Here is a 60,948-nt window from a genome sequence, read left to right as displayed (position 1 = left end):
CCAAAGAAGGTTGAGGGTCCATGTTTATTTTTTTTTTAATCCGAATTCTTCTCCTGTTTAAATAAAAGGCTACTATTTTCATCACTACATGGATTCAACTCCACAATATATATCAAGCCTCAACAGTTACATTGTCCATCCATGAAGTTTTGTATCATTCAGCATTCTTCAATACTCGGACAAAAACGAATTGGTTTACCGACAGTTCTTAAAGCATATGGTTTTCAAATATAAGATAACTGTGATCTATCTGTATTGTGATGCCCTCACTCAAGGGTTTATGCAAATTTAGACGGTCGTACTTTGGTATAATGGACAAATCGAGAATTAAAGTTAAACCGTGGGTAAACAATGTAAAACATACAAATTAAAAAAGGCAAAACGCCTTTGTATTGCAATTTAACACATGATGACATTTGAATGTTATCATACAAGTTTAATCCTCAAGCATTTCAAAATGCCTCGCCCAAGTCAGAAACGTATATTCTTATTGTTGTTACTGTTTTTTCTGTCATTTGCATTTCATTGGATGATTTTTACATTGTTATAGATTACAGTTAATAATTAGAGGCGTAATACCAATTCACTAACTTCTAGCTACTAGTACCCATTAAGCTGTCTTTATGGTTGTAATTTGTTATCTGTATTGCTTGAATTATTATTCCCCGAGATTATCACCAGCCCAGTAGTCAGCGTTTTGTTGACATGATTAGTTATTGATTTGGTCATATTTTTATATTAACTGTTTACAAAACTTTTGATTTTTTGAAATACTAAGGCTTTTCTACCTCAGAAATAGATTACCTTAGCTGTATTTGGCATTTCAAGTTGATTGGACTTCAGCTTCATCAAAAACTACCTTGACCAAAAACTTTAACCTGAAGCGGGACAGACGGATGGATTGACAAACAGACGAACAAACAGACAGAGGCACACACTTTTAGGATTTTTTTTTACCTCAATGCTCTTCTTTGAACTTTTTTATTTGTTTAGATTCGAGCGTCACTGATTAGTCTTTTGTAGACGAAACACACGTCTGGCGTAAATACAAAATTTAATCATCTATGATGAGTTTAAAGTTTACAATAGCGGTCTTATTCTCACTTTATTATTTCTCCATATCATTGGTCTCATTGTTGGTATATTTTTTTTAGAAAAGGAAAACTGTGTATGTCTATGTCTACAATGTGTTCTAACTTCTGGTATTAGTGATGATTAATAGAACAAAATAAACTAGAGGCTCTAAAGAGCCTGTGTCGCTCATCTTGGACTATGTGAATATTAAACAAAGGAAGCAGATGGATTCATGACAAAATTGTGTGTTTGGTGATTGTGATATGTTTGTACATTTTACTTTACTAAACCTTCTTGCTGCTTACAATTATCACTATCTTTAATAAACTAAGCCCAGAAGTTTCTGTAGAAAATATTACAGTTGTAAAAATATACAAATTTTATGAAAATTGTTTTAAATTGACTATAAAGGACAATAACTCCTTAGGGGGTCAATTGACCATTTTTGTCATGTTGACTTATTTGTAAATCTTACTTTGCTGAACAGTATTGCTGCTTACAGTTTATCTCTATCTATAATAATATTCAAGATAATAACCACAAATAGCAAAATTTCTTTAAAATTACCAATTCAGGGACAGCAACCCAACAACAGGTTCTCTGATTCATCTAAAAAATTTAGAGCAGATAGATCTTGACCTGATAAACAATTTTACCCCATGTCAGATTTGCTCTAAATGCTTTGGATTTTGAGTTATAAGCCAAAAGCTACATTTTACCCCTATGTTCTATTTTTAGCCCTGGCGGCCATTTTGGTTGGTTTGGCGGGTCATGCCACACATTTTTAAAACTAGATACCCCAGAGATGATTTTGATTAAGTTTGATTAATTTGGCATAGCAGTTTCAGAGAAGACTTATGTAAAAGATATTCAAAATTTACGAAAAATGGTTAAACATTGACTTTAAAGGGCAATAACTCCTAAAGGGGTCAACTGACCATTTTGGTCATGTTGACTTATTTGTAAATCTTACTTTGCTGAACATTATTGCTGTGTACAGTTTATCTCTATCTATAATAATATTCAAGATAATAACCAAAAACAGCAAAATTTCCCTAAAATTACCAATTCAGGGGCAGCAACCCAACAACAGGTTGTCTGATTCATCTGAAAATTTCAGGGCAGATAGATCTTGACCTGATCAACAAATTTACCCCAATGTCAGATTTTCTCTAAATGCTTTGGTTTTTGAGTAATAAGCCAAAAACTGCATTTTACCCCTATGTTTTATTTTTAGCCATGACGGCCATCTTGGTTGGTTTGGCGGGTCGAGCCACACATTTTTTTTAACGAGATACCCCAATGATGATTGTGGCCAAGTTTGGTTTAATTTAGCCCAGTAGTTTCAGAGGAGAAGATTTTTGTAAAAGTTAATGATGACGGAAAAAGACGATGACGGACGACGGACGCCAAGTGATGAGTAAGGCTCACTCGGCCCTTCGGGTCAGGTGAGCTAAAAAGGGCAAATGACAAAACCCGCATAACTGGTTGATAACAAAATATTTTATTAGGAAAATCAACAAATGATATATAACAGTTGACCAACACTACATATAATACTGTATTGAAGTTTTAATTGCAACAAGTGCTTCTTCCTTCTTTCATTCATGTTTTGTATCAACTAATATTTGACTAAGGTTTAGTATAAACTAGTAATAAGCTCTGGTTTTGTATATTCTTAAACCATTAGTGCTTGAAAAATACAGATGGAAGTAATGGCTTCAGCATAAGACTCCTGTATTGGTTAAAGCAACTATTATTAGTTACACCTTAATTATAAAGCAAGCATTCTCTTCCTTGATAATAATAGGGATACTTTCAATCATTGGATCTCCTTGATCCAAGATTACTATGTAAGATGATTCTTACTTAAATATATTGAAATTTAACCAATATGTAACATAATAAAATACCGTTAATTAAACTGGCACTCACGGGTAAAATAAAACAGAAGGAATTGGTTAGATATATTATATAAAACATGAAACGAGTATCAAAATACTTATTAATTTTCTATGACCTGGTGGCCCATTTTCTTTATATATTTGTGATTTTTTTTTAGTAATTACCTCTTCGTCAAAGACATCTATGTCGCTGGATTCATTCATCAAACAAGAATTATACTTTATTCTTCCTAAATAGTACATGTGATTGTAATTGTGTACCAACAGTGTTTTTTTTTTACAAATATAGTTAGCAGCTTACACAATAGTTATATATTTCTTTTTAACAAATATATCAAAAATAAAAATGCAGACAAAGAATGTGAAAACAAATATTTTATTGTAATTGGCTATCCAAATAACAACTTTCATTCAATTTGATTATTTTAGAAATATTTTTTTTTGGTTTCGTCTTGAATGATTTCCAGACTACAAATAAAAAATAGCTACCATATATGTTTTAATCATCAATTAATAAAATAGTTATAGGATATGGTAATGCAGGACTGGGCAGTGAAGATCATTTAGGAATTATTCTAATCTGGCCATAGGGTTCTAAACATTTAGTAATACTTATAATTTAGCAAAACAAATTTATATGAAACAAACTTATCCTAGATACCAAGATCAAACTTGTATATGTCAGATGTTTGCCTAAAAAAGACTCATCAATAAAGCTCATATAAAGAGGTAAAAGGCCAAATTAAGTATACAGCAGAAGAGCACTAAGGATCCACAAATGTCTAAGGTTTCTTGGGAATTCAGAATAATCACAAACTTTTGTAGTTTCCATACCACAGGCATATCATATATATAACCTTTCTAATTTAAATGGACTATGTGAATCTTACATATCCGTTCAAAAATGCAGATTGTGTAAGTTTGAATCAGTGTTATAACATTTTTCTAAAAATAACATTCACTACTCAAACTTTTTATCACTCAAAAACCATTCCTTAAATGTCATCTTAAACTTTTGTATGATGATGCATGGAAAGCCTGCTTATTATCATTTTGTTTAGAATGAAAAGTTGTATTTAAAGCTAATTTATTTTGTTTCGTAATTGAATTCAAGTTAAATATAAATCATGAAATGTATGGGATGGAGATAACTACATAATCTGTAATACATTTTTTCAAGTCAATCTTCCCCAATTATCGTCATTTTTTCTAAGGTTTTTTTTTCCAACATAACTCTTCAAAATTCAAAGTATGTAAGCAAACAAAATCAAATATGTATAATGAATAGTAATGTATGATAGGCTGTATTTTGTAAACTGATGTTTGTGAAAAAGAACAAACATATCATACAGTGAAATCTAATGGCAGCATTTCTGGTAAATGTTATTAATTAACAAATTATATAAGCATACAATGATTGTCACAAAAAAAAAAAAAAATATTAACTTAATACAAATTATGTAAAAATAAAGTGAAGTAAAATTGTTGGACATGCTTCTGATAATATTCAGATCACTTACGCTAATAAGGAAATTGTATTTTGCCATATTTAGCCAATCTTATATTTTAGTCAATATGACTACTATTGTTTAAATAGAAACTCAATCGTCAAACAAACTGTTTAAATCAGTTAACTATGAATCTGCCTTATTATATCGTTAAAGTGGAAACACAGTAGAATTGAATAAAATTGAGGTCAGATACCACCCTTGGCATTCCTTTTCATATTATTTCATATTATTTCAAGGTCTTTATAAGGTAGCACATGTTTGAACAGAACTGATTGCTAGACGTCAATGATACTATATCTGTCCATTGACGAACACAGCTGCAAACTTATATAAACAAGTTAATTATAAATTATATCTGGCAAAGAAATATAACAAATCAGCTTATATTTCAAATCATAGTTTTTTTCAGTTATAATTGCTGTACTAATAACACTGCAAAGTTATATAGATGAAGCAATTGAAAACCTAGACAGTTCATAATTACAAGTACAAACATTCTAACTAGAAAGTAGAAAGAATTCCTCATTTCAAATTATCATTGATTAAGAACATTGATCTATAGTTAAAGGCTCTGATTCATCTGTCAATATAACTATTTGGATAATAATCTCATGTAATGACACAGAACGGGAGAAGATAAATAACTAAAAAATCAAGAAAACCAAGAAATCCTACCATTTTTGATGACATTTGTATCCTTCCTCACACAATCATCTGTTACTGTACATGTTAATTCTTTAATATAATTTGGATGCATATTTTTTTCATGGTTTTCGTGGGTACAGGAAAACCAGAAATTCAAATGTTAGCAAATTACAAATTTCCTGAATAATTTTAGACTTTTGTTATAAACTTCCTACTTTATTTGGCCTTTATAACATTTTTTTATTCAAGCGTCACTGATGAATCTTTTGTACACAAAACGCCTGTCTGGCGTAAATATAAAATATTAATCCTAGTATCTATGATGAGTTAAATTATGCACACTTTTGAAAAACCATGAATTCAAATATCAAGGAAAAAGCAAGTTTTCCTATATTTCCATAAAAATTGGTACTCATGAAGATGAATGAATCCACAGTAAATGTTAAATGGAATATAATTTTGTACTTGATTCTAAGTGTTTACTTTTTTTTTTTATTTGTATTTTTTTTCTCTGTTTTCTGATTTTTGTTTGTTAGGGAGGCTAAAAAGAGTGTTTATTAGTTGGTTGGTTTTTTTTGAGTAAATACATAAACTGCTAATAACTAAGTAAAAAATTATAAAATTATAAAATTTCTGCAATTGAAAAATTTCCTTTATTTTTGTGGTAGATCACATAGATTTTGAAACTTCAAATTCGTTAAATTTAAAATGGATTTCCTAGTGAAAAGAACATTTTTTTTCTTCTGGGACAATCATTTATACAATGCATCTTCGAGTATAAAAAGAGTGTCATTGCAATTGACTTTTTTTATATCTACTTATGCTATATTGGAACATTGTGTCTCCTTTCATGCTGACTGTTGTCATTGACAGACTCAGACATATAGGCTCTTCAAAATCCAACACGTAGAAGTGTTTGTTGAAACATTGACCTGTTTCCTATCTTAAAAACTTGTGCACTTTATAAGATATAAGAAGATGTGGTATGAGTGCCAATGAGACAACTCTCCATTTGTGTTAAGATTTGTAAATAACTTTAAAGTCTTGTTCAGGTAATTGATTTTGCTATGGTTCTGTTTTTCTAAATTTAATTTATAAAAAAAAACAAGTCTTAAATTTCATTACACAACTTACAGAGGGTTAAGATTATTGTAAGCATCTGAGAGTGTATCTATAAATAGCTACCATTGTTAAAGGTGACATTGAAAATTTTCTTGGAAATTGATAATAAAATGAAGGAATTTTATTTTTAGCAATGATAACATTGAAGAATAGTTCTCAATTAATTTCAAGGCTATAACTGGAGACACGTTAAGAAAGTTTAATTCCAAATAATTTGAATAAATCATAAATCTTCCTGTTAAAAATAATTAGAAGAAAGTCTGAAATGACTTTTAAATTGATTTAAGATTTAAAACCAGAAAATAAATGCTTTAAAAGCATAATGTTCTTCAGAGAATTCCAATTACAGCTTCTTCTGTGACAACCAATTACTTTTGGAGATAAAATTAAAACATAAGCTTTAGAGTGAAGGCTTACAACTGTTTATTCCATTGAACATTATGACTCATCATTTATAGGGAAACGAAAAAAATGAGAAATGTTTGCATGCATTATGAATTATATGATTTTAGAAACAATCAATGAAAATGAAAAAATAGTTTTCGCAACCTTAGGCAATGCTGCATTCAATTGTGATTTTTATAAGCAGTCATGTCGTTATATTCCAATAATAAAAATAAAGTTTCTTAATTTACAATTTACACCCAATATATTATTCCTGTTACTATTGTGGACAAGTATAGAAAAACAGAAAATGATTTTTCTAGCTTGAATCTTGGCTTCTAAATATGTAACTCTTTTTTTAACAATAAATTATAATTTACCAATGGAATGTTTTAATATTATATGAACATTGCGGTTTGTGACTTTGTGTGTATGTTCATATAAATCAGCATGAATTCACAGTAACACAGCAACCAAAACAGCACAAACAGAAGAACCACAATTCTCAGATGAAATATACTGTCACACAGACAGAGAAACTCCCATCATTTTCTAATGACTTGTCTCACTCTCATACAGCTACACTGTAGCAACCGTGTAACATATCAGATTAACATTTCAACAAATATATTTCAAGACATTAACAAAGTATCGATGTCATTAGTAGGTGTTGAACCCTGTGAAGATCCCTGAGTAAGGAAAAAATGGTTTTTAGTTTTCATGTAACCCTTTTTGGACTTTTTTTCTTCATCCCCACCAAATGCTTCATAAGGAATAGGAGTTCTAATAGAGGAATCGTTTTCTCTTCTAAGTCTCTGTGTAAATGATGTCTTTTTCTTTATTTTTGATGATTTGACCACTGTGGGCATATCATAATCTATTGATAAACTGTCTTCTTCAGACTCGTGAGTCTTACCACTACTTCTTGACGCTGCTCGTTTATGCTGTGTCTCTAATGGAGCACTTCTAATTTTATTTTGATCACGACTAGAGAGAGGTGTGTCAGATGCCCATGAATCATCTGAGTCATCTAGGGGAGATAACTGCTGTTTCTTTTTATTTGACTTTACTGGGGATCTTCCTCCCTTTCCTGCTGATCCTATCCCAGAATCTCGACTAGCACCAGAAACTCCACGATTGTCATCTCCAGAAAATATATTATTTTCTTCATCAGAAACATTGTCATTACCTGGAAACATGCTTTCAGATAATTTTCTCATCGCACCTTTCTCTTGCTTGACATGTTCATTTTCAGAAAATCTGCTCTTACTTTTTGAAATCTGTTCAGTTGATATTCCGTTTAATTTTAACAATTCTTCTCTGTCTAATAATTGTGATTCTAGTTCCTGAATTTTATTCTGCTGCTCTGAAATTTGATTGGATAATTCTAGCACAACTTTCATCTGACTACTATTACCATGGATGCTAGTACTAAGGTAGTCTGTCTCTATGAAAACTTGTCTTCTTCCCTCTTTGTTGTCAAGTTTCTCTATTAAAAAAAGTTAAGATAATCATGATAATATAGCAGAAATATATGAGCATATTTGATGACATCCAATGCAACAAGTTATCTCCCCTTATTTGGCAGTTACAAAGCATTGTAAACCATTGATATTAATTAATTTCCAGTATTTAACTAAAAATTAAGAAATAAAATCAATATTGGTCTGATCTTGTTAGAAATTAATAATCTGAGTTTCAAATAAAGCTTATACATGTATTTAGAGAGGAAATTTTAATGTGAGATGTGTATAGTTATTAAATTTTTAAATATTATTATTTGTTGTAGTAATGTCATTATTTTTTTAAATCCTTCATTCTTTTTTTTATAGGATCAGGCAACAGCTATTGGCCTCCCAGTTCTAAAGCAACAAAATTAAATGGTTGCTATTTTAACATATAGAATCTTCTCTAAAATTTCCCCCCAAAGCACATCAGCTTTTGTTTGTTCAATTATTTCTATGAGAATAATTTTAGATAACAATATGAAAATTTCATATTTCATATTTCTAACCTTGATGTTCAAAATCTATAATTATATTTGATGATTTTAAAAATCAGTATTGAAAATAAAGGAAAAACTCAACAAGCATCTCATTAACTAGAGGCTCTTATGAAAATTGTTAAAAATTGACTATAAAGGACAGTAACTCCTTAAGGGGTCAACTGACCGTTTTGGTCAGGTTGACTTATTTGTAGATCTTACAGATGTGAGAAAAGGTGATGAAAAAAGCTCACTTGGCCCTTTGGGCCAGGTGAGCTTAAAAAATAACCTATAGAATAGATATGTTTATATGAAACAATTCAATACATATCTTTCTCTAATTCTTAGCCTTTTTATCCTTTTCATGACCTCTTGATTTCTTTTATTTAATCAACATGTGGATCATTTGATCATAGCTATTCATTAGTCAAAATTCAATTATGACGTCAAATTGACTTGCATTCCTCTGAATCTCCTGTTGTGATGTTATGAAAAAGACGACCAGGTCTAATGACATATATTATAACATACATATCTTTTTGCAAATCATTGGAAAAGTATTATAAACTTTAACTGAATATTGTTTAAGAATCATTAGAGAAACATAATTCTACCACCAAATCTTGAGTAATAAGATATTTCTCCACTCTCAGCAGTTCAATTCAAAAATTTTGAAATTCACAGCAAGCCTCATATTCTAAATGAAAATAAATTGACTGTCTTAAGTGGAGAAATATTGTATAACCCACAATGCAGTGGTAGAATCTATTTTAAACAATTTTCATTGTCATTTTTTCCATAGATAACTGCTGGTTCATTCTTTTCTTATCTTATGAAGATTCGATATCTAACAAATGGTGCTTTAAAAAGTTCTCTGAAAAAATCCTATTCAACTAAACAGAGTTGCGTTCAGGTTAGCTTACAACTATATTAGTTTCTACTGACTCAAAATTTCAAACTTTACGTAAAAGTCATTCACTTTTATTCCTTGCACAATTTAATCACCAGGGTTTACACATCAATTACCTCTTGAAGAAATGATTTAATCCTATAATCAAGATGTATTTCATAAAATTTGAATACTCAATTCCTTAAAGTCTTTCTCGCTGCATTTTATCAATCAAATTAAGATTAAATCAATTTTAAGAAAAAACTATTTGTAGACAAAACATGTCATAAGAACAATAAAATAGACATTGTGTGGCCTCTAATTAAAATACATTCCACCTGATTTCTTCCTTCACATATATTTTAATTTACAATTGTAGTTAGAAATTTCAAATTACCATTTAAATTACGATTTTCCTCTGTCAGTCGATTTATTTCATCTCTTAATTCAAACAACTGTATAGAAGTCTCCTGTCTGGCCTCGTTAACTTGGGAGGTTAACACTTTTATTCTTTTCTTCAATCGCATTTTCTGTAATAAAAAATTGAAGAAACTTATTAGCCTATATTTCAAATGCTCAGTTAAAATTAATATGCAATACAGTAAAATTGTTTAGAAATAAAAATCCAGGGAGAATATTCAATATAAAAAAGAAGTGGTATGATTGCCAATGATGCAACTCTCCACAAGAGACCAAAAGACATAGAAATTTACAACTATTAGTCACTATATGGTCTTCAACAATGAGCAAAGCCCAAACCGCATAGTCAGCTATAAAAGGCCATGAAATGACAATGTAAAACAATTCAAACGAGAAAAATAACGGCCTAATTTAAGTACAATAATTAAACAAAAAACAAATATGTAACACATAATGGCCTAGGACAACACTTAAATACAGGCTCCTGTAACAGTTGTTTTAATATTTATTTTGATGAAAATACAAACAATTGTAGAAATACTCTTTTTCAATTTAATACAATGAATCAGATAGTCCTAGACAAACTATTTATTTTACTGACAGGAGTAAATCAAAATGCAGCAAAATAGTTTGACTTGCAATTAAAGGAACACGTTAAAACCTGTCCTACTTAACTGAGCTATAAACCAGGAAATATAACACTGACATTTACTCCTATACTTTATTTTATAAATGTTCCATTTTCTTGTTGAAATGAACACTTTATTTCAGTTTTATGTGCGTTAACAATACACTTTAATGAAAATGTGAAAGACAAAAGCAGCAATAAAAATTAAAGATATGCTTTTAAATTTCAACAGTTGTAATAATGTACTTTTATCTCATTCTCAATCTCAGAAAGACTGCATAACAGTCTGTTACATATCTACAAGAACCATTGACACAAAAGTATAGTACATTGCATGGAAATCAACCAGGATCATGATTGACACCTTGAAAAGTGCAGTTTAAATCAATATCCTTGCAACTTGCATGTACATAAGAGTTCTTCAAACATTTCTTAGTTAATCAAAATAACACTTTTAAAATTTTATGCAATTGAACTCGAGATTATGTGGCGCCTTTCAGGATTACAATTCATCAGGAACTCTCTAAACTTAATCATCTGAGAGCTAGGCATGTATAAATATGTGAAAATATCAAGTGCTTAACAAACAAAATTAAAGGAACTAAACAAGAGGCTCTCAAGAGCCTGAATCGCTCACCTTAATTTTTTTGGTTAAATCTCTCATCAATGATTATTTTGGCTTTTCAATTTATTTAAATGTTTTTTGAATCGTCCTATTTTCTTGAAAAGAAAAAAAAAATCATTTTGTCCTATGTTCTATTTTAGCCATAGGAGCTATGTTTCTTGACATACAAGGAAATAAAATATAAAATTTATACTAGTCTAGATACTCTGAAACTCATTTAGCCTAAGTTTGGCTGAAATTGATACAGCAGTTTCAAAGGAGAAGATTTTTTAAAGTAAGTCAACATGATGAACAAATTGTGAAAAAAGTTTTAAAGAGCAATAACTCCTTAAGGGGTCAATTGACAAATTTGGTCAAATTGACTTATTTTTGCTTAACATTTTTGCTATTAACAGTTTATCTATATCTATAATAATATTAAAGATAATAACCAAAAACTGCAAAATTTCTTTAAAATCATCAATTGAGGGGCATTATACCTGAAAAACCAGTTACCCAATTCGGCTAAAAATTTCAGGACAGGTAGACCTTGACCTAATAAATACTTTAACTTCTTGTCTTATTTGCTCTAAATGCTGGAGTTTTTGAGATATAAGCCAAAAACTGCATTTTACCCTGTGTTCTTTTTTAAGCCATGAAGGCCATGTTTTTTGACGAATTAGAAAATAAAACACAAACTTTATTTTATACACCCTACTGATCATTCAGTTGAAGTTTGGTTGAATTTGGTTGAGTAGTTTTAGGAGAAGATTTTTTAAAGTTAGCAAATATGATGAACAAATTGTGAAAAATTGTCATTAAAGGACAATAACCCCTTAAGGGATTAACTTATTTGTAGATCTTACTTTGCTGATCATTTTTGCTGTTTACAGTTTATCTTTATCTATAATAATATTCAAGATAATGACAAAAAACTGCAAAATTTCCTGAAAATTACCAATTAAGTGGCAGCAACCCAACAATGGGTTGTTTGATTCATCTGAAAATTTCAGGGCTGATAGATCTTGACCTAATGAACATTTTTACCCCATGTCAGATTTACTCTAAATGCTTTTGTTTTTGAGATATAAGCCAAAACTTGCATTTGACCCCTATGTTCTATTTTTAGCAATGGAGACCATGTTTGTTGATAGATCAAAGCTTCGGATATAATTTATAAACTAGATACCCTAAGGAACATTCAGTTAAAGTTAGGAAGTATTTGGCCTAGTAGTTTCAGAGGAGAAGATTCTTTAAATAGTTTACGACGACAGACGATGACGACGGAAGCCAAGTGATGGCATAAGCTCACTTGGCCCTTCAGGCCAGGTAAGCTAAAAAGAATATGCAATTCACCAAAGCTCAACATTGCCTAAATGTGTTTTAAAAACTCTAACTGTAATACTTTGTTAGGTCGTGAAATTATTTAAGCATTGATTGAGTGCATGATGCAACACCCTTCAGTACACTAAAGTTAAGAATAAAAAATAAATAAAAAAAATTGACACATTTCTCATTAGGTGCTCATGACTCAGCCTATATTCAATTATAATGTGTTTATAAGTATCATTAGAGGGGTGGGTGGTGTTTCGCATTAAAAATAACTTTCAAAACAAATATTCTATTTGATGTCTACATTGTACATCATGTAAACTTGCAAATCCTTTGGTCAGTAATCACTCAGAAAATATGAAATCTCCCTCAAAATCTGACCAGCCCTTGAAACATGTTATAATTTCATAAGAATTTGTCATATTTAGAACTTACAGGTAAGTGAATGTGAATAAAATTGCCTACTTACTATAAATATGTTATTAAAATCACCAATACGAAAATGAATTCTTTTAAAGAAGTAGGTTCTAATTTGGGCATAAATGGCCCCTATTTCTAGCTAAAACCAGATGCTCCGCAGGGCGTAGCTTTATACGACCGCAGAGGTTGAACCCTGAATGGTTTGGGCAAGTATGGACACAACATTCAAGCTGGATTCAGCTCTAAATTTGGATTGTGATTAAATAGTTGACACGTACAGCATAGGTTTCTGACACACAATGAATGTGTTCTAATGAACTTAAAATTTTTGTTTTCTCTTAGAGCAATTCACTATGCTGTTGAATATTAATCCTCTCAAAAAAATGTTTGAAGAAATTTTCTTTTTATTTATGAAATTTCAAATGAGAAAAAATGAACCCAATTTTTTAATCACATCCCCCTTTCCCTTATTCCAAAACTAATCTCAATTAAAATATTCTAATGGAGTTTGCAACAATAACTACTCATTTAAATACATCATAAAATATTAAGATGTAAAAAAACTGCTTGTTATCACTGAATGGTAAAGATCATTTAAATTTATCAGTTGGTAGTAAAAAGTGAATATACATTGTATATTGTATATAACAAAGATTTAAGTTGATTCTGGACAAAGAAAGATAACTCCAATTAAAAAAAAATCTTGCAATAAGATATTTCTTGCTTACTATTCTGGACAAAGAAAGATAACTCTAATTAAAAAAAAAATTTGCTATTTCACAATATTGTGAAATTAGATATTTCTTGCCATTGCACAATACTGTGCAATTGAAAAGACTTGCTATTGCACAATACTTAATATAATAATTTTAGATCCTGATTTTGACCAACTTGAAAACTGGGCCCATAATCAAAAATCTAAGTACATGTTTAGATTCAGCATATCAAAGAGGCCCAAGAATTTAAATTTTGTTAAAATCAAACTTAGTTTAATTTTGGACCCTTTGGACCTTAATGTAGGCCAATTTGAAAACGGGACCAAAAATGAAGAATCTACATACACAGTTAGATTTGGCATATCAACGAACCCCATTTATTCAATTTTTGATAAAATCAAATAAAGTTTAATTTTGGACCCAGATTTGGACCAACTTGAAAACTGGGCCAATAATCAAGAATCTAAGTACATTTTTAGATTCAACATATCAAAGAACCCAACCGATTTATTTTTTGTCAAAATCAAACTAAGTTTAATTTTGGACCCTTTGGACCTTAATGTAGACCAATTTGAAAACATGACTAAAAGTTAAGAATCTACATACACAGTTAGATTCGGCATATCAAAGAACCCCAATTATTCAATTTTGATGAAATCAAACAAAGTTTAATTTTGGACCCTTTGGGCCCCTTTTTCCTAAACTGTTGGGACCAAAACTCCCAAAATCAATACCAACCTTCCTTTAATGGTCATAAACCTTGTGTTTAAATTTCATAGATTTCTATTTACTTATACTAACGTTATGGTGCGAAAACCAAGAAAAATGCTTATTTGGGTCCCTTTTTGGCCCCTAATTCCTAAACTGTTGGGACCTAAACTCCCAAAATCAATACCAACCTTCCTTTTGTGGTCATAAACATTGTGTTTAAATTTCATTGATTTCTATTTACTTAAACCAAAGTTATTGTGCGAAAACCAAGAATAATGCTTATTTGGGCCCTTTTTTGGCCCCTAATTCCTAAACTGTTGAAACCAAAACTCCCAAAATCAATCCCAACCTTTCTTTTGTGGTCATAAACCTTGTGTCATATTTTCATAGATTTCTATTAACTTAAACTAAAGTTATAGTGCGAAAACCAAGAAAATGCTTATTTGGGCCCTTTTTGGCCCCTAATTCCTAAAATGTTTGGACCAAAACTCCCAAAATCAATACCAACCTTCCTTTTATGGTCATATACCTTGTGTAAAAATTTCATAGATTTCTATTCACTTTTACTAAAGTTAGAGTGCGAAAACTAAAAGTATTCGGACGCCGCCGACGACGCCGCCGACGACGCCGCCGATGACGACGACGCAGACGACGACGCCAACGTGATAGCCATATACGACGAAATTTTTTTCAAAATTTGCGGTCGTATAAAAAAACTAGAGGCTCCAAAGAGCCTGTGTCGCTCACCTTGGTCTATGTGAATATTAAACAAAGGACGCATTTGAATTCATGACAAAATTGTGTTTTGGTGATGGTGATGTGTTTGTATATCTTACTTTACTGAACATTATTGCTGCTTACAATCATTCTATCTATATTGAACTTGGCCTAAGAGCTTCAGTGGAAAATGTTAGTTAAAATTTACAAATTTTATGAAAATTGTTAAAAATTGACTTTTAAGGGCAATAACTCCTTATGGGGTCAATTGACCATTTAGGTCATGTTGACTTATTTTTAGGTCTTACTTTGCTGTACATTGTTTCCCTTTACAATTTATCTCTATCTATAATAATATTCAAGATAATAACAAAAAACGGCAAAATTTCCTTAAAATGACTAATTCAGGGGCAGCAACCTAACAGCAGTTTGTCCAATCCATCTGAAAATTTCATGGCAAATAGATCTTGACCTGATTAACAATTTTACTCCCTGTTAGATTTGCTCTAAATGCTTTGGTTTTTGAGTTATAAGCAAAAAACTGCATTTTACCCCTGTTCTATTTTTAGCCATGGCGGCCATCTTTTTTGGTTGTCCAGGTCACGCCACACAATTTTTAAACTAGATACCCCAATGATGATTGTGGCCAAGTTTGTTTAAATTTGGCCTGGTAGTTTCAGAGGAGAAGATTTTTGTAAAAGATTACCAAGATTTACGAAAAATGGTTAAAAATTGACTATAAAGGTCAATAACTCCTAAAGTGGTCAACTGACCATTTTGGTTATGTTGACTTATTTGTAGATCTTACTTTGCTGAACATTATTGCTGTTTACAGTTTATCTCTATCTATAATAATATTCAAGATAATAACAAAAAACAGCAAAATTTCCCTAAAATTACCAATTCAGGGGCAGCAACCCAACAACAGGTGGTCCGATTCATCTGAAAATTTCAGGGCAGTTAGATCTTGACCTGATGAACATTTTTACCCCACGTCAGATTTGCTCTAAATGCTTTGGTTTTTGAGTTATAAGCCAAAAACTGCATTTTACCCCTATGTTCTATTTTTAGCCGTGGCCGCCATCTTGGTTGGTTGGCGGGGTCACGCCACTCAATTTTTAAACTAGATACCCCAATGATGATTATGGCCAAGTTTGGATTAATTTGGCCCAACAGTTTCAGAGGAGAAGATTTTTGTAAAAGTTAACGACGACGGACGCAGGACGACGGACGCAGGACGACGGACGACGACGGATGACGCCGGACGCCGGACGCCAAGTGATGAGAAAAGCTCACTTGGCCCTTTGGGCCAGGTGAGCTAATAAGGAGCATTTGACCAAAATAACAATCACTAGATAGGAGATTTGTCTATCAGTTGAAAATTTGTGTGTAAAAATTATTTTCATGATGTCATAAATAGCACAAATTTAGAATTTCAACAAAACTTCAATAAATTAGTACATGAGTTTCTATTGATTTTTTGTATTTAAAACATAGTCATAGACCCATGTGTTGACAATATTGGAACCTTTAGACAAAATCATGATTATGTTTGAAGCAACATTTTACATATCTGACTTCAATATTTATTTTGTCTAAACCTGTTGTCTATGTTTCATAGACCTAAATTTTGGTTGAAATCCTGATGAATTTGTGAAATTTAAAAAAACACTACTTTTTGTCTATTTGGAATGTATAAGTTTACACTTTATTAGAAAAGGTGTTTAAAATAAAAAAAAATGAAGATCTTACTCATCATTTCATCAACTAGATTTTAACTTGAACCAATTGACTAGTTTTTTTGGTTTTTTTGCTTATTATAGTCCTACCAATCACACTCCTTATCATTTTCTCAAATCATTCATATTTCTGTTAATTTCTCTTTTATAGGAACCAAATACATGTAAATTCAACAGAATTGAAAAGGGTGTATTAATCAAAGATAAAAATAAAAGTCCTTTCCTATTTTAACCCTTTTTAAGATCTACTGCAGAAAGCATGATAAAATATGAAGGAAAACAATATTACATAAATGCATAGGTAATTTAAATCTAGAACTTAAAAAAAAAACTACCCTGTTCTATTATTCAAATCATTTAAAAATCTAGAAAAAATACTACATCAATGGTAATAAATTAAACACATGATGAAATTCAATAAAATTACAAATAAAAAGGAATTACAGATGTGTTTTGAGAAAAGCATTAATGTCGTAACTGAATGTCAACATACATCCTTTATTGGCTTCTCAATGTCAAGGAAATTACCAGATTTATCTATTCACAATGTCAATAGTGTCAATCAAGTCAGTATTAGCAGATCTTAGCATGTTCTATGCATTTAGTCTGTGAGGTATGTCCTATGTTCAAGTTCTGATTTCGTTTAATTACACTTTAGAATGGGGATGAGGTTTATAAGTAAACATTCTTGATTTATATATGTTTTCTCATTTAGTCTTTAAAAGATGTCTTATGTTTCAGCCCTGATTTCATTTAATGACATTTAAGAGTGGATATGAAATTTACAAGTATATAAGCTTTCTCAAAATAAAGAGTTGAAAGAAAATTCTTGCAAAAATGTTATTCAAAAACTTTTATAGAACATAATATTCAAAGGTAAAAAATTAAACTGGACAGCAGAAGAAAAAAAAATATTCACCATCCACCAACAACCCAGCCCTATTCCTCCAAAAATACAATGATGACAACATAAAAGTCTAAGCCTCTTAGGCAATAAATATCAAAATCTTTTTCTTTTTTCTCTCTTTCTTTCTTGACAGGGGGGTTTGATAGTTTCTTAAATGAATCTTTGATTTCAATTTTTTATGAAAAAAGTTGTCTGAGGGAAAGAGATAAGGTTTATCTTAAACTAGTAAAAACAGCATTTATTTTAACACAAAAACTTTCTTGTTCCTGTATGTAATTACATAAACAAGATAAAGCTGGAAAAAAAGTCTGTCATTAGAAAAAATGAGAGACACAGGCTCACAAAAAAAGTAATCTTTGAAAAGACACTAATCTTCAATGCATTGGGTTACAATAAAATAGTAATTTAAGAAGGCAATTATCTTTAATGTTGGAACAATAAAAAAGAAAAGAAAAAAAAAACTTTTTCATATCAAAGAATTATCATGATATTTAGATGCAAGCCAAATGTGTTTTTCCTTTCTGATGTAGAAAATATGCTCAGTTGCTGTTCAACAAAGAAATGGGATGAATAAGCCCTTTTCATCTCATATTTTTTTTTGTAAAAAAATTGTATTAAGAAAATCAAAATGACTGTGACACTGATTTGAAATAATGAAGTTTATATGCCAAATAATGTTCTAATAAGGAAAAACACTTCCGGATCATTGACCGATGACAAGTTAGCCAATTTTTTTCTATAACTTAGTAAAAATTCAATTCAATTTATCAAAAACTGACAAAAATGATGTAATGGATAGTTCTTCCTCTTCAAATAATGAATATTTAACTGAATGGAGTTCCTTATTCTGTAACTAATGGAAATGTGACAGATCCCTCATCAAAATCACAAAGTAAAAGATGAAACATCATTTAAAGTTGATAGCCCATTACAAGTTTTGACAATCAGATATTAGAATCATCAACAAAACTCCTAGCTATTAGCTAATTGTGATATGCTTTAAAAATATAAGTTATATAGTTCACATCTAGTCTAATTTAACCATGAAATACTTCGTCTTACAAAAGCTAACTGTCTTTGACTGCAGCAAAGAGGCAATTTAATGATTTCTTAAAATACTTATAGATGTCATGATCAAGCTACACATTAAAGATTGTGAGAAGTAAGGTATGTATTTACAACTTCAAATTAATGTTTAAAAAACATCTGCATTGGTCAGTTACTTTAAGATTATTATGTATAAAAACTGAAGATAATACTTTGAGACCATTATAGATTTAGATTTATAACTCACACAATATATATATATACCCTTGTGTAAAATCTTATAAAAACATGTTTACTTATTTCATAAACTTTTGGCCTTTATGACATGTTTGAATTAAATAAAAATATGTGTGCTTAGGAAACAATACATTGCTTGCACATGCAATCACAACTCCATGTTCAGTGAACCAAGAAATGTCTAAACCAATTTATGGCAAATTATATCAAAAAGTTCATGTCATAATTATGACCAAGTTGCTAAAATCTATATCATTTGGTCTCTGGTGTTTAGTTGTGTCATTAGTAATCATATCACATCTCCTTACTTAATTTACATGGGTAAAAAGTTACAAATTTGTATAACCACAATCTCATTTTTCACTGACTACCTTAGCTGTTATATCATTTGTAAACTCAGCCTCAACCATTTGTAATGCATGTATTTATGGGACAGAATAAAAAAAAATATGCTTAATTATAGCTGCAATCTTAAACAGACATCTGAATTCCATAAAAAAATAGATTTAAAAAAAGAAAATAGTGTTTTACCATTAGTCAGAAACTTTTAGCTCCCATTATTTAAATTGTGAAATGCAATAAAAGAACAAAATGTCCAACCATTATAGAACATTAAGTTAGTTACTTAACATTTATAGGTTGTATGAATGTTTGAATTTTTGTCAAACATGGTAGATAAAAATTCCATTGAGAATTCAAAAATGGAATTTCAGACACTTCATTTAGTATATGAACTGTGAAATCAGGAGATTTCTAATGACAGTGTCACAGCAACATACATTTTTTTAATTGCATTACATGTTAAATAAATTTCTTGCCAGAAAGTAATAAATAAAATAAATCTATTTTGATTGCAATTCCTACTAACATTACAAGCATGCATTTTCTATAAAATCACTTATATAACATTGCAATCTTAAATTATATCCAAAATGAAATCTATCAAATATGTCCTGAATCAAATAACTATGTCTGCAGATATAGTTTAAACTTGAAATTAATTACTTAGTTAAATTTTAAAGAAAAATAATTTAAGTATCAGCTATTTCACTAATCTAATTACTAAGTAATAAATTCTGTATGATAAAATTTAATATGTAAAATCTGTTTATTCTTGGATCTAAGTCATTAAATAATTCAATAAATCATCCTCATTTTTTTTTAACTTGACCATCATCATTTTATTAAATATTCTCCAAATGGAGCTGCTCCAAGCTATTTAGTGTTTGAAAGACAACTGCTACTGCCTGTGATCAATGATTTTAATGTTGGACATATTGTCAGGTAAGCATCACAGGTTCCTAAGAGTCTCTAGTTAAAGCTTTAATTGCTCTTAAATAAAATGATATCTAGAAATTTACTTTTTCTAACCTAATTTTAGTAAAAGCAGCAAATGTTTCTAAGACATAAAATGCTTTAATTACAAAATAATGTAAGATTTAAACTGAAACTTGATTTATTGTGGCAGTATTCTTTAATGTTTTTGTCAGTTTGTTATGTAACATTGCAATTATTTGGATAATGGCACTTAGTGTTATTTTGTTTGATTAAAGCTTCAGATTAAAAAAAATCAGCCAAGACAAAACTAAGTCAATTATTACAGTAAAATTAGGTCCCATACAAATGTGTGTTCAGTTTGATAGTGAAGCTTGAATGAGTCTGATATTTTCCAAAGCTATTACAGTTTCAAGTCAAAGTAAGGGCCAATGATATTCAATTTTGTGTTTTGCTCAAGTCAGCATATATTCTTATAGAATATTAGCAATTCATTGGACATTTTTAAAAATTTATCTGTTTCCCTGTACCTACAAAATCCATGAAAATTGGTATCCAACGTAAGACAATGAATCCACAGTAGTTAAGATCAACAATTAATAGAAAAATCATGTATTTACCATTGAAACACTTGTTCATTTTCTTAATATTCACATTAATTATGTGAACACACAAACCTAAATGTGTGCTCAAATATTTTGAAAATTTCTCTAACCTTTCCTTTGTTTATCTGATTGGTGAGAGAGAGAAAAGATTGCAACAGGTATGGCAGACAAATTCTTGGTGTCAGTATTTCATATGGGGAATGCACTGTCCTCACCCAGACCATGAGTTTGTTAATTAGATCAAACCATATCCATCATACTACTGGAAAACTTTCGACAATCTCTTGCTAAAAAAGACTGAACCTTTTTAATCTAACCTGCTTGTTAAAGTCCTTCTGTTGTTGATCTTTTTCCTGGGTAATTTTGTCTATAATCTGATCCTTTGCCCTTAATGTATCTTCAACAATGTCATTATGTTCTGTTATTTCATTCTGTGATTGTATATTAACTATTTGTTCTTCTAACATCTGAATTCTATCTTGAAGGTCAAGGTTGTTGCTTTCACTTTCACCCACCTGAAATTAAATCAATCATATTTTTTTCCTGTTTTAAAATATGCTGAAAAAGTAAATGCAATTTAACAAACATAATTGGGACATTACCATTTTCTATGTCCTGACATTATATTATTGTGATACCGTTTATGGTACCTATATATAATTTTTTCCATCATTTACATGGGATGTAATAATTTAGTCTTCTTATTTCACAGTAAATATAAAGGATGTCTTACATAAGAAAATCTGTAATTTGTGTAGTAACAATATCATTATGTACATTTAAAAATCACATTTTGCATGCATTTGAACAAATTCAATGGACAGAAACTGTGAGGTTAATCATTGGCAGATCAGGGGGGGCCCCCTTTATTTTACCATCAATGCATTTGAATGGGGACATGTGGTTGGACCCACCCCACCCCACCCCCCTTACCTTACCTTTCTTTGAAGGAGAAAGGGGAAAATATGCTTTTAAAAGAGTATTTGTGTCAGAGAGAATGTTTTCACGAAAACTTTAAGGGTCAATATGGTACAGAAATCTTTAGTTTATTGGAAAATTGAGCATTGACAACAGATCTTTGATAGTGACTGTGTATGTGTAAAATTATTTACTAACTCTATTAGAATTAGGAAGATTTATCTAAGAGCTTGACACCTGGTATGGTCACTTGACTAGACTCAATAGGCTATTTGCCAATTCCAATAATTGACCCTGTAATTAGAGATCCCTGTTTTTTTTGTCTCCCTTTATGAGGGACATTTATTTTTATTTACAATGGAGAGCTAGCAGAAAGAGCAAATTTAGCTGTGCGTAATTCGAGTACTCTTTTAGGTTTTCTAATCTTTTAATTACATTAATTTTTTGTTTGGTTAAAACTTTTGACATTAGAAATAATTTTAAATGAAAAATTAGTTAAACCGCCAATACATCACATTCAATTCATCAGGCTTTGCTATGGCGAAAGCCAATTTTGTCCAGTATGAAACCAGTCTACGATTGACAAAGGGAAGTAATTTGTTTAAAGAATGTGTAATAACAGAATGGAATTGGTAATTGGCAATGGACTATTGAAGACCCTTTATTTTGTGTTCTCTTACTTAGTTTGATGTATACCTAACCTTTCCTTTTATTCATATGCATGAAAAGTAAAATGTATACGTCCAGCTCCTGTCCAGACAAATTAAGGAAAATTATTAAAACACTGCAACTTCATTTTCATACCTGTTTCTTTAATTGACTTATTATAGCATCTCTTTCTGCAGGATTGGTAAAATTAGAAACTAGTGAGGTGTTTTCTTTTTCTTCTTCCTTTCCATCAGTACTCTGTACAGATTGTCTGACCTGTTTAAAAAAGGAAACATAAACTTTACGCATTATCTTAAAAATTTACATATATATATGAAGCTACATAAATTTATAAGTTCACACAAGCAGATAGAAAATAACAGTGATGTTCATGTGTCTTTCATTGGATAATATATATAAGTAGTACTGTGGATTCATTTATTTTTGTGGGTACAAAACCAATCTTCTTGGATATTTAATTTTGTGGTTTTGGCAAGGTCTGCTTCACAAGCCTTTAGAAAATTTGTCATTCCTTGAATATTAAATTTCATGGTTTACCTGTTTCAAGGAAATCCATGAAAATTGGTATCCAACGAATAATAGTGAATCCACAGTACAAATGTTCTTTAATTGACAAATAATTCATGGTACAATTTAACTAAAAAAACTGTCTCAAAAACCTGGTTCTGGTTTTCTAGCAAGCTATGATTTTCAAATAATTCTGCCAATTCTTTTATTCCATGTTAATCTAGTTAATAAACTTCTTAAATGAGTTTGAACATATTTTTTTTATGGACAATCTCATCTCATCTGAATTCAAACCAAAAATTCTTTCATGCAGTACATCATTCAAGGTAGAAAATTACAACTTGACCTTTTTTCTGCAAAATTCGTGTTCATCGTGTGAAAAATCTCAAAAGGCTTTGACAATTGATGATATGTGTATATATAAATGCATGTGTCTATAACCACCACTATAGACAGTGCTAGCCACCCTTCATCTTTTATTTGGGGTGGTGTGCTATAACTTGAATTAGAGCTATACTTTGTGTTGCAGTTTTTTCTTTGTTTGGTATACTTTATGTTCAAATGTACACCAAATGTCTATCATAGACATGATAAAGAAATATGAAGTTATATTATACATGTTAAGACAGAGAAACCCCAAATATCAATACAAATAAAAATTCAAATACAAAATGAACAGTCATATATATGAATAGCATACACCTTAAGTAAGATGACATGACATTTCACTGCATCAACATGAAATGAAAAGGACTCTCCTGTCTTATACATTGTATAAGAAAATAATGGAATAAAATAAATAACAACAAAATACCTGTAAATTCTTCGAGTCATGTGATAGGGACCTGTTCAGAGGTCTGAAATGAAAGAAAAATATATCACTGGTACATTTGTAAAAAGCATAAGAAGCACTTTATGTATAGCCATGTCTCTCTGGAGAAAAAATTAGTTCATTTTCCTTGGAGCATTACTAGTGAACACCTTTATTTTTTGGCAGTCTAAAATATCACTCTGTGGAATGTACATGTATATCTTACAAAAAGACTTACATGTAATTTTAATGGCTGTAAGATGTTCTACATGTACTTCATTGACAAAGGTGACTTAACAACTTTGAGTATGTGCATTTGGCCCTTAAATAATTTGGTAAACATTTACACCAAGAAATATTTTAAAAAATATCTGTGCATTCAGATCGATGAGAGCATAGCATTTAAAATAAACTATGAATAATTTTATCTAAATTATCATATTTTTTATTGCACACAATCAGACAGCTAAAACCAGGCATATGTCTGAAATATTTTACTCAGTACTGGTAGATTAATCAATGAGTGATATATTTCTCTTAGAAGAAATTTAAAGATCTGAATAAACTATACAGAGAACAATACCTGTTGTATTTGTTCAATGGGACAATAGAACTGCCAAAAGTTTAAATGGACAGGTAACTATCAGGTGAATCTATGGAAAGGTTCAATTGGGTTCGCAATAATATAAAAACAATTACAGTCTTATGATGATTTATTGCATGATTTTTAAGACATTACATCACAAACAAATTAGAGGAAAGTGTGAATTAGATGTATGAAGGGAAACAACTCTAACTCACTCTTAATGATTAAATAAATCTATTTCCTAGGCCTGCATAGTACAATGTAGTACATGTAGTGGTTAAGTTTTTAATATTCTGAAGCTTAACTTATCTATCTAGGTCCAGCTCTAAAACTTTACCAGATGCAAATTTTTGTCTGTACTCACAGTGAAGTTTGTAAGTAAATCTGGCCATTATATTAATTTGCAAAAAGGTTATGATGAACCTTAACTTATGGTCCTTACATATGCATTACATACATGTATATGTCATGATATTTATTGACAATTTCCATACATACATTTGTACATGTAGTCATGTACACATGTATATAAAAAGTATTTCAGATCAAAAGAATGGTGAGACAAGGACCTACTACCTTAGCAATTGTCATGCAAAAAGAAGAAGAGTGATGACCCTTGAGGTTATGACCCTAAAAGTAGTTTTGTGGCACTTGTTAAAAAAATAAGAAGATGTGGTATGATTACCAATGCAACAACTCTCCACCCAGGTTCTACCAGAGACCAAATGACTGTTACATTTTTTTAATGACATAGAAGTTTACAATGAAATTTATAAATTAGAATAATCAAAGTACTTTGTGTGTTTTCGGGATGTTTAAGAAATATGTTTGCTGATTATTTGTTCCAACAACTTGTAAGATATACATGGGAGTTAATGGCCTGTAATTTTTTACTGCATTGACAATCTCCCTGATTAACCCTTTTGCCATGATATGGGACATGGTGTTCCTCAAGTAACTTGAAGTTCCTCGTTTTTTCACAGATCTATAAAAACTCTTTTCTTTGTTTTCAAAATTCCAATAGGGAAAACTCTTTTCAATAGTGGGGTTATATTAGTTCTGGTTTGATACAGGGACAGAGAACACAATATGTACTTGGTCAGGCTATATAGTCTGAAGCATTCGGATGACTTAGTTAATTGGTAGAAAATTGGTTGAGTTGGTAGAATGTCTGTTTGTAAGGAGCTATTTGACAGTAAGAAATTTTCTATTTTCCTGCTTGGAACCCACTTTCAAAAAGTTTTAGATTGGCTGTAAACAAAACACCTTATCACTATTTGGAAATCCGTGACACTTGACACAAGAATCTCTCCCACTTGAACTAATTCTGACATAATACAACAATCTCTTTTTTTCAATTTTGGTGTCAGATATATTCTATTGTGCATAAAATTCACAGGAACCATTAAGATCATATGGGGACGAAGTCCCCAATTACGGTCGAAAATTCAAAAAAAAAAAAAAAAAAAAAAAATCGGGAAAATTTCCCGAATTTTTCATTGTACTAATGAACTCAAAATCGTTAACTTTTTTTTTCAGATCTAGTTCCTGTTCCGGTTTTCCCGGATTTGCGCAGAAATCTGTCTTGTTTGCATGAGACTTTGATTTTTTTTTATATATTTACCAGTCTAGTAAAACATAAGATTGGATCTCAATACAAATTCAATTTTAATAATTGTTTGATATGAAAAAAACGTTACGTTTCCTGATGAAAGCGTTTCTTTTGTTAACATCGAATATGACGTCATAACTTAAAGAACGTCACAGCTAATTCCCTAACAACAGAACCGAAAGGAACGTTACGCACGGTATTTCCTTCTCTTTTATCAACATTTTGAATTAAAAATATAATACATACAGACTTCGTCCCCATTCACAGGTTATGCCTGCCTCATATTATTAATCATTTCCAGTAATGGCGGACAAATAGCCATAAGGTTACTCCTGTATAGAGGTGGGATTGGCGGTGTCCTGATCCTGAAATCCTGGGCTTAAAAACATGACATCATGAGTCCCGAATTTAATTTAAATGCTGACCTCCCAAAATTTAAAGAAAAAAAACCTGGATCTTGAAAGGATTATTAATTCCAAATCCTGAGCTTAAAAACGACCAATCCCGGAGTCCCAAAAAGAAGGTCTGACCACCTCTGTATATCCTCCTCTCATTTGTTTTTCGTGATAATGCATGGTGACGTCACACTTAGAAATGAAAAAGCATGCAATATAAGAATTCATATGACGTAGGAAAATTAAAGATCTGACCCTACATTTGTGAGTCATTTCAGACATTTGTACATATGAAATTCAAAAATTGTTATTGAGTGTGAAAAATCCGACAATCAATTCAAGAAATTTTATCTACCTGGCATCCTTTGAGGCTGTATGGTCCACCTGAAATGAGTGAACTTGGCTGGATCGACTTGAAGCTGACCCCATTTTTAATATTGTCGAACTGCTACATGGACGCCGCCATTTGTAAACAACGTCTTGGTTACTTCGGCGTCTCGATAACGCTTCATTCCAAATCAGTAACTCTTTCTTCTGAAGGTTGAAAAGTTACTCAAAAAGAAAATAAAGCTGAATGAAGTAATTTAATTTTTGAACGTGGTTTTTTTTAAGATATGGAAGAGTGTCATGCCTCAGAAGTGCTACGACTACCAGTGATTCTATATAAGATTTTAAGTTTTCTTCCTTGCAAAGCTTTAAACTCGTGTTCAAGGTAAATAATTGCAATGGCGAATGCACCAGTATATATTTTTTTTACATGTAGTCTTGTAGATTTTATACAAGATTAACAAATAAAACTATTCTTATTCTTATTGTACAAGATAAGAATCATTTGACATCTTACTGATGGAAGGTATTGGTTATCAGAAATATTAATATTTGTTCATGAGTTTTGGGTTTTTTTAGTTTGTTTTTTTTAAGTTGTTACATTTATATGTCATATATATATATTAGTCTTAGACTCAGTCCAACGTTCGGTCAGAGTTCGCGAAGAGTGTTAGTCCTCAGGATTTTACCACCAAAATTTTGCGTGGGACTGACACAATTTTAGTATTTTTCAATAGAATTTATAGTGAGGACCGCAGATTTTCTTCAAGGACAACCAGATGAAAAAAGATTTCGCCAACTCTGTATAATGGATATCTGTTCCTAAAATCGACATCCAAACCTGACATCATGTTCTCAATCAGTGTCCACTCTATGAGGGTAGTTAAATGCCCTTTTATCGTCAGGTGTCATTTTTGGCTACCATTAGCTTTAAACTTGTTAAAATTAAAATTCTACTGTGATTGTCAAAATGTCCTTATTGTGATTCTTCATAGTTGTCAAATAATTATCCAAACGTTGAAGTTGAAATCATCCCTTTGTAAATTTTCTGGACACCATTGTTGAGATTATCACTCTAAGAACATAATGCCCAAACTATTGTACTAATGTCCATGGTCGACTTCTTATTGTCAGTGACATCGCATTCGGCGGAAATACATACAGTTCATACATGTGAACCTCCCCGACGGGAGTACAAAACTCCCGTTTTCAGGGGTCTCCTGCCGTCCTCCCGTTGAGGAGAAAAAACTCCTGTGTATGAAATATTTCATGAATGAAAATTTTCAGCTGCCATTTTTTATAATTTCTTACTACCATACTGGTGTAATTGACACCCGTATTCAATTTTACCTGTTAATCAGAGAAGATGTATAATTATATGGCTTCATTTGACAGCTTGGGTGTCAAACATACTGGTAATCAACGATGTTTACCTCTGGCTAACTCCCGTTGTTTTTAATACTTGAAATACATTTTTGTTACTTCCCTTTGTTTTATCCTGTTTTAAAGTTATTTTTCCTTTAAAAATGTAAATTGTGAAATGAATTTAAATCAATTATATCTTTATAATCAAATCATCATAAAAGGATGATATTTAAATGAATTTAAATGTTTTTGGACAATAAAAAAATATAAATTTATAAATTATTTTAGGAATCTAGTGCTTTTTTTCAAGGATTAAATTAAACTTTACATAGAAAGTCTGACCTATATCATTGGCCTGGTTAAATTTTTGTGACAATTAGTGTATGATGAATTATGTCAGCATCCTATTTGCTATACAAAGTGGACGGAAGTTTTTGAGATTGAAGAGAATGATCTTTGTAAAGTATGGAAAAACGTTAATTTCTATTGCAAACCATCTATATTAATGGATCTAGATTTCAAAATAGCACATTATTGTAATTTCACAAATTCTAAACTTATGACTATGAAACTTATAAATTACAATGTATGTGATGTACAAAAATGTATGTGAAAAGGAAGTAGTAATTATCACTCATTTGTTTCTATTATGTTCTGAATTAGTAGAATTTCATCTGTTTATGCAACACAAGTTGTCAGTTTTATTTGATAATGTTGATTCTGACAAAATTGATAATTTAGTGTATGAAGAGGTATTTATGTTTGGTTTATTTGGATCTATCAAAGGTGTAAATGTAAGTTTTGTCAATTTCATGTTATCTGTAGCGAGATATTGTATCTTCAGAAGAAGGAATTTACTTAAAAATTTAAACAGTAATTTTGATCTTATTAGACTATTTAAATACACTGTAAAACATTATATAACTTACCTGTATGAATATTTGTGTGATGCAAGATGTATGATAAATGTTTTTGAGAAACACTTTTTAAAGAATAATATTCTGGTACAAGAAATCGAAGGTGTCATAACATTTTATTTGTAATTATTGTGCTGACTACATATGTGATTATACTTAAAAACATTGCCTTGTGATATTTTTGTGTAATATGTAATATATCTGTTGTATATATATGTTGAAGAATTGAATAAAGATAAAAAAAAAAGTGTATGATGAAAAGCTTAATGAACTTACACAAACTGTGACAATAAATATTAAACAAAATAACATACACTGTTTCAGATGAATTCTACAATTGTGACTTTCATACTGCATATAAAAAACCATGCAATACTAATGCTATTGTTTGTTACTTTTTAATTAATGTATCATGTCATAAATATACATAAATAGCATATTTCTTGTTTATTTGACTATACAGTTACCAAAGATAATGAGATGGAGACAAGAATATAAATCTATACTTAAAGAAAAGGTCAAAATGAAAAGCAAGCAGTGAAAAAACTAAACTAGAAACATATTCTTTTAACATGTTCAAGTTTTCAATTTTTTTTTTTATATTGTGATATTATTCAAATAAAAAGGCAACAAGGGTTCTATAAACATACTAGTATTACATTCTAATGGAAATTTGAAAAGAAATTACTTCAGAAGAGAATTTCTACATCAAACGGTTATGTTTACGACAAAATTTATGTCGATAAAAACCTCCTGATCTGAGTCCTAATCTCCTGACTAAAATTTCCCAATCTCCTGATATGAATTTCACAGTCCATCACATGTATGACAGTTGTTTTAGTATACATTGCCTTAACTATCATCTATAGCCATCACAAGTTGGTTTACTATTAAGGTAACTATTTCACAGATGATATCAGATATGTTCCTTTTGTCTTTTTGTCCAATCTACTTCCCTTTTCATGAATACAACCTACCAAATTAGACTATTTACTGGGTTTGTATACGTACATCTTGACAACTGTTATGATTTCAAAGTTTATACCTGACACATATATATAATAACCAAGTCAAGAGGGTGTGTCATAATGTATGGACATCTTCTTAAGTTAAAGGTCAAGGTCAAAAACTTTGGTTTCAGTTGACAACCCCTTGTCCTATGGTAAAGATTGTATCCACTCTAGAATATATCTTGAGAACCATAATAAATACAAAGTTTATACTTGACATTTATATTAACCAACACCAAAAGGTGTGTAATAATGTATTTACATCATCCTAGGTAAAAGGTCAAGGTCATAAACTTTGGTTTTAGTTGACAACCCCAGGTCTAACTGTAAAGATACAAATCTTTTACCTCATGTTTTCACAGGTGGGCCTACAGGTGTTTATGCTCTACTAACAGCTTGACTACATGTACATGATTAATTTTATATTTCAAATCAACATGTTTTTTTCAAAGCTGCTTCCTCTGTCATAATTGAAAAACTTTGCTTCTTATATAACATATGATGTGGTATGGTTGCTAATAAGACTCTCCACAACAGACCAAATTACATTTAAGTTTATTAAAACAAAAATTGTTGATTTCAGAGTGTGCAAAGTCTGGAGTGAGTATGCAGCAACTATAAAGAAAAAAAGAAAGAAAATAGAATGGATGTCATTAGAATGTCAGGAAGAAGAAGGGCTGAACAGTAAAGCAGAGAACTTGTCCTCCTTCATCGAGGTATTATTGGGAATAAGTGAAAGATTTTATAAGAGGTTTATTGTTATGACAGTGTTTTTTGGTTTTTTTTTAATAGCAGCTTAGTCTAAGATTGTGTTCTACCCAATAAATGCTAAAATATGTGCCACTGTTTTTATCTGGCTGGCTATTATTGTTACTGTTGCCATTTTTATGACAAGCAACAAGCATTGTATAGAGTTATGTTATATATGTGTGCCTTTATTTATAGATGATATTGTGTTAATTGTTGATATCTAATTGTAAAAAGACCTAATATATTAAGTTGTTTACCAACTAGTTTTCTATGGAGGTGCAGCAGTTGGAAATATATATAAATGTACAATATGGTATGTTCTAATGTCCACTGAGCTTATTTTATATCAATGTTACAGGTTAATCAGATACCACACATTTAAAAGGATGTGATGTAAATATAGTAAATATATATCTGTAGTTCACTTTAAAAAAAATCATTGTATTTTAAGAGGAAACCACAATTTTTATGCCCCACCTACAATAGTAGAGGGGCATTATGTTTTCTGGTCTGTAGCTCCGTTCGTTCGTCCATCCGTCTGTTCGTTCGTCCGCAGGTTAAAGTTTTTGGTCAATGTAGTTTTTGATGAAGATGATATGATCATGAAGTCCAATCAACTTGAAACTTAGTACACATGTTCCCTATGATATGATCTTTCTAATTTTAAAGCCAAATTAGACTTTTGACCCGGTCCATGGAAACATGGAACATGGAAAATGATAGTGCCAGTGGGGCATCCGTGTACTTTGGACACATTCTTGTTTTAAATAAAAATAGTTTTACTTGGTAAATTCCCAGTGCAATGCTGTATGACTTGGGGTTGGTTTATTCTAAATTTGTTGATTTTATTTAGATAGTAAAATTTAACTTGGATTCATTGTATGTTTTGTGTCTTTGTCTTTTCAGCAACTATATAGTGAACCTGATCATGTTTTAATGTTTTGTACATCCAGACTCTATGAAACTCCAGTTAGTTTACCAACATCTCATCCCACAAGGTTTCCACGCAATGCAAAATGTGAAGCTGTGGAAGTTACCTCTTTCGTTGAAAAACTTTTACCAAAAGTATGTCCAATGTTTGCATTAGTTGCAGATGGGGTTGTAGGTTTGTATATTCTTGCATTGTAAGGTTTGTAATTTTAAAAGGTGTCTTCATCCATCTTGGATGTTGAAGTAGCAGATAACAATCTTATTCTTTTATGAAATGATTTTTGACTTTCCATAACAAGGGGAGATAACTCAGATTGTAATGGAGAATTGACATATTTTGATAAATATCATGAAAACAAGTTCGGCGACCCTTTTTTCCTGTTCTTATCAGAAAGCATGTTATAAGAGCTATTTTCTATGTTGTAGTTTTCTTTTTATCACACAAAATTGAATTTTCCATGCATAATCTATACAAATTTGACAATTTTACACAACCTATAGCGTGAAAAAATTGTTTTTATTATATTTTTGAAAAAAGCATGATTAATTTGTTATTTTGACAAATTATTTAAAAAAATTATGGATTTAAGTTCATTTTGATAATAATACTAAATGAATATATTTTCCATCTTTTTAATATAAGATTAAACTTTTTTCCGTATTCTCTTAACAAATAACATTTCTGAAATAAAGTTGTGTTTGTTTTTGTAGTCACGGACCAAAAGACAAACAAGACATGTGAAATGGAAGACAGAGATGCTCTGACACTATTGTCAATACCAAAAATAGAAGGTTTTGATATTTATACCTTTTATGTAGATATCTATACATATGCCAACAGAATGGACGAAGGTGGCAGTACAGTATTTGAGGTTGATCAAGTCAGCACTGTGCCAGCTGACAAAGAGGTCAAGGCCATCCTTTTTTTCTGTGACGAGGCATTCTGTCCCCCAGAGATTGGCTATACCTTGTTACAGCACTATAAAAACTGTGTGATTGCAGGAGGTTATGTAGACAATTTCAATAGTAACAGGTAACTAAATGATAATTAATATTTATCAAAATGAATATGGTAAATTTTGAAATTATTGCATGCATTTATTTTTGTAATTTTATCATTTTGAAATAAACAGTGATTCAAATTTTGCTATATTGAGCCAGTTGAGCTCATATAAAAAGTTTCAAAATGTGAGTTTTAATTATTGCAATTATAACCATGTAGCATTTTTCGCAATAATATAAACATGGCATTAATTTCTGAATTTACAGTATTAAAAAAAATGCAGTTACTAGACGGGGACCTTCAAAAAAAAATTGTAAACAACAACAACAACAATTTTTTATTTGTCAATCAAGACGCCCCGAGGAGCAGTACAATTACAGTTTAAATTAAAGTGTACAAATAATTGTGTTGATTTTTTTTTTCATTGAAATTACAATACATGACAATAAAATTAAAACAATATCATATAAGAGAAGGGAGACAACAAATACAGTACTGTATATATTCTCAAAGATAATGAGTGAGTGAACACAATCAGTACCGTTTTATAATTAGAAGAAGAGCTGTGGACTACTCATGTGTTAATGCTTAATTTAACTCTTCTAGTCTTTATTAAACTATCTATTAATTTAATCATTATGTTATTAACAAGTGGATCTTCATTTGACATCAACCATACAAATTTAGATTGGTCATTTAAAGTTTTAAAATTAGTAAATTTAGAGGATAAATCTGAAATAAAACTGGACCGTTCAGTTTTAAGTGATGGACATTGAAGAACAGTAGTAAAATTGAGAATGGAAATGGGGAATGTGTCAAAGAGACAACAACCCGACCAAAATAAAAAAAACACAACAGCAGAAGGTCACCAACAGGTCTTCAATGTAGCGAGAAATTCCCGCACCCGGAGGCGTCCTTCAGCTGGCCCCTAAACAAATATATACTAGTTCAGTGATAATGAACGCCATACTAATTTCCAAATTGTACACAAGAAACTAAAATTTAAATAATACAAGACTAACAAAGGCCAGAGGCTCCTGACTTGGGACAGGCGCAAAAATGCGGCGTGGTTAAACATGTTTGTGAGATCTCAACCCTCCTCCTATACCTTTAACCAGTGTAGAAAAGTAAAAGCATAACAATACGCACATTAAAGAAACAAAAAAATGATTGATGTTGATACAAACATTGGGTTATCATTTCATGTACAGGCAGTATCAGTAAGATTCAACAGATACTTTTAAACATGTTTTTGGGGTGTTATGAATATTTTTTTCTAAATTTTTGCAATCATGAAGCCGTACAACTTGTTGTTCTAATGTTCTTTCTTAAAGAGGCTCGTGGGTACAAAAATTTCAGCAAAAAAATTATACATTTGTTTTTTCATTACAAATTTTATTTATTACTCTAGTAGTTATTACTTTATAATATGGTACAAAAATCGCCCAAATTAATCTATTTTTTCGGATAAATTGGACAACCCGTCGTTGGGTTGCTACCCCTGAATTTGTAATTTTTAGGAAATTTTGCTGTTTTTGGTTATTATCTTGAATATTATTATAGATAGTGATAAACTGTAAACAGCAATAATGTTCAGCAAAGTAAGATTTACAAATAAGTCAACATGACTGAAATGGTCAGTTGACCCCCAAGGAGTTATTGCCTTTTATAGTAAATTTTTTCCTTGTTTTCAAAATTCCATAGGGAACCTCTTTTTTTACCATTTTTCGTAAATCTTAGTAATCATTTACAAAAATCTTCTCCTCTGAAACTACTGGGCCAAATTAAACTAAACTTGGCCACAATCATCTTTGTGGTATTTAGTTTCAAAAATGTGTCCAATGAACCAATCATCTAACCAAAATGGCCGCCACAGCTAAAAATAGAAAATAGGGGTAAAAAAACAGTTTTTGGCTTAAAACTCAAAAACCAAAGCATTTCGAGCAAATCTGTCATGGGTAAAATTGTTTATCAGGTCAAGATATATCTGCCTTGACATTTTCATATAAATCGCACAACTCGTTATTCATGTTATTGGGTTGCTGCTCCTTAGTTGGTAATTTTAAGGATATTTTGCTGTTTTTGGTTATAATTTTGAATATTATTATAGATAGAGATAAACTGAAAACAGCAATAAGGTTCAGCAAATTAAGATTTACAAATGAGTCAACATGACCAAAATGATCAATTGACCCCCTAAGGAGTTATTGTCCTTTATCATGTTTATAGTAAATTTTTAACAATTTTCATAAAATTTGTAAATTTTTACTAACATTTTCCACTGAAACTACTGGGCCAAGTTCATTATAGATACAGATAATTGAAAGCAGTAAGAATATTCAGTAAAGTAAGATGTACAAATACATCACCAAAACACAATTTTGTCATGAATCCATCTGCTTCCTTTGTTTAATATTCACAAAGAACAAGGTGAGCGACACAGGCTCTTTAGAGCCTCCAGTTTTTTCTTCAAATTTCTCCAATTCCAAATTTTTGAAATTTAAAAGATGAAATCTTTAATTGCACAGTATTGTGCAATAGATTTGTAAGAATTTGACATTTGTTTTGTGTCAGAAACTCATATTATGTCAAAAATTTGATCGCAATCCAAATTTATGGCTGTATTAAGATTGAATGTTGTGTCCATACTTGCCCCAACTGTTCAGGGTTTGACTTCTGCAGTTGTATAAAACTGTACCCTGCAGAGCACCTGGTTTGGCATTAAAGTTGAAACATATTTTTAAACTCATCAGTGACCTGTAGTTTTCAAATTAGCTGTACATACTAAACAATTGAAAAATTTGAGAAATTTCTGTAATTTATTTCTTTTTTAATTTTGATATTACCTCTTTTTCTCCAACAAGTTCAACAGAAAAAATGGACATTAACCAAAATCTATTCTTTCGTAGGCATATTGTAAGCTTTAAAAATGAACAGTGACCCAATTTTTTTATTTAATTTTTCTATCAAGTATTTAATAACATGAATAAAGTTCATTTATAAAAAAAACATTTCGAAATCCTATCTTTAAAAAAAAATTATTTATACCCGCAAGCCCCCTTAAGTGACAAAATTTCCTACGAACTGACAGATATTAAAAATGTACCAGCTCTTTTTTTTTCAACATTAATTTTGATCTTGTATTTTTAGGAATGCTGAAGCATCATTAATGTGTATTGCTCTCTGTGGTCCCAAGGTTCATGCTGCTTCTGTTATAATACGTGAGGAAGTCAACACAGCTCAAGAAGTGGATAAAATCATCAAGAAACTTAAAGATTGTAACATTCCTGAGGAGAATAGTTTTGCTTTTATGTTTGCATGTATTGGACGAGGCCGAGGACATTTCAAAGGATCTGAAAATGTAGAGTCAAGTGTTTTTAGGAAATACTTCCCTAAAACACCTTTATTTGGATTTTTTGGAAATGGAGAAGTTGGATTTGAACATTTAAATAAATATGAAGAAAATATTAACACTGAAAAGGTATCATCAGAGATCCCTAATAAACCTCTTCCAAAACTATACCATGCATACACAACAATTATTTGCTTGGTGTCAATTAATTAAAATTAATTAAAACAAAAATCTTTTAAATATACCAGTACAGGTACAGTACGATATGCTTTTTATCCCTAGTGTATTGCATCTCAGCTGATTTAGTAATGATCTCCATCTGTCTGAAAATAGTCAATACTCTCTGAGACCATTTGACATAAAGCATTCCTACTAGATATCATTATTTGTCCTCATGACTATGATATATTATCAGTTTGTTTTGTCAATTTTCACTAGAGTTGTTGGACTAGTATTGTAACAGTGACACATTTAGAATACAACTCCTCTAAATCAGTCTTTAAAAAATATCTCAGTCTTTGTTTCAATCATGTTTTATACTTGACCATCATCATATTTTATCATAATTTCGATTTGAACATTTTTACTGGAGTTATTGGACTTTTGACTATATTTTGGAGAATGCTACACATTTGACAGAACGCTTTCATTTTTGGTAGGACTTCACTTGTAGTTGACAATATTATACTTATTTTTTTATTCGAAGTTTAAGGACTTTCACTATCTTTATAAGTATAACTTGACAACAACCCATTATACAAAATACAAGTCATCTGAGACTATTTGACAGAAAACTGTCATACTTGGTAGGATTGATTGCTATCATTTGTAGTTTACATTTTTGTATTGAAATTTTTATCTGATCATTTTTATACTCCTGTTTATAGGATGTATTAGGGTATACAGTTGTCCGTCCATTGTCAACATCTCAGACAATAACTCAAAAATGCTTTAACCAATTCACCTGAAACTTAGGGGTGAGTTGTTAATATCAATTGATGTGAGTTCCCTTTTGTTTTTTATAAATTTTAGATTTTAGAAAAGGGAGATTTTCTAGATTTAGGGCAATAACTCAAAAACACCTTTAATTTATTTGCTAAAAACATTTGTGAAATGTTATCATCTATTTACATGAACTGCCTTACAATTTTATAATTTTTAGTTTTTACGTTTCAGAGTAATTGGGTTTTATTCACTAAAAAGAGGGATTATCCAGTTTTAGGACAAAAAAAAGGTTTGAGCAGTTTTCATGAAACTTAAGTGAATTAATTATATCTATTGAAGTAAGTTTCCTTAGGATTTTTATAAATTTCAGATTTTACATTTTGGAGTTCAAGTAATATTTTTCATAAAAGGGGGGATTTTGGAGTTTTCAGACAATGCTTTGCAGTTATCATGAAATTTTGGTGACTGATTTTTGTCTTATTAAGATAACTTCCCTTTAGTTTATCATGAATTTCTGATATAACATTTAGAAGTATTGAACTTTATTCAAGCAATGGCAACAGGCGTATCATGCTCTCATGGCACAGCTGTTTATTACAGAAGTGGAACATTGACTTTTGTTTTTGAGTATTGTGCCAATAAATACCTTGTACAACAAGTACTCCTCTGAGACCATCTGCAGAAAGCTCTTAAATGTTATAGGACTTTTGCTTTTTAATCATGTTGAACCTAATTATGTACCGCCATTTTGATTTGACCATTTTTACAGGAATTAGTGGACTTCAACCATTTATTTGAGTTTTGTAACAGGCAAACTTTGTAAACACAAACTCTTCCGAGACAGTTTTATAGGAGGTGCTCAATACTTGTTAGATATGATTTTTTTTTTTGGAATTGTTTTGCATGTTGTGTCACCTTTATATAGGTGAAATTGCTGTTATTGATACAGCATGGGGGACTTGGATTGCTGTTTAGTGTTATTGATACAGCATGGGGGACTTTTTTTTACATGCTATCAGTTTAGTGAAAACTGAATGTAATTAAAAAAAATAACAATAAACTAAATTAATCAGGATGTTCATTTCTTTTTTCTGTAGCCTGTTGCTTGTGGCTGAAGGTTTTTTTGATTTTACTAATAGTCTGTTTCCCGGCAACAATACCACATTTATTATTTTGGTTTTGACAGCTAGATACTTAAAGAGGAAAATAACAAAAATATTGAACTCCAAGGAAAATTTAATCATCAAAAGCTCAACCACATCAAAGGAATTGAAAACAACTCATATTCCTGACCTGGTACAGGCATTTCCTTATATGTTGAAAATGGTCGATTAACCCTGGTTTAAAAGCTAGCTTAACCTATCACTTGTATGACAGTTGCATAAAATTCCATTTTATGGACAACAATGTGTGAGCAAAACAAACAGACATAATAGGGTAAAAATATCAAAAATAGGAGTACAGCAGTCAACATTGAATTGTTATCTTAATCACTATAAAAACAAGCAAAATTGTATCGTATTGAGGTTTCTGTCAATTTGTTTGTTTGTTAAAGTCAGGTTTCGAGTAAGTTTTTATGCAACTTTCTACATTAATATTGATGATGTTATGATACTCATGACATGTGAACTGATAGTCACTTGTTTTCATGAAGACTCATTTTAAAAAGTATTTTTTTATTACTTTAATACGGTAGAATTTCACTTTCTATATTTTATCTGAATAGTCTTTTGTGGGGGCTGTAGCTTAATAATAATGCCACATCTCCATATTAAGACCGGTAACAACTTAAAAAATACAACTTTAATAATATAATAATATAGAATAGTAATGTATACTGCTATTCAAAAGTCATAAATCAATTGAGAAAAAAAAAATCCTGGTTACAAACTTAAGGTTCATGTGGACCCTATGGCTAAAATGGCTGTATTTTCACCTCAAAATTTACTCTGAGTACAGGCAAACCTGTGCATCTGGAAAAGTTTTAAGGCATAGCATGCCATAGATAAATAGAATTCAAATGCATTGTATGATGTAGAAAATTCATAACTTAACTAGATTTTGCCGTACACTTTTTTCGTCCCTGCAGAAGATGATAAAATTAACAAACAGTTGAGTTTACCTTGATATGGTCCACTCAGGTACACAGTATTATTGTCAGGTATCTATTGTCCATGTCATTTAATACAGCTCACATCAATTATTACCCTGTGGGGAAGTTCTCAAACCTGTTTTAAAACTTAGATTATTTTGGCACCTTCTGGAGGAATGAAAAAAAGTGCATGGCAAAATCCTGGTAAGTTTTTATTTTTCTAAAACATAAAACATGTTTGAAATTTATTGATCTAGGGCATGCTATGCCTGAAATTTTTTATAGATGCACAGGTTTGTCTGTACTCTGCGTACATTTTGAGGTAAAAATACAGCCATTTTAGCCATAGGGTCCACATAAACCTTAAACCGAGGGAAAAACATCAACTATAATAGAAAAACAAAGAAACAACAGGAACACTTAAGTGCAACAAAAACAAACCTCAACATACATAGAAACGAAATTATTGGATAACAACTGCCATATTCCTGCATGCGCGTAGCTACGTTTACGTCAAAACGCCCGGGCGTACACTTGAATTTGGTAAAACAAAATGTTTTCATCTAGATATTATTAGAAGAATTGGTTAACAGTACATCAACCTTCTAAGTCTTTCTTCAATTGCTTCTAATTTCGAATAAAAATGACAAAATTTGTGTCATAATTATATATTTTTTCATTTTCTGTCAAAGTCTAAATCTTTTGCGATTCCTATACTCGCTTTCCTTTTTTAAAGCAATTCCTTATGTACTTAGATTCGAAATGTGTTTTTTTTTTTTTTTTTAAATTATAACTGTGTAGATGTAGGTTCAGTATGTGGTTAAAGTTTTAAGATATCAATAACTTTGCCAAACCATGTATGGTTTTACGATAGCTGGACAAAAACTGTTTATGGTCAAAACAGTATCAGGCGCATCATGACGAAATTATTTATGATGATTTTTTCCGTAATTTATGGATTCTGTAGATATAGGAAGATGTGGTGTGAGTGCCGATGAGACAACTTTCCATCCGAATAACAATTTAAAAAAGAATCATTATAGGTCAATGTACGGCCTTCAACACGGAGCCTTGGCTCACACCGAACAACAAGCTATAAAGGGCCCCAAAATTACTACTAGTGTAAAACTATTCAAATGGGAAAACCAACGGTCTAAAAGTAATTACATTCTGAGGTTAAAATTTGGTACATATAAATTATTTGTAAAACCGTGGTCAAAGTTAATGAAACTTCCTTGGAAGAAAACGCGTATAGCGCAAGAATAAATTTCCATCCTGGTAAAAAATGTATCTATGATGTCGAGTTAATTCACATGATAACGTTATACTTTGAAACCTCCATATTTTGTCATGAAACTTGTGCAGAAATTAAATGAAAAAAAATATTTGTTTAAATCCTGTAATGGACTGATAAATGAATAAACTTTTCGCGGGGAGAAATTTCAGGCGAGAACCAGGGTTCTATTTACACATTTTAATACTGCACCTGAACAACTCAGAAAATTAATCATTTCATGTGCATTTACGATTCTAAATAAACAATGAATAGATTAAACATAAAAAATAACCATTTTGAAAGAATGTTGTTATTGATATGAGTTTTCAATGACAGGAATGGTATGTACTTTTTAAAAAAGCTCCCGAAGGCTTAGCACCCGCTCATCTAGACAACTACCAACTGGTTCATTGGCCTGAATACAATAGGGCCTTTAGTCCCTGACCGAGGTTCGGGCGTACACTTGAAAATGACCTAGCTACGCCACTGTCCTGTCATGATACAGGACATTTTAAGAAACAATAGTGGGTTGAACCTGGTTTTATTGCTAGCCAAACCTTCTTCTTACTGGTATATGGCAATGTTAAAAGTGTAGGTGACAAAAATACAGCCCAAACACCAGCAAGTATTTTCTCTAATTTTATACAGACGAAAAGCGCCTCTGGCGTACTAAATTATAATCCTGGTACCTTTGATATTTATTGAAACTCTCCCTTTTTTATTTAGATAAATGCTTTTGAATGGGGACATATGGTTGAAACTCCCTTTAATCCTGGGTTAGCATCGGCCATCTAAAAATAACTGGATCCCCCCTTTTTACTCAAAATGACTGTCCTGTCTGTGTTTTCTTTCAAATTTAATTTATTTATCAATTTGGCTTCAAAATACCTATTCTAACAAAAATTCCAAATGAATATCCGCATACTAAAAATCCAGTTAAAAATATTATTCTAATATGAGAATATCGAACACACCCTGCGTACAAAAAAAAAACGGAACTATCTCCTGCATTGTTCCGACATTTAGTGATCACTCTTTGGAATGTTTACAAACAATATGGCGCGAATGAAAACAGCAACACAACTAAACATTTTGTAATTAGGGTTTACATCATGACTGAGATCACGACGGTTAAGATATTTAGTCTGTAGGTACGGAAAAATAAGGAGTTGAACCTATGACTGAACTGACTTTATACAGTCAAAAGTGTTTTGAAAATTGTTCTTTTAAAAAAAACACATTTAAAAAAGTTATTTTTTATCTGAATTGAACGAATTTCCGCTGTTAAATACACATTCTATATTTTAGTTACGTCTCACCTTATGTATAAAATTACACAATACATTTATAAATAAAGGCAACAGTAGTATACCGCTGTTCAAAACTCATAAATCCATGGACAAAAAACAAAATCGGGGCAACAAACCAAAACCGAGGGAAACGCATTAAATATAAGAGGAGAACAACGACACAACACCGAAACGCAACAGCACACAGAAACGGACCAAGCAACAGACAATACACCACGAGAATAACAAATATAACATCAAAACCAAATACATAAATATGGGATAGACAAGTACTGTGCCACGTCTTATCTCAAAAATAAGAGAAAACAGAAACGACTCAACGTTAAAATGCAACACACACACAGAAACGAACAATATTATAACAATGACCATCTTCCTGACTTGGTACAGGACACTTTTAAAGGGGAATAAAAGTGGTGGGTTGAACCTGGTTTTAAGGCATGCCAAACCTCGCACTTTAATGGCACAGTTAAATATAACATTGAAATGAAAACAAAATATTACAGGACTACAATACAAATAAAAAGCAGAACATATTAGACAAAGAAAAGCATGATTAATAGATAACAAAAAGCATCAGGTTTAAAATTCAATACGCCAAAAACGCGTCTAGTCCACACGAGACTCACCAGTGACGAAAAAAAAAAAAATTACAAAATTGTGCAGCACTGAAGATCAAAAGTTGAAAAGGTTTTGCCAAATACAGCATTGTTTGTATGCCCAGGATAAGAACATTCATATTATATAAAACAATTCACACTATTGCAAACAGTAAATTTTAACAAATGAATATGAAAGAGATATACATAATGAAACTGAAGTAAAAACTAATTACAGAAAACTGATTCCAGAAAACTAAACCCGAATACATAATGCCCAGATATACAAGACCGAAAGTGAAAAAGTTATAAAAGTTATAAAAGTTACATTATGTATACATAAGCCAATCTGAACAGATTTATGAGAGACTTAAAATATACCACAAATTATTATTTATAGATGCCGTCAGCTAAAATTTGTAGCGGTTATCAGTAGAAATAATCTTAAGTATCAATGGTGTTCACTCCAGATATAGTTTTTCACATTCCATTCATAAATCGTCAAAAGACAAACCACAACTGACCTACCTATTAAGTGATCGCACTGTAAAATCCTGACCTGACTGATAACCACTACAAATTTTAGCTGACGGCGACAATCCAATATAATACATTGTCTGCAGTTTCTTTCTATAATTTAATTTTTACTATTGTGAAAACCACTTCTTAAAAACAAATTTGAATTTCTGCACGTGTATAGAAATCGTATGTCAAGATTTGACATTTATATACAATTGTTTTACATTGTTATTTCGGGGCTTTTTATAGCTGACTATGTGGTAAGGGTTTTTCTCATAATGGAAGGCTGTACGGTGACCTATAATTGTTACTTTCTGTGTCATTTTGGTCTCTTGTAGACGGTTGTCTCATTGGCAATCAAACCACATCTTTTTTTTTATATGTATCGTCTTGTATTGTGTTTCGACCGTATTCTATTTTCACTTCCTGAATGATGCACATTCCCATATCTTTTATACAGTCATGACCATGATGACAGTGTATATCTTCACATACATTGTACATTAAATTATATATTATATTAATTAGCAGTAATTTATTTTTTTAAACATAGTATACAAATGGTATAGGAGCAAAAGTATTATTTGAAGATGGCTGGGAGAGGAAGATTGTCCATTTCAACAGCACTTAGTAGAAATACAACATTAGATTCTTCTTATGGAGGGAATTCAAGTACAACAAGTGCATCTGCTGCTCATGCAGAAAGACAAATAAAGGTAAAACATTTAACAGACACTATTGATACATGTGATATATAGTGCAATCTGATTGGAAAATATATTTGTTATGGCATTTATTTTGAAACCATTTTAAAAATTAGTTAAGTGAAGACAAGTTAAATTCAAGGTTGAATTTGGGAAGAATAATTACAATCATTCATTAAGTGATTATTGGTATTCTAATTGATGCTTTTCAGGCAAAAAACGTTTTCTAAGAACTGTATGTATGTTTCAAAAAAGATGAACATTTTTATTTATATTGCACATCATTCTATGCATCAGTATACCTTAATATGGTTTATATATTAATATCCTTATTTTGATTGGTCAATAGCTTGTGTCTTTTTCTTGTTCATGTAATTTTCAACTAATCAAAACCCTAGAATCATGTCTAAGGTATTATTATGATTTAGATGTATGTCTATTTATACTTAAAGTCTGTAGTTAATAGGATTTAATGGAGATGATGTTAGATTTACTTCTATATTGCATCATCAAAATAACACACCCAAAAATCCCACAGAAAGGCAACAAAAGTATAACATGATTTGGTAAAAAGTATGAACTGAAATTTCAAAAGTCATAAATCGATTGATACATGTAGAAAACAAATCAGGGTTACAAACTAAAACCGAGGAAAACATGTCAACTATAAGGGGAAAACAAAGAAAAAACAGAACAATGAAGTGCAATAAAAAACATATGACAATGCAACATACTTAGAAACAAACTATAAGGTAACAACTGCCATATTTCTGACTTGATACAGGACCTTTCATTGGCTAATCTCTGCGCTGTTTGGCAATGTTATATATATACCTCTGAAATTACAACATTTCATGACAGGAATACAGTACAAATAAATGCAAGAACACCCAAGACAGATATATATATGTACATGTTTGTTTTGTAGAAGTTGAAAGAAGAAAATACAAAACTGAGAAATGAAATCAAAGAAGTTAGGTAAATATAGTAATGATTATCAATATAAATGCTCTCATTACCTATCTCACTCTATACAATATACAATGTATGTCATTTTGATTTTGTTCTGTATTCTTGAAGATTTGTGGCACTCTTTCCTTCTCTTATGATTATGTAATAGAACTTAAAAGGAGGGAAAAGATGAAGGGTCTGTGTGATTATTTTTTTTACATATACAGGCCATTGAAAAATCGGTAGAAACCAATTCTCTATAGATTTTTCTAGCATAAAAACATTGGTGTTTGTCTTTTCTTTTTTCTTTCATAAACTATGAAAAAATAACCAGGATATTATAATATTTTAAAATTTGGATGTTTAACCTGTATGTAATAAAATTATGAAAAGAAAAGAAGGGTTAATGGGATAAACATTTAATGACACTTATTAACAGGGATAAAACCAGAGGATTCCAATATAACAAAAAACGGAAATAAGTAGGGAACAGCCTTAAACCCTTTCAATCTGTGGCCATTATAACACAAAGACTTCAAAAATTGTTCATTGTTGTTTCTACAGCCGATCCACTAAGCACATGACAAAATGCAGTCTAAGTTTTGATACAGGGGCTTAATTTATAAACTTTATACATGTATTTTAACTTTCTTTTATTGAAGGAGTTTATACAACCAATTAGTACAAGAAAATTCCCATGAGAAGTTTGATGAAAGAAGAATTATGTTAATTAAATCTCAGGTCATTCAGCTGGAAAGACAGGTTTGTGTCAAATCAAGATCAATAACTTGTCAAATCAAGATCAATAACTTGTCAAGTCAAGATCAATAACTTGTCAAATCAAGATCAATAACTTGTCAAATCAAGATCAATAACTTGTCAAATCATGATCAATAACTTGTCAAATCAAGATCAATAACTTGTCAAATCATGACCAATAACTTGTCAAATCATGATCAATAACTTGTCAAATGAAGATCAATAACTTGTCAAATCATGATCAATAACTTGTCAAATCATGATCAATAACTTGTCAAATCAAGATCAATAACTTGACAAATCAAGAAAAATAACTTGTCAAATCAAGATTAATAACTTGTCATATCAAGATCAATAACTTGTCAAATCAAGATCAATAACTTGTCAAATCATGATCAATAACTTGTAAAAAAATAATCAATATTTAAGTGCTTACATTTCATTCTTGTTTAGCTTAGGTTGCTTAGGTTTATTGCTGTTCCTAATCTTGAAAGTAACCACACCGTCTTCCATGATAAGTCAGACACACATTCTGAAGAACAATCTAGATATCTTTTAGAGATGCATACAATGTCTATAGTTTATTTCAAACAATTGATTTAATAGTTTAATACCCTTGGACCAAATTTTGTTGCATGTATGTCATATTACCATTTGATAACCAAATAAAAAAATGCTACTCCAGTTTTCTAAAAAAAAATATTGATCTTGATATCCCTCAAGCAATACAAATTTAAAACGAAAACAAGCTTAGCTTTTGTTAAATATTTCACAAATACATGAAAATATTAAGGATAGGTTTTGCATATTTAAGTCACATATAGAGGTTATATGAAAAAAGTATTTTTATTCTCACATATTTCTTCGATTTTTAAAACACATATTTAAAGATTGCTTCATTTAAATCTTATGGATATGTGTTATAGTAAATAAAATACATGCTTCGGTTCATTTTATAACAGGTTCTAATGATGTCAGAGGCCATAAGTTCAAGATCAGAAACATTAGCAGAAGTAGAAAATTCTTTAACTTGGATGACAGATCAGTGGAGGTAGGGTTAAAGGTCAAGCAAAGTCATTATTAAGAAATTTTATTGAAAAAAGGGATATTTGAATGGAAGTACATACAATGAAAAAATCAAAATAATTATCAGAGAACAGCACAATGTTTTCATTTCTTATTCTTTCATCTACATATTGTGGGAATACAAAAAGAGATGGGTTATGAATACCAATGAGACAACTGACCACAAGAAACCAAAAGACACAGAAATTAACAACTATAGGTCACCATATGGTCTTCAACAATGAGCAAAGCCCAACCGCATAGTTAGCTATATAGGACTCGAAATGACAAATGTAAAACAATGCAAATGAGAAAACTAATGGCTTAATTAATGTACCTAAAATGACAGAAAACCAATTATGTAACCAATCAAAAAATGACAACCACTGAATTACAGGTTCCTGACTTGGGACAGGCAGGGTTAAACATGTTAGCGGTATCCAAACCCTCCCCCTAACCTGGAACAGTGGTGTGAGAGTACAATAAAAGAACAAACTATATAAATCAGTTGAAAAAGGCTTAACTCATCAGATGGATACAAATAGAAATACATGTAACAAAAACAGAGTGAATGTGGCAAGGTACTTGTATATTTTAACAAGAAGACACTAAGATATGAGAGTACTCACAGTTACTGACAGCTAGTTCAAAGCCACTATCAACTATTAAACAAAATCTTACATCTATGACTATTAAAATGGTTCATGGTTTCAAAACAATCCAATACTTGAAGACTTACCACTAGATTTTTTTTTTGGTCTATCAAAGTGTTTGATAATCATCAGTTGCCCTATTGCCACATGAAATCAAACTCTCCGCAGCACTTTATTAGTCCGTCCACAAATATTTAGATGGTTGATGTTGCATAGTAGAATATTGGAAAGGTACCAAGGAATTCTTACTAATATTGGACCTATTTCTGTTTTATCAGAATGTATTTCAAAATAAAACCTTTAACCTTATGTGATGGAATTTTAATTGTAGGCAATATATTTCCCTTGAGTCTAGAAGTCCAGAGGTACCTGTTAAAAGATCTGATTTAACACTGATGGTTGAAACTGCTGAATCAGCAAGAATTAAATTGTACAAGCAGATAGAGGTGAATATGTTGTAACAATGATCAGCATTTTTTGTTAAGAGGAAAGGTTGAATTTCATGATGCTGTAATTAATAAATTTTCTTGGTCACCAATTTTCATTGATTGATGAAAAATTGTATTTTCATGAAAATTTTATACCTTGGTTTTGCTGAAGTATGCATTGAATCATTTGAAGAAGATATACATGCCAAATTGACAAGATACTAAACTCAATAAAAAAAAAGTACCCCTTTGAATTTTAGTGATCATTGTATCAATGTCCATATTTATTAAATATTAAAAAATATGTATCTAAAAAGGACATATTTCCACTGTATTTATAAACAAACTAAATCTTTTAACTCTGTTTTAGAATACAACAGTAAGGAATCTGACAAGACCTCTGATGTTTGTGAATGAATTTGTAAGACCTGGGAGTGAAGAGGAGATAACTCTTCTGGATATTGCTTCAGGTCAACTGGAGCATCTTAATTTAAAACATGTGGTGGGTAGAACAAAAAAATCTGTATGCTACAAGAAATCTCTCATGTTTGGATGAATTACAGATAATTTATCCATAACATAATTTAGATTAAGAAAAATTAATAATGAACTTTCATTAAAAAAAATACTAGAAAATCCTGATAATGAATGTTGGGTAAACCTGATGTAGGCTTAAACTTTAAATAAATTATATGGAAAGGAGGAACAATACAAACAGGCAGCAACCAAACAACAACCACTGACTTACAGGCACATAACAAAAATATATCATTGCCTAATTTATTTGCCATTTAAAACTATGCTTACCCTCTTTTCAAAATGTATAAATGGAAAAAAATGTCAGTATCAAAATTCACATACAGCATTACTATAGTTTAAATCTGTTTTCTTATACTTATTACAGGCAAAGCTTGAGACCAAATTAGCAAGTCTATACAAAGAACTTATTGGTTTCCACGGCTTGATAGAAGAGGCTGAAAAACCATCACTTCATCCTGTTTCAGAGCATACAAATAAAGCAATGCATGATCGTATGACTACTAGACTTCTGAAATCTTGTGCCATGATCAAAGATTGCTGTGGTGATTTAGTACAACTCTCATTGTTATACCCTAGTGCCCCTTGGGTAAGCCACCCTTCTAGATAACAAAAAAATATGAATTGACATGTCTTGGAGAATGATCAGTAAGAAAACGATAATAAAATTGAGAATGGAAATTGGGAATGTGTCAAAGAGACAACAACCCGACCATAGAAAAAAACAACAGTAGAAGGTCACCAACAGGTCTTCAATGTAGCGAGAAATTCCAGCACCAGGAGGTGTCCTTTAGCTGGCCCCTAAACAAATATATACTAGTTCAGTGATAATGAACGCCATAATAATTTAAAATTAAAATAATGCAAGACTAACAAAGGCCAGAGGCTCCTGACTTGGGACAGGTGCAAAAATGCGGCGGGGTTAAACATGTTTGTGAGATCTCAACCCTCCCCTATACCTCTAGCCAATGTAGAAAAGTAAACCCATAACAATACGCACATTAAAATTCAGTTCAAGAGAAGTCCGAGTCTGATGTCAGAAGATGTAACCAAAGAAAATAAACAAAATGACAATACACAGATACTTCTGATATATTTCTAAAACTTTTTTGTGACCCATTTATTATGCCCTTTTCTGGTCTTTTTGTCCATTTGTTCATCCATCCCGCTTCAGATTAAAGTTTTTGGTCAAGGTTTTTTTTGATGATATTGAAGTTCTATCAACTTGAAACTTAGTACACATGTAAAGATGAGAATTAATACAAAATTAATCATCACCTCAACCAACAAATTATAAACTCAGCTAAAACTATAACCTGGATGTCAATAAATGAAAGAAAGCTTAGCTAAATTACATGCTACCTAATATACAATAGATTGATGAATTTAGAATAATCACTAAATGTGCAATTCCAATACTGGTTTTGATTTATTTTTAGCCACCCTTGAAAAGATCTGTTATAAAAGACTTGACTTGTGATCAGGTTATGAAAAGTCTTCCTGTTTTACCCAAGACAAAAGTAAAGGAGGTACAAGCTGTAATAGAGGCCATGTTGAAAGCAGTCAATTACAAAAACAGCATGACAAATCATGAGGTAATTGAATGGATAGGTTAGATTTCATTTTAAAGAATTTTACCGTTTTGAAAAAATAAATGATAAATTTTTATAATTAAACTATTTTGATTTTCGTAATGGTTGTAAACTTCTATGTTAGTAAATGTGATATTTAAACAAATTAGCTGTTTTGTTGTCATTAGGATTGTTGCAAATGAATTTATGTCAAACACATTAATATTTTATTTTATTTTATGGGCAGGGGAGATAATTTAATATTAATTTCTCATAATCTGTATATTTGTTTTAGTTTATATCATAGAGTGCTTAGAAAATGAGTTTACTTTTCTAGTATAGATTTTTAGGCAGTTAAGCTGCCGTATGTGAGCACCCTGGTTTTGTGTGCTACCCAATAAATGCTGAAATACGTGCCATTGTTATCATCTAGCTGTCTACTATATTATTAATAACTTATTGGACAGTTTTTTCATACTTTTCATTCTGGATTACAAAAAATATAACCAGAAAAACCTTAAATGATCGTCGATTTTCCCAAAAGCTTTGAAGTTGCACATAGGAAGTAGAGCACATTAGGAATCCTTATGTAGTTTATTATCCCCTGAGCTTTTGGCTAAGCTGTCAAAGAACAAATGTATGAAATATTTAATCGCCAAAAATCTCTAAAGACAAGTAGTTTAGATTTCCCAAATTGCAAAAGTCGTACGAATATTGTATGTTGTCAATACGTAGTCAACTACATATATATACGTCAGTATAAGTTCAACTGATCACGCTGTTGGAGGCAATTTTGAATTAGAAGATGAAATTTCTTTTCAATTTGGACGCAGGGGTTCAAATTAGCGGTGGTCCGATGTCTGCGACCTTCCACTTTTGCAGTCGGACTTTCTACTTGCCCAAGTTACTAGCTACGCCCGACGGACCTTGAAAGATAAAAAATAACTTTGCAAACATTTTTTACCAAAGTTTCCTAATAAACGATCTCAAACTTATTTTCATCGTTACTATTCATGACAGTGATGTTCAATTTGTTTAACCGCCAGCTTTATACAGAAAATCGCTGATAAATAATGTGTAAATCCGAGCAAAATAGTATCTCATTATCTGTCAAAAACAACATTGAAAATAAAATGGCTGCCGCGAGAAGACAATACAATATCGGATCCAATTCCGGAAGCGGATAAGGGTAATCCCGGGTTTTGGCTTTCAACTAAAAAAATCCTGACGTGACAAAATACATCTATGCATGGTAAATAAATATAAACACTAGAATTGAAAACCAAAAGACAAGAAAAATCAGAAAATATTTTGTACACCAATTTTAATGTCAAAATCCAATACAATGTGACAGTTGGGAACAGTTTATCTAACAATATATATGTTCCTGGTAACAGTATACATTTTCTTTATCAGTGGTAAATGTTGGTAATGTATGTTAAATGCTTTTCAAGTTAAACATATTTCTGCAATTTCAAGGGGTATTTTTTTCTTCTCAATTTTGATAGGTCAGTTAAAATATATAGCTGGAAGTTTCTTATATAAAAAAAAAGATGTGGTATGATTGCCAATGAGACAACTATCCACAAGAGACCAAAATGACCAAAACTTGGTAACAATCAAGATCCCCCACCCTAAACCATATATATTCACGTATGGGACAATATAACAAATCATATGAAATATAGGTGGAGGTCGTGGGAAAATTTATAAACGGTGGGATCCACAATCTCAAACAATACATATTTATGTATGGGAAAATATTACAAATCAAATGAAATCTATGGTCACTGTACACCCTCCTGTTTGAGAACTTGGAAAAATTACAGATCATCACCCCTTGACCATATATACTCATGTATAAGTCTATATAACAAATCAAATGAAATATAGGGGAAGTCCCTGTGGTCACCCTACCCCTCATGTTTAAGAACTTTGAAACAGATGGGATCCCAACTCTAAATTAAATGAAATATAGGGGGAGTCCCTGGATGTCACCCTACCCCTCCTGATTGAGAAATTGGAAACAGTCGAGCTCCCACCTTTAAATTAAACCATATATATTCATGTATTAGCACTAATCAAATGAAATATAGGGAGAGTCCTTAGGGTCTCCCTACCCACTCCTGTTTGATAAATTAGAAACAAATGAGATCCCCACCCCTCAAACATATATATTCATGTATTGGACAATATAACAAATCAAATGAAATATAGGGGAAGTCACTGGGGCCCCCACCCCTCCTGTGTGAAAAGTTGATAACTGTTGAGATTCCCACCCATAAACCATATATATTTATGTATGGGACAATATAAAAAATCAATTGAAAATTAGGGGTTGTCGCTAGGGTCACCCGAAACCCTATTGTGTGTGTTTTGACAACTTGTAAAAGATTGAGATACCAACACCTAAACCATATTCATTCCTGTTTGTCATTTCAAAAAAGATTGAATGACATGCAAGGTCAATCTCATATGCATATCACTTTGCTAGACCCTAACACCTGTCATTTTATTCCAAACTTAGACATAATGAACTTGGGGTGAAGGTGGGAGTCTTTTACATTTACTATAGACAGGTCAGTCAGACCTCACCGTTGATCCCTGTAGTAGTAAACATTTGTCTGATTTGTGTTTCATAACTTTTGTACTGTACAGCACAAACTTAGTTTTCTTTCCAGGGAAGCAAGTCCATTCATACTTTTATGAGCTCATACTAAAGACAGCTGAACTACTAACAGTCAACTAATACGAACAATTACGATCAAATAGAAGAACTGCAATCATTGCAAACTTGTACCACTGCTGACTCATAAAAGACGCATGGCCATTCGTGGTCATGTGCATTGCTATTGAAAACCTTGATAAAATATGAATTATTTGCCATAATGATTAATTCATTAAATGAACATAAATGTACAATTATATATGAATGTTTAATGTTTGTTCTTTTAAATCTTTAAAAAAAAGTTGAAGCAACATTGCTACAGTCTTCATAATTATGTTTGCCTTGGTTTTTGGTTAACTGCCTACAGTGCTTACAGCGCTTTGATTGTTGTTATAAGATGTAATCAATGGATCTAATTTATTTGAATTCAAAATTACATTTTTAAGAAATTATAATAGATACTTTATAGTTTTTATAAAAAAATATATAAGATTTCTTTTCTGGAAAAGAATTTTAGAAAGGATCTTTTGTAAATATTTTCTTGGTTATGAATTTTCCGAACATATTTTTACAACATTTATCTCTCATATGATTCTTTGACTCTGTTGTATTTCAGATAAAATCCTTAAAAGAAGATTTGAAGTTTCACAAGTCAGTATATGATTTACAGTTGGAATATATCCAGGCTTTATTTGATGCTGTAAGGTTAGTATGTTATTGTAGCATGGTGAATAGCACAGAGATATAAGGTCGTTTATAAACTCAATTCTTTATTTGATGCTGTTACCTTAGTAAGTTATCTACACACATCATTGATAAGAACGTTGAAATATAAGGTCTTTAATTAGCTCAAAATGGAACACTGATGGAATCTCTAAAAAAAAAAATGTCTGGTTTCTAAAACATAAATTTAAGACCTATGTGTGATATGATATTGTTATGCTGATATGTTTTCAAACTGTATTTGACCAAACACTCAGAATTTGAACATGTTTGGGACTTGGTCATCAAAGAGAAACATTGAAGATTTTTGGTGTACTATGATAATACAGTTACTTAACAACACTAAGAACATTCAATCTTCAACAATATACAGGCATCTGAGCAAGTGTATTAATATTCTAACCAATTTATATTTAATTCAATTCACAAAATAATCTGTTGAAAATCATGAGTATAATTTTAACTTTAAAATATCACTGTTGAAATATTTTGTAGAGGTGGTTATCAGAAGTTTGAAGAATCCACCAAAGATGTGATAATTACACCACTTAAAGGTATTAATTATCATACAATAATCTTTTATTGTTCAATTATCTTATGTTATTGTATACTTTAATAAGTGTACTGATAAATGATAAACAGTCAAACCTGCATTTACTCTTTCTTCATTTCAGCAGACAGCTGCTTCTAGTTATAATTTTCAGTCCCTCCCAAATGCAATCTCTACATAATTTAACTCAAATCAGCTGTCACCTGTCTAACACTGTCTGCGATCACCTATTCCTTGTACGAAATCTGCATTTCAACTGTTAACAACAGCCCAAAAAATGTTTTTTACTACCAGAATATTCATGACAAAAAGTATGTATTGAGTATTGAAGTCCAAATTAAAGTGAAACCAGTTTGAAACTAAGATTCTGCAATATGATGTGAATTCCTTGTCTTCCACTTCCCTCCGTCCCCATACACATTTACAGAACTGGAATGTGCTATTTTTAATTTTATTGAACTTAGAACCATAACTTTCCATTTGAAAAGGATAAAACTATTTGCCCTGTTCCTGACCATTTTCGATCTCAGAAGCATATTTTTGGGGTAACCTCGCTTTAAAGCTTAAGATAACCTCTCTTGAACGGTCCCTTTTGATACTTCCCAAGAGTGTCTACTTAATACAGGTTTGACTGTATTTACTATATTTCGTTATACCTGTCAAAACCTGAAGTAAGATTAAAATAATCAAAACCATATCCATCTTTTCACCTTTTTTTTTCAATAAAAAAAAGACTATTAAATCGCATTCAAACTGTTTCTTTCTGTGCTCAGTGATTTAAAAAAAAACAAAGATGTACAATGTGGTAAAGAGGAATTGTATCATTAAAAAGAAGAGATATTTTTGTTTTAAAACTTCTTGCTATTTTTCATCCTACATGCACCATTGAGCAGAGATAATATAAAAATTGACTGCATTGATTAACCTCATTTCAAACTTGTGGGGAATATTTCTCTTAATGCTATTATGTTTGTTTCTTCAGATGTTTTAAAAACTTATGATGATTTAAAAGATACAGCATCAGAAAAGGCTTTGAAAGAATTTTTATCCTGCTTCAAACAAAACTCAGAAAAGGTATTATAATATTGCTTCATTATCATTTCGTTGCCTGTGCATAGATGTTATTAAATTTGCTTTACTGTTAGTATTATTTGAAAATGAACCATACATGTTTTGCTCAAACAGACTGCACCATTCAACAGTTTACATCTTTGTTTTTGTGACCACAAATGTTTTTTTCAGATTTACCGTTCAGAATTTTTATTAGTCTACAGACTACCTAAGGAAGGTTATTCAAGAAATAGTTACCATAAAATTGACAATGAAAATGGGGAATATGTCACACTGAAGATATATAGCATCATTTGATCCAGTCCCGGCTATTGAAATGTTGAATGTTTCTGGACAGCGCTCCAGACGACCTAGTCAGGAACCCTATGGTCGTCGTGAGGATTGCGATGACGTGGAAGACAATGTTGATATTTGTTTTGTCCTTGATCCTGATTTTGATAAAGAAAATCATTGAGATTACCAAAGCCTTTATCAAAATCAGAATAAAGACTATTCCTTTGTTACTGTCTAACTTATGTAAATGAAAGCATCAAAATTAAACATCTGTCAAATTAATGTCATTTTTGCAGGACCAGTAGATTTGGAGCTGGACCAGTAGAGTTTTCAGTCCACTGGTCTGGCTGGCCAGTACACAAAAACACTTAAATATACCCCTGCTGACATGTCAGCTCCAGAACTCAATTAAACTAATAAAAAAGATTATTTCTTCATCATATGAGGAACATGCATAATCCCTCCCATAAGGGGTTTAGTATCATACATGCAGATATTGCTACAGATGTTTTAACATACTGATCCATTCTCAATTTTATGATATCTTATAAAGGATTCATTTTCATTTGTGAAGTTTACTGCATTCAATTCCTTTACAGTACAGGTAGGGACTTATTTTTATGGAAGCCTTAATCCGTCTAGATGTCAGACTGGTCGGACAGTTGTCCCAGAGTAATAAACACCTGCTGTGCAATATCCAAGTGGAAGGTCGTAAATCAATCTGTACCAGCTTGATTAGAATTAAATTTTACCTGTACAGATATATTTGTATTTATGGAGAATAGATAAATGAAAATATTGTTTTGTATTCAAAGAGAAAGAATTGAAATTAAAATTAAATATAAGAATTTAAATTAAAAATTAAATATTTAGAATTAAAATTAAAATTAAATATCATGAATGTGGGATTTTTTTTTTATAATTTGAAAATGAAATAAAGACGATTTTTAACAATATATTGTGTTGCCAATTATTATAATAGTTTTGTGCCAATAAACTATTTTGTATTTGCATTTGTATTTGAAAACCGTAAATATTTCATCTAATTCAAAAATAATAAGCCTAATAACAACCAAGACTGTTTTCAATAGAAGTTTAAATCAAATTGTTGAGACATCAATCCCGTAAATTATACGAGTTTTCATTGATGGTTATATTATTTTCCCCCTTTTAACGTCCTGTTCCTTTATATGTTATTATTAGAAACACAATTTTAAGTATAAGGCCAACATATCGTATTTATAAAATATGTATAGGCATTGTGAATAAAGTTATTTTCCTTTTGATACAACTTTCCCCGTCGGAGCCTCTACATCAAATCACACCTGTCAATCATTTCTCGCAAGTAAAACATTTTGGTCAGACAGATCACTCGTGTTTTCTATTTTGACATATTTCCCGTTAATCTCTTTGAAAGTCAAACAATTGGTTTCTTTAAATACAATATTTATAACGCCGTGATCATATTTCGATTCCTATTTTTTATTTAACAAAAAATTGTTGACATTCGAGATATTGCCTTTCTATTTTCATGTCTCAGTCAACTCTTTTATGAAAATCGCCGGTGTTTTTATTATAAATATATTTTACGAATCGAGACACGAAAATCAAAATTTAACCTTATATAGTTTATTGAATAAATGCACATTTATACCCCAATGGGGTTGAAGGCTAATCGTACTATTCATGATCAGCTGTGTTTACTTTTTCGCCGTACTTCTAGTCATTCTATAGCTTGCGCAGTCCGTAAGAATTTTTAAATCGATGTTGTATTATTTCCGAAGTTTAAAGGAGTTCTCCAAAGTAGAATATTTAAATGGGAATCCGGGAAATGACTGATAAAAATAAAACAAAAAATAGTTAAAGAAGACTAAATCTTGTTTTGATTTTACATGTATGTAAATCGATTAAATTTCTATTCTGGTCAATCGATCAAGAGCCTCAAAACTAACGCACAATTATACTGTCAATCATTCCACATCAAATTTAATCATGAATGGATTTTCCCACGGTCGTTCAGTAAGGTCACCTGAGTTTACTGTTACGACATTTCCCGCCATATAAAAATCTCGTGCAGTGGACAAAATCAATCATCTTTAACATCTTTTATTAGCATTCAATAATATTGTGAGTGGAGTCAAGTTAAAGTTCAACCACGTGCACATGCTGTTGATCACTAATATGTGTATCATGGAATTATCTTTTCACGGCAAATTTTTCTTAACAAATTGCTGTTAAAAATATATAACATACAAGTTTCCTTTTTTACATGGATTGTGCGTAAATTAATATTACGCAATTAATTTAAGTTCGGGATTTCGGGATTAACACTTTCGGGATCTGGGAATTCTTTTTTTCGCGATGTCGGGATTTTGATTTATTTAAATTCGGGACCTTGGGACTTCGTGTTTTTAAGCCAGGGATTTCGAGATCCGGACCCTATTTACCCCCTACCCCCAAATGCAGATCAATTATATAAATTTCGCATAATGAACAAACACGGAAATCTTAAAATAAACTTATGTCCGGGAAGAATCAATATCTTCTTCTAGTGTTATTATTTGCGTTCTATTTTATTGATACATCTCTAACTTTGAAGTTTCGGACAATAAATTGTTTACAGTAAAAAGTAAAAACTACAAAGAATCAGCAAGCTACTAAATAATATACAAGTATTGCTCACTGTAATTATTTTTTTTATCTCGGAACTGACCCAACACAGACTGAATATTAAATACATATTATAGAAATATTTTGCATGTGGCCTCGTCAAACTAACCCTGGAGACAGCATTCTGCTAATGGATTTACGAGTAAAACAAAAATAACCGTAAGCTTCCAGAAATAGAATAAATGTAAAAATATTTATGTTTGAAATTTTATGCAAACAAATAAGAAACAGATACACAAAAAAAATAAAAATAAACAACAAAGAACATAGAACAAAAATAATTTTGAGGAACAAATTAGAAAATAAAAAGCATTTGAAATATAAAAACTATAATTAAAAAAATAGGCTATTTTTATTAAAACAAAGTTTTCTCCAGTACTTCACCTGTAAAAATATTTTATGTCAAAAACGATGTAATCAATAAAGTGACTGAGAGGTTAAAATTACAGGTAACCTGATTCTGAAATCAGTGAACCGTAATTCTAGCAGCACGGATTAAGATGAAAGGACAAATATATTGCCAATCACACCTGGATTTGTTGATTAATGACCATACTACATACCATAAAAATGTCCGATTATTCATATCCGACTTGACGGATTAAGACATCCATAAAAATAAGTCCCTACCGGTACTGTATGTGAAAAGTATTTAGCAATTTAATAGAATAAAACAAAGTGTAATATCTATATTAAGCACCAAAAAAAAACAGACCTAGAATAATATAAATTACATTAATTTAATGGACTGCAGTTTAATCTGATGTCTGTACATTTCAAAACCAATTTGGATTAATTATTAATAATTTAATTTTGAATGTAACACGTTTTCTGATTGGCTGGCATCATTTTATTTATCACATTATAGACACAATTTATCAATGTTTTTTCATGATTTAAGCCAGTTTAAAATGGAATTTAGAATTAAATTATACGAAATAACTGTAATATTTTGTCAGTCTATTGGAAACATCATAAAAATGTGGTGCACTCTGTTAAATAACCTGCTATGCCCGTTCTTTAGTGTGCACCACATTTTTTATGTTATTTCTTCATAGACAGAAAAATTATTACAGTCATTCCTTAAGTAAAAAACAATTTATCAATGGATAAATTGTCAGTTATCATGTCACAATCATTGACTGAAAATTAAAGCGTCAAGTTTGATTTCTTTTACTTTTCATTATCTTTCTGAATGATTATTTTTGACGTTTTTTAGTTATTAAGTCTTGAATGTTACTATAGCTTTGCTTTATGTAGTGGTCACATGCATGAACAAATATGTTTTGTATTTATAGCTGGAGAATGCTGTTGAACAGTTATCTGAAAGTGATGATGGTATGTTTGTTTGCATGTAACTAAGAAATAAATGCTTTTACACTTAGATATCTTATATTCGTATATAAAGTAATCAATGTCACAATTGTAAAAAAAAAAAGAATACCATTTTAAATTTAAGTTCTATTTTCTAGAACAAAATGAAATGAAAAGTCTGTTATTTTAGATGGAAAATCATAAGCATTTACTGTGACTCCTCTGTGAGTGTTGCTCTCTGACAATTTCAGTTTATGTCATCTGCTTTGTCTAGACATCACACATTCATTGTCTTGTGAGGTGTTTCCTGGATTTGTTCGTTATAATCTTTAACTCTAATTGTAGTTGCACATCCCCTTCTAAAGTTTGCACTGGATGTATAGCTATAGCAAGTGACACAAGTTTCCCATTGATTGATTAATTGATTTTTTGTTGCTTTCTTAATGTCCAATGGCAAAAAGTTCATGCGTATTCAGGACAAAGACTTAAATCTTAACTTTTTTGTTTTATCAATTTACAGAGTGATGTATTATATTGTTGATGACTATATATCTGTTATATATTTCCAGGGTCTGAAGCCCTGACACAGTTTGGTGAGGATTTCTTTTATAGTTTAGACAAATTGGTCTCCAAATGTCAGAGAAATCGAGATAAAGCTGTAAAACAACGGTCAGATCTCAAGGAAGAACAAGAACAACTTGAACAAGAGTTACGGAACTTGCTCGATGAACAAGAACTCAAATATAGAGAACATTTTGTAGAAACTGAAAGAACAGATATAAATGATACGAGTAAGAGAACTAATAAAATATCCCCACAGAGAAATAATTATTTAAATGAACAAAATGTGAGTAAAACAAAAAGTAAACATTCACCAGTAGCGAAAAAAGAAACTAGCAGAGAAAATGACCATGTTGAGTTTCCTTCTGTGGAAAAAGAGAAATCTGAATATATTGATGAAGATACTTCTGAACAAGATGATGAAAATGATTTGAAAAACAGGAATAAATGGAATGTTGACACTAGTTGCCCTCCTACTTTTGATAACATGGAATTTATTTATACAAATCAAACTAAAATGGATAACCAAACAGGAAGTGACAGTGAAACAGAGGCTGAAACAGCCATTTCACAGGATATGCCAAAGGAGAGTGAGACTCACACTTTTGATAGCCAGAAATCATTTGATATTTTACCACCTGTTGGTCTGTCAAAACAACCAAAGAAGACAAAAACAAAAAAGAATTATGTTCCAAATTTAGTAGTGCCAAATAGAACATTAGAATTAAGGCGGTCAGGTAGTTTGTCAAAAATAAACAATGCATCAGAACAGTACTGAAAATCAGAGCCAAAGGAGACAAATGAACAGTCAGAGTCTGACGGGAGTGTGGGTAAAATAAATTTAGTGAGATCTAGGTCAAGTAGTAAAGACAGGATGAATATACCTCAAAAGAAACCTTTTAGATGATCTCAGTTATATTGTTTGGATCAAAATCTGTGATATTATATTGTTGCATGTCAAAAAAAAATTCTATTTTGTTACATATTTTTTGGTTTTAAATATAATAAAATCTTTGTTTGACATACTTTGTTATATAAGAATTGAAAGAGGTTTCTGAATACATAACAAGGAACTACAAGTATAATTTTGTTAAAAGAGTCTAGGTTATTTTATATTTCTTCTGGTTGAAAAAATGTAAAGTAATCCCAAGTGAGAAGCCTGTAATTGAGTTGAGGTTGTTTGCTACTGTATATCATATTTTTGGTTGGTTTATTATTTTGTATATAAATATGGCACTCAAATTTCTAGTTTGAATTGTTGCACATTTTTCTTTTCATGGCCTTTTATAGTTTGCTAACATCATTTGGCATCTGATTGATAGTTGTTCAATTTCATCTATGCTACATCATCTTATGTTTTTTTTATTCAAACTGATAAATGAACATTTTGAATAGAGACTATTTTGAGTATTCAGCAACTTATTAAGGAAACTGGTTTGTCATGTTTTGGATTTTTTGTCAGATTTTCGGAATATTCAAATTTTAAAGTAAATTTGGATTTTATTAGATAAATACTTACCATCATAAATTCTGAGTGTAACCCCAATTGCGTCATAGGTCAGATGGAAAATCCCGACTAAAAATAAACGTACTCTCACTGGTCCGAACATATACCCCTGTTTGCCCATATTCTTCCATTCAATTTCCTCAAGACAGAAACATAAGGAAAGGGGATGAAGGGGAGGT

The 60,948-nt window shown here is 30.9% G+C and overlaps 3 protein-coding genes across 3 annotated transcripts; 2 read left to right on the top strand and 1 right to left on the bottom strand.

Annotated features, from left to right (window-relative positions):
* Window positions 1-2,555: 2,555 nt before the first annotated feature.
* LOC134715887 (uncharacterized) lies at window positions 2,556-26,885 on the bottom strand. Its single transcript, XM_063578426.1, has 6 exons — window positions 26,725-26,885; window positions 23,780-23,822; window positions 22,594-22,713; window positions 21,189-21,386; window positions 9,911-10,043; window positions 2,556-8,129 (listed from the first exon to the last, which is right to left on the bottom strand). Exons 1-6 carry the CDS (start codon window positions 26,796-26,798, stop codon window positions 7,273-7,275), a joined length of 1,425 nt encoding a protein of 474 aa, XP_063434496.1. The 5' UTR covers window positions 26,799-26,885; the 3' UTR covers window positions 2,556-7,272.
* Window positions 26,886-26,903: 18 nt separating this feature from the next.
* On the top strand, window positions 26,904-36,611 carry LOC134715888 (F-box only protein 22-like). Its single transcript, XM_063578427.1, has 5 exons — window positions 26,904-27,081; window positions 30,572-30,704; window positions 31,645-31,843; window positions 32,380-32,701; window positions 35,822-36,611. The coding sequence occupies exons 1-5, from the start codon at window positions 26,984-26,986 to the stop codon at window positions 36,234-36,236; spliced, it is 1,167 nt and encodes a 388-aa protein (XP_063434497.1). The 5' UTR covers window positions 26,904-26,983; the 3' UTR covers window positions 36,237-36,611.
* Window positions 36,612-41,379: 4,768 nt separating this feature from the next.
* Window positions 41,380-60,480, top strand: LOC134715886 (protein BCAP-like). The gene is made up of 14 exons (XM_063578425.1): window positions 41,380-41,487; window positions 43,318-43,480; window positions 44,397-44,446; window positions 45,082-45,181; window positions 46,141-46,229; window positions 47,228-47,342; window positions 47,695-47,826; window positions 48,229-48,450; window positions 49,301-49,456; window positions 52,717-52,805; window positions 53,319-53,377; window positions 54,356-54,447; window positions 58,686-58,725; window positions 59,271-60,480. The coding sequence occupies exons 2-14, from the start codon at window positions 43,355-43,357 to the stop codon at window positions 60,038-60,040; spliced, it is 2,040 nt and encodes a 679-aa protein (XP_063434495.1). The 5' UTR covers window positions 41,380-41,487; window positions 43,318-43,354; the 3' UTR covers window positions 60,041-60,480.
* The last annotated feature ends 468 nt before the right edge of the window (window positions 60,481-60,948 follow it).

The sequence above is a fragment of the Mytilus trossulus genome, chromosome 4 (assembly GCF_036588685.1).
Source record: "Mytilus trossulus isolate FHL-02 chromosome 4, PNRI_Mtr1.1.1.hap1, whole genome shotgun sequence".
NCBI classification, from domain to species: Eukaryota; Metazoa; Mollusca; class Bivalvia; order Mytilida; family Mytilidae; genus Mytilus; species Mytilus trossulus.
The sequence above is the reverse complement of the archived record's forward strand: the minus strand, read 5'-3'. Positions and strand labels throughout refer to the sequence as shown.

What these genes read in the sequence shown, in the direction of transcription:
- LOC134715887 (XM_063578426.1), bottom strand. Translation starts at nt 26,798, where the DNA reads ATGGGGTCAGCTTCAAGTCGATCCAGCCAAGTTCACTCATTTCAGGTG. An exon ending in ACAGCCTCAAAGGATGCCAG is followed by an intron (nt 23,823 to 26,724) that starts GTAGATAAAATT and finishes CTTTCATTTCAG; the next exon opens with ACCTCTGAACAGGTCCCTAT. An exon ending in TAAGTCAATTAAAGAAACAG is followed by an intron (nt 21,387 to 22,593) that starts GTATGAAAATGA and finishes ATTTAATTTCAG; the next exon opens with GTGGGTGAAAGTGAAAGCAA.
- LOC134715888 (XM_063578427.1), top strand. Translation starts at nt 26,984, where the DNA reads ATGGAAGAGTGTCATGCCTCAGAAGTGCTACGACTACCAGTGATTCTA. An exon ending in ACTTGTCCTCCTTCATCGAG is followed by an intron (nt 30,705 to 31,644) that starts GTATTATTGGGA and finishes TTGTCTTTTCAG; the next exon opens with CAACTATATAGTGAACCTGA. An exon ending in GACAATTTCAATAGTAACAG is followed by an intron (nt 32,702 to 35,821) that starts GTAACTAAATGA and finishes TTGTATTTTTAG; the next exon opens with GAATGCTGAAGCATCATTAA.
- LOC134715886 (XM_063578425.1), top strand. Translation starts at nt 43,355, where the DNA reads ATGGCTGGGAGAGGAAGATTGTCCATTTCAACAGCACTTAGTAGAAAT. An exon ending in TATACCCTAGTGCCCCTTGG is followed by an intron (nt 48,451 to 49,300) that starts GTAAGCCACCCT and finishes ATTTATTTTTAG; the next exon opens with CCACCCTTGAAAAGATCTGT. An exon ending in GATAATTACACCACTTAAAG is followed by an intron (nt 53,378 to 54,355) that starts GTATTAATTATC and finishes TTGTTTCTTCAG; the next exon opens with ATGTTTTAAAAACTTATGAT.